This window comes from Oncorhynchus clarkii, chromosome 18, assembly GCF_045791955.1.
Source record: "Oncorhynchus clarkii lewisi isolate Uvic-CL-2024 chromosome 18, UVic_Ocla_1.0, whole genome shotgun sequence".
NCBI lineage: Eukaryota > Metazoa > Chordata > Actinopteri > Salmoniformes > Salmonidae > Oncorhynchus > Oncorhynchus clarkii.
Window position 1 is genome coordinate 23,832,557 of NC_092164.1, and position 72,089 is coordinate 23,904,645.

Genomic DNA, 72,089 nt, shown 5'->3' on the forward strand with positions numbered 1-72,089 from the left:
TGTAGGAGAAATCGCTCCGTTTTGTTCATCACATTTGGCTGAGAAAACCCCCCGAAAATTCAGTCATTACAAGCAAACTTTTTTCCAAATTAACTCCATAATATCGACAGAAACATGGCAAACGTTGTTTAGAATTGTAAGGGCGTTCGTCTGTAGGAGGAAGAGAAGCGGACCAAAGCGCAGCGTGGTGGTTATTCATGTTTTAATAAATCACTACACATGAACAAACTAACAAAAACAAGAAATGTGAAAACGCAAAACAGTCCTATCCTGTGACAACAAACACAGTGACAGGAACAATCACCCACAAACACACAGTGAAACCCAGGCTACCTAAATATGGTTCCCAATCAGAGACAATGACGAACACCTGCCTCTGATTGAGAACCATATCAGGCCGAACATAGAACTAGACCAAAACATAGAAAAACAAACATAGACTGCCCACCCAACTCACGCCCTGACCATACTAAATAATTACAAAACAACAGAAATAGAGGTCAGAACGTGACAGTACCCCCCCCCAAAGGTGCGGACTCCGGCCGCAAAACCTTGACCTATAGGGGAGGGTCTGGGTGGGCGTCTGTCCGCGGTGGCGGCTCTGGCGCGGGACGCGGACCCCACTTCACCATTGTCTTAGTCCGCCTTATTGTCCGCCTCCCTGGCTTACTCACCATGACCACCCCTCTCAATGACCCCACTGGACAGAGGGGCTGCTCGGGACAGAGGGGCAGCTCGGGACAGAGGTGAAGCAGCTGCTCGGGACAGAGGGACAACTGCTCGGGACAGAGGGACAACTGCTCGGGACAGAGGGGCGATAGCAGCTCGGGACAGAGGGGCGGCAGCAGCTCGGGACAGAGGGGCGGCAGCAGCTCGGGACAGAGGGGCGGCAGCTGCTCGGGACAGAGGGGCAGCTGCTCGGGACAGAGGGGCAGCTGCTCGGGACAGAGGGGCAGCTGCTCGGGACAGAGGGGCAGCTGCTCGGGCGGCCCCTGGCTGACTGGCGGCACAGGCGGCCCCTGGCTGACTGGCGGCACTGGCGGCCCCTGGCTGACTGGCGGCACAGGCGGCCCCTGGCTGACTGGCGGCACTGGCGGCCCCTGGCTGACTGGCGGCACTGGCGGCCCCTGGCTGACTGGCGGCACTGGCGGCCCCTGGCTGACTGGCGGCACTGGCGGCCCCTGGCTGACTGGCGGCACTGGCGGCCCCTGGCTGACTGGCGGCACTGGCGGCCCCTGGCTGACTGGCGGCACTGGCGGCCCCTGGCTGACTGGCGGCACTGGCGGCCCCTGGCTGACGGGCGGCACTGGCGGCGCTGGGCAGACGGGCGGCACTGGCGGCGCTGGGCAGACGGGCGGCACTGGCGGCGCTGGGCAGACGGGCGGCACTGGCGGCGCTGGGCAGACGGGCGGCACTGGCGGCGCTGGGCAGACGGGCGGCGCTGGCGGCGTTGGGCAGACGGGCGGCGCTGGCGGCGCTGGGCAGACGGACGGCGCTGGGCAGACGGGCGGCGCTGGCGGCGCTGGGCAGACGGGCGGCGCTGGCGGCGCTGGGCAGACGGGCGGCGCTGGCGTCGCTGGGCAGACGGGAAGCTCAGATGGCGCTGGGCAGACGGGAAGCTCAGATGGCGCTGGGCAGACGGGAAGCTCAGATGGCGCTGGGCAGACGGGAAGCTCCGATGGCGCCGGACAGGCGGGAGGCTCCGGCAGTGCTGGACAGGCGAGGCGCACTGTAGGCCTGATGCGTGGTGCTGGCACTGGTGGTACTGGGCCGAGGACACGCACAGGAAGCCTTGTGCGGGGAGCTGCTACCGGAGGGCTGGGGTGTGGAGGTGGTGACGGATAGACCGGGCCGTGAAGGCGTACTGGAGATCTTGAGAGCAGGGCTGGCACCAACCGCCCTGGCTGGATCTTCACCCTAGCCCGGCAGATGTGGGGAGCTGGGATGTAGCGCACCGGGCTAAGCACGCGTACTGGGGACACCGTGCGCACAACTGCATAACACGGTGCCTGACCAGCACCACGCCCGCCACAGTTAGCACTGCTAGGAGCACTGTAGTGCTGAGATGGCACAGGACGTGCAAGGCTAGGGAGATGCACAGGAGGCCTGGTGCGTGAGGCTGGCACAGTCTTCACCAGACCCCTCGCACGCACCTCAGGATGAGTATGGAGAGCTGACCCCGGTGCCATTAAATCCCTGACACGCTCCGTCGGGCGAATGTCGTGCCTCATGCACCAAACCAGCAAGTCCCTCATATCACTCTCCTCCAATTTCCCCATTAACTCCTTCACAGTCTCTGCTTCGCTCACCTCCAACACCAGCTCTGGTTCTGAGCTCCTCCTTGGCTCCTCACGATAAACGGGGAGAGTTGGCTCAGGTCTGACTCCTGACTCTGCCACACTCCCCCTGTGCCCCCCCCCAAGAAATTTTTGGGGGTGACTCTCGGGCTTCCATCCGCTCTGCCGTGCTAGTTCCTCATAATGCCGCCTCTCTGCTTTTGCTGCCTCCAGCTCGGCCTTGGGGCGGCAATATTCTCCTGGCTCTGCCCAGGGTCCTTTCCCGTCTAGAATCTCCTCCCAAGTCCATCTCTCCAAGTAGTGCAGCCTCTCCCACTGCTGCTTCTGCTGCTGCTGCTGTTGCTCCTCCTGCTGCTGCCTTTGCTGCTGCTGCTGTTGCTCCTGCTGCACCAGTCGCCTCTCCTGCTGCTGCTGTTGCTCCTCCTGCTGCTGCCTTTGCTGCTGCTGCTGTTGCTCCTGCTGCACCAGTCGCTTCTCCTGCTGCTGCTGTTGCTGCAGCCTCTGTTTACCACGCCGCTTGGTCCTTGGTAGGTGGGTGATTCTGTAAGGGCGTTCGTCTGTAGGAGGAAGAGAAGCGGACCAAAGCGCAGCGTGGTGGTTATTCATGTTTTAATAAATCACTACACATGAACAAACTAACAAAAACAAGAAATGTGAAAACGCAAAACAGTCCTATCCTGTGACAACAAACACAGTGACAGGAACAATCACCCACAAACACACAGTGAAACCCAGGCTACCTAAATATGGTTCCCAATCAGAGACAATGACGAACACCTGCCTCTGATTGAGAACCATATCAGGCCGAACATAGAACTAGACCAAAACATAGAAAAACAAACATAGACTGCCCACCCAACTCACGCCCTGACCATACTAAATAATTACAAAACAACAGAAATAGAGGTCAGAACGTGACAAGAATCAATCCTCAAGGTGTTTTTCACATATCTATTCGATGATAAGTCACTCGTGGCAGTTTGGTTTCTCCTCTGTTCAAAATGGAAAAAATGCGCGCACCTGGAGATTACGCAATAGTTTCGACGGAGGACACCGAGCGGACACCTGGTAAATGTAGTCTCTTATGGTCAATTTTCCAATGATATGCCTACAAATACGTCACAATGCTGCAAACACCTTGGGGAAACGACAGAAAGTGTAGGCTCTCTCCTTGCGCATTCACAGCCATATAAGGAGACATTGGAACACAGCGCCTCAAAAATCTGGCTCACTTCCTGTATGAAATTTAATCTTGGTTTCGCCTGTAGCATTAGTTCTGTGGCACTCACAGACAATATCTTTTCGTGACAAAAAATCTTGTTTAAAACGGGAACGTTTTTCATCCAAAAATGAAATACTACATGCTAATAATGGTCCTTTGATTATATCAACAAAAACGTTGGCATACTTCCACTGGTATGCCATCCATCCCTGAACTTTTCTCAGCTTTAAAGGCTTTAATAGCATCAAGAAGTTCCTCCTCTGTAATTTGGCCTTCACATGAGCCTTTCTGTGCAGATGTTAATTTTACATTATTAAAAGGAAAATAATTCATACAATTAGCTTCGGTTAGTGGAGATAGAGGAGACTGAAACGAAAACATATAAGTACTTTACTTCCTCTTTCAAAATATCATTTGATGAATCATGCGTGGCTCCATCATTTGTAACAACTTTCAGTATATTTTTTTTGGTAGCATGTCTATGTTGAAGATTGAAAAATTGAGCATTTTTTCCCCATATTCCATCCAGTTCGCTTTATTTTTTACAATATACTTACACTGGATCTTTCTTGAATAAGTTCTTCCATTTCTTTTAGTTTTTCCTCTAACTTATTCTGTGCCTCTATGGTACAGTTTTTATTGCTATCTAGCTGTACTGTTAGTCCTTCAATATCCTTTTTTAATATGTACTCTTGATTTAAATTGCTTTTATTTTATAGATGAGTACTGAATTGCATGGCCTCTAAAGGCACATTTAAAAGTGTCCCATACAATAAGGGGATCTGCTGTAGCTATGTCTGAAAAAGTCAGTTATAAATGATTCTGTCCTAGTTATAAACAAATGATCATCCAGTAGGCTTTGATGAAATTTCCAATATCCTCGCACACGTGGAAATTCTGTAAGAGTAATATATATGCCAATTATGTGATGACCGCATTCTGTCCCCTTTCAACGCTTTTCTTTACTTTTGGTGCCAGAGAGAATGACATAAGAAAGTAATCAAGACGACTAGCTTGATTAAGCCTCTCACTAGGTCAGGGTATTTAAGCCTCCATATATCCACTAATTCCAATATATCCATGACATTCATGATTTCCTTAAGTGCCTGAGGGTGATAGTTTGTAGTGTGATTTCCTTTACGGTCCATAAAGGTATTTAAGACCATATTAAAATCTCCCACCATAATAATACAGTCTAGTGTTGCTCGTACAGTTGATAGATTCTTATATATATTTTAAAAGAAGCTTGGATCATCATTATATATATATTTTCAAAGAAGCTTGGATCATCATTATTCGGACTATAGAGGTTAATAAGCCATATCTGTTTATTGTCCAATAACATATTTAAAATAACCCATCTACCTTGATGACCTGTTTGGACAATTTGCACATTTGGATCAAAATTACTGTTAATTAATATCATCACCCCTTTTGAATTTATTTGCCCATGAGAGAAATATATTTCACCCCCACAGTCCTTTTCCCACAAAACTTCATCTAAAATTGTTGATTGAATTTCCTGTAAACAATATATATTATATTCCTTCTCTTTTAGCCAGGTAAATACTGATGTTCTTTTCTTATTATCTGCTGAGCCATTACAATTATAACTGGCTATACTTAAAAGTAACATGATGATTGTGTCTATATAGCTGTACCATGATATTTGCATTGCTACTAAGTAAACCGGCAATTGGTCCCCACTATTCCACCTGCTAAAAGCCCTCCTCATCCCGAGTTGAGTTGTCATCCCAATGACCGGCGGACCACACCTGAGCCCCCGGATCCCATAGCCCCGGAGAGACCGGGATCCATCCTTCAAAAAGAACACACAGTGCCACCCACAGAACAGGAGCAGATCAACCACCAAATGCATTTCCATCTCTCTCATCTCGATTTGTAATATATATAGCCATTAAATATAGGTATATATATATACAGTTGAAGTCGGAAGTTTACATACACTTAGGTTGGAGTCATTAAAACTCGTTTTTCAACCAATTTCTTGAAAAAAAATATAGTTTTGGCAAGTCGGTTAGGACATCTACTTTGTGCATGACACAAGTAATTTTTCCAACAATTGTTTCAGACAGATTAGTTCACATTTAATTCAGTGTATCACAATTCCAGTGGATCAAAAGTTCACATACATTAAGTTGACTGTGCCTAGGTCTACCTTCAGACTCAGTGCCTCTTTGCTTGACATCATGGGAAAATCAAAAGAAATCAGCCAAGACCTCAGAAAAACTATTGTAGACATCCACAAGTCTGGTTCATCCATGGAAGAAATTTCCAAACGCCTGAAGGTACCAGGTTCATCTGTACAAACAATAGTACGTAAGGATAAACACCATGGGACCACGCAGCCATAATTACCACTCAGGAAGGAGACACGTTCTGTCTCCTAGAGATCAACAAACTTTGATGCGAGAATTGCAAATCAATTCCAGAACAACAGCAAAGGACCTTGTGAAGATGCTGGAGGAAACAGGTAAAAAAGTATCTCCATGTATCTGTATGTCCACAGTAAAACAAGTCCTATATCGACATAACCTGAAAGGCCGCTCAGCAAGGAAGATGCCACTGCTCCAAAACCGCCATAAAAAAGCCAGACTACGGTTTGCAACTGCACATGGGGACAAAGATCATACTTTTTGGAGAAATGTCCTCTGGCCTGATGAAACAAAAATAGAACTGTTTGGCCATAATGACCATCGTTATGTTTGGAGGAAAAAGGGGGAGGCTTGCAAGCCGAAGAACACCATCCCAACCGTGAAGCACGGGGGTGGTAGCATCATGTTGTGGGGGTGCTTTGCTAGGGAGGGACTGGTGCACTTCACACAATAGATGGCATCATGAGGCAGGAAAATTATGTGGATATATTGAAGCAACATCTCAAAACACCAAGTTAAAGCTTGGTCGCAAATGGGTCTTCCAAATGGACACTGACCCCAACCATACTTTCAATGTTGTGGCAAAAAGCCCTGACCTCAATCTTATAGAAAATTTGTGGGCAGAACTGAAAAAGCATATGCGAGCAAGGAGGCCTACAAACTTGACTCAGTTATACCAGCTCTGTCAGGAGGAATGAGCCAAAATACACCCAACTTATTGTGGGAAGCTTGTGGAAGGCTACCCAAAACGTTTGACCCAAGTTAAACAATTTAAAGGCAATGCTACCAAATACTAATTGAGTGTATGTAAACTTCTGACCCACTGGGAATATGATAAAATAAATAAAAGCTGAAAGAAATCATTCTCTCTACTATTATTCTGACATCTCACATTCTTAAAATAAAGTGGTGATCCTAACTGACCTAAAACAGGGAATTTATACTCGGATTAAATGTCAGGAATTGTGACAAACGGAGTTTAAATGTATTTGGCTAAGGTGTACGTATACTTCCGACTTATACATTTATTTAAAAAATCCTGTTTCTTATTTTCCAAAATTAGCTAGGATTTTTACATCTCACCAGTCTCACCATTACCAAAATGACATTATGGCAAGCAATTAATATATGAGAAAACAATTGTTGTGAATCATCCTATATTTTCCCTGACATATTTTACTCCCTCGCAACATTTGTGGGATACACACATACCCACGCACTCATTACACTCATACACACTCAACCACTTTCCCCCACAAAAACCATAGACTCACATTCTCAACAGTTGCACCATCCCAGAGCCCAACTCAAGAAAGGTATTGATTTACGAATGCATATACTGTTGCAGCTGTATGAGAAGGCCTGCAAAACTGTGCAAAACAAATTGGCAGAAATGGGGAGATGTTATTAACCCTTGTCACATCCTAGATGATGGAGGTCAGGTATACCCCTTTCCCCTGAAACACCCAAATCCTGGTTAATTACAGACACCTGTGATAATCTGAAGTACCCAAAACGGCCATTAACTGTCATCTTACAAAATTCCTCCCAAAAACCAACATTCTGGTAGTTTACTGGTAAACTTTCCAGTAATATACCCTCCCTTTGCAGTGTGTGTGTGTGTGTGTGTGTGTGTGTGTGTGTGTGTGTGTGTGTGTGTGTGTGTGTGTGTGTGTGTGTGTGTGTGTGTGTGTGTGTGTGTGTGTGTGTGTGTGTGTGTGTGTGCATGTGTGTGTGCATGTGTGTGTGCATGTGTGTGTGTGTGTGTGTGTGTGCACTCGTGTGTGTATCCTGTGTACTGAAGTGGCAGACAGACTGTCATTATTGTGAGTGCTAGCCAGGACTCTAGGATGTGGGGGCAGAGGGAGTGTGATCCTGAATTTGAACTGGGCTCAATTTAAATGGATTTGTGAGTATTCACTGAGTGCAAGTGTAGGTTACAGGGAATGGCCTTCAGAAATGTGATGTCAAATGAAATAAAACAAGCCATGCCCCACACGTGAGAGTTAAAGGACCACGTTTGTATCCCAAATGGCCCTCTATTTCCTATATAGTTCACTTCTTATGACCAGAGCCCTATGGGGGATAGGCTGCAATTTGCGATGCATACCCTGAGCGTGTCCAAAAAGGTGCAGTTAGACCAGTGATGTGATTAGTTGGAAGCCTACAGGTTAATAATACCCTTCTTCACTGATCTGTCTTAGGGCATGCCATTAACTCTGTGTAAATATCTTTCACTGGTCTCAAAATCAAATCAAATCAAATTTTATTGGTCACCTACACATGGTTAGCAGATGTTAATGTGAGAGTAGGGAAATGCTTGTGCTTTTAGTTCCAACAGTGCAGTAATATCTAATATCTAGTAATCTACCTAACTACCTAATACACACAAGTCTAAAGGGGTGAATGAGAATATGTACATAGAAATATATGGATGACCGATGGCCGAGCGGCATAGGCAAGATGTAAAATACAAGGTGTAAAATAAAATAGATGGTATAAAATACAGTATATACATATGAGATGAGTAATGTAAGATATGTAAACAATATTAAAGTGGCATTGTTTAAAGTGACCAGTGATCCATTTATTAAAGTGGACAGTGATTGGGTCTCAACGTAGGCAGCAGCCTTTCTGAGTTAGTGATGGCTGTTTAGCAGTCTGATGGCCTTGAGATAGAAGCTGTTTTTCAGTCTCCCGGTCCCAGCTTTGATGCACCTGTACTGACCTCGCCATCTGGATGGTAGCAGTGTGTACAGGCAGTGGCTTGGGTGGTTGTTGTCCTTGATGATCTTTTTGGCCTTCCTGTGACATTGGGTGTTGTAGGTGTCATGGAGGGCAGGTAGTTTGACCCCGGTGATGCTTTGTGCAGACCACACCACCCTCTGGAGAGCCTTGCGGTTGAGGGCGGTACAGTTTCCATACCAAGCTGTGATACAGCCCAACAGGATGCTCTCGATTGTGCATCTGTAAAAGTTTGTCAGGGTTTTAGGTGACAAGCTACATTTCTTCAGCCTCCTGAGGTTGAAGAGGCACTGTTGCGCCTTCTTCAACACACTGTCTGTGTCGGTGGACCATTTCAGTTTGTCTGTGATGCGTACGCAGAGGAACTTAAAACTTTTCACCTTCTCCACTGCTGTCCCTTCGGACTGGATGGGGGTGCTCCCTCTGCTGTTTCCTGAAGTCCAAGATCACCTCCTTTGTTTTGTTGACGTTGAGTGAGAGGTTGTTTTCCTGACACCACATTCTGAGTGCCCTCACCTCCTCCCTGTAGGCTGTCTCGTCGTTGTTGGTAATCAAGCCCACTACTGTTGTGTCGTCTGCAAACTTGATGATTGAGTTGGAGGCATGCATGGCCAAGCAATCATGGGTGAACAGGAAGTACAGGAGTGGGCTGAGCACGCACCCTTGAGGGCCCCAGTGTTGAAGATCAACGAAGTGGAGATGTTGTTTCCTACCTTCACCACCTGGGGGCGGCCCGTCAGAAAGTCCAGGACCCAATTGCACAGGGCGGGGTTGAGACCCAGGGGGTACTATGGTGTTGAATGCTGAGCTGTAGTCTATGAACAGCATTCTTACATATGTATTCCTCTTGTCCAGACGGGATAGGGCAATGTGCAGTGTGATGGCGATTGCATCGTCTGTGGACCTGTTGGGGCGGTATGCAAACTGAAGTGGGTCTAGGGTGGCCGGCAAGGTGGAGGTGATATGATCCTTGACTAGTCTCTCAAAGAACTTCATGATGACAGCAGTGAGTGCTACGGGGCGGTAGTCATTTAGTTCAGTTATCTTTGCCTTCTTGGGTACAGGAACAATAGTGGCCGTCTCACACAACAACAAAAAAAGACGGTGAAGAGAGAAAGTTCGCTGACTGGTTCAATCACAGTAGTTAAGGTGAGGCATTCCACTGACTTATTTGCATAAATGAGCTTTTCTTCGATCATCGTTTGCAGGATTTGTCCGTGCTCAACGAGGGGAAGAAAAAACTTCCTCTGTAGCATTTTTTGTCAAGCCTCGAAATCAAAGACTCAGCAGCGGTTTACACAAATCAATAACACTTTAAATACCAAATTCTTGCCACTGGTTGTGTCCGAAATGGCAACCTATTCCCTATATATAGTGCACTACTTTTGACCAGACCCCTATGCGCTCTAGTCAAAAGTAGTGCACTACAAAGGGAATAGTGTGTCTTTTGATGTACTCTGATTCCTAATTAGGATGACAGTGTTACCCTATCCCATTCAATAATGTGTCTAAGTGTTCATACAAATGTGCGGTGGTGTGTGAGATCATTTGGGTCTAATGAGACTAGAACATATAGTAACTAAAAGGACCAAAGATCTGATGGATAAATATCATGGCCTCAGGTCAGGTAGAAACCACCCAAATCACTAATAATGATACTACACGTTTCGACAGCACTGTCAGATCAGTCTCATAATATACTAGAATGTAACAGACGTTGTGGGGTTAAACAATAATTACTGTAACTACCAGCCAAGTCCATCTTTCTTGCTGTCTTTTTGCTAGCAATGTCATTCTCAGTATAATGGGACATGGCGTGAATCTTGTGTTGTGAGTGGGGGTGGTCGCTAAATGGCTAACTCGTTCCACGACTGGTGCTAGAGATTAGAGAATTCAGACCCATCCCCAGATCAAAGCTGAAGCTTTATCTCTGATCCCAGATCTGGGCTCAGCACTTCTCCCTATCCCTCGTCAATGAGATAGGGATCTTAAATGCTCTCTGAGTGTTCTCCTTTTATCTGGAACAGCCACTAATATTCCTCATTACTCCAGCAGTCTGGCTAGAAGAAAAAGAGAAATGGATTGGAGGGGACTGACCCTTCCGGAATTCCTTTTGAACCATCTTGCCTTTTGTTTTCAATGATTAAACAAGTCAAAGATGGCATCAGGGTCAGAGATATGTGGTGTATCATGACTGCACGATGAGCTTGGTGGTGGGCTAGAGAGCCCCGTAACAGTAGGCCGGTGGTACCTTGCTGCGGTAGCCTAGACATAGACAAAACTGCTTGACTCAGGGAAGTGGTAGGCTAGAGGAGTACAACATGCTGGCGGTGGCAAAGGAGGCGGGGAGAAGAGGTAGAAAGAAAGAACTTAACACATCTGTTCCAAATGTTTTCTCTGTGAGCGAGCTAACTCCCGGGGGACTCTGAGAGACTCTCACCTTGGCGCGTCCCAGGGGGGTGTTGGGGAGCACCACTTCGACAGGTGCAAAAGCTTGTTTCACACCACAGTGCGCACCTAATAGGCATACTGGAGTTGGGTGTGTGCTTTGCTGAGCTGGACCTGAACTGATGGCAGGCAAAATGTAGTACAGCCCCCATCCCCCACTCCACTCCTCTCCACTCCACTCCACGGCTGAACAGCAGATGGTACGGTAGCCTATGGGAACCGAACCTGCAATTCCCTGTTCATCAGAAGATACAGGGCAGAGCAGGCAGGCCAGCCCATCCTTAAAAAAACCTAGATTGAAGCTATTAAGCTATAATAAACTGCAAAATAAAAAACCTAGGCTACCTCATGGACTGGAACTGTTGTTGTTTGGCATTCAAAGAAACAAATTTGTTCTATCATAAGTAAATCATTTATTAACCATAAATAAATAAATAATTTATTATCCTCTACGAGAGCATCTAAATTGCTACAGTCTATTTCCTACCATGCCTTTTTTTTAAACTTGCAACTAGGAGTAAGAAAGTAAAACATTTATACAATATTGAGTGTTAAAATTGAGCATTTGGAGCAGGATTGTTAAAATGGAGCATTTGCTTCCTAAGTTAGGAAAGGAAGAAAAGCCATACCTGATGCCACTAGGCCTGTGTTTGCTGGAGCAAATACAGTATAACTACTGCGAGTCTGAGCCCTGGCACCTAGCTGCTTGCCTTTGAGTGAGAAACCCATGAAAATGTAGCTATCTTCTGGGGGGGGGGGGGATGTTTCAAGGTGCTAATGCATTACTAGACAGGTGTTAGGGTGGCACCCCGAGCTCAAATCTACAATGCTAATGTCTTCAAAAACAACAAGCTGGTCTTGTGGGTTCTTTTGGAGGCTGCGGCCTGTTTATCCCATGTTGGTTCCAAAATAACCCAGCAGAGGTTTGGTCGGTAATAGCTGCAATCAATAATTGAAGGTACATCTCCCTCTGTGTGAGCACCAGGCTCTGGCACACCAGCACAGAGGCAGACAACACGATTACTGACTGCGTCGCAAGACTTGTTTTCTATCTTCTGCAGCAAAAGAAAGTAGGACAGAGAAAACAAGAGAGATTTATGCCATCATGGCTGTGCTGTACTTGGCGTATATAGCTGATGTATCACTTGCAACTTGAGCTCGGTAGTTTTGTTGACGAGGGACCTTTTGTAATTAATCTCAGTTACAGGAGATACGCTCTGATAAGATGTGATGAGTTAACTGTTCGCAAACATCAGGCGTTATGTAGTGAATATGAAACCGAGCTATCACAGGTCACTGGACCGGAGAGAGATATATTAACTGTAATTTAACAACACTATGTCTCTATGATGAGTTGTCAAAATGAAGAACATGTGAATTGTGAACAGATTTTTCAAACGGTACAATTTCAATGGCTGTTTGTACAGCTCTGCTAACAACATAGTTGACTTACAGTGGGGCAAAAAAAGTATTTAGTCAGCCACCGATTGTGCAAGTTCTCCCACTTAAAAAGATAAGAGAGGCCTGTAATTTTTATCATAGGTACACTTCAACTATGACAGACAAAATGATTTTTAAAAATCCAGAAAATCACATTGTAGGATTTTTAATGAATTTATTTGCAAATTATGGTGGAAAATAAGTATTTGGTCAATAACAAAAGTTTTTCTCAATACTTTGTTATATACCCTTTGTTGGCGATGACAGAGGTCAAACGTTTTCTGTAAGTCTTCACAAGGTTTTCACACACTGTTGCTGGTATTTTGGCCCATTCCTCCATGCAGATCTCCTCTAGAGCAGTGATATTTTGGGGCTGTTGCTGGGCAACACGGACTTTCAACTCCAAAGATTTTCTATGGGGTTGAGATCTGGAGACTGGCTAGACCACTCCAGGACCTTGAAATGCTTCTTACGAAGCCACTCCTTCATTGCCCGGGCGGTGTGTTTGGGATCATTGTCATGTTGAAAGACCCAGCCACGTTTCATCTTCAATGCCCTTGCTGATGGAAGGAGGTTTTCACTCAAAATCTCACGATACATGGCCCCATTCATTATTTCCTTTACACGGATCAGCCATCCTGGTCCCTTTGCAGAAAAACAGCCCCAAAGCATGATGTTTCCACCCCCATGCTTCACAGTAGGTATGGTGTTCTTTGGATGCAACTCAGCATTCTTTGTCCTCCAAACACGACGAGTTGAGTTTTTACCAAAAAGTTATATTTTGGTTTAATCTGACCATATGACATTCTCCCAATCTTCTTCTGGATCATCCAAATGCTCTCTAGCAAACTTCAGACGGGCCTGGACATGTTCTGGCTTAAGCATGGGGACACGTCTGGCATTGCAGGATTTGAGTCCCTGGCGGCGTAGTGTGTTACTGATGGTAGGCTTTGTTACTTTGGTCCCAGCTCTCTGCAGGTCATTCACTAGGTCCCCCCGTGTGGTTCTGGGATTTTTGCTCACCGTTCTTGTGATCATTTTGTCCCCACGGGGTGAGCTCTTGCGTGGAGCCCCAGATCGAGGGAGATTATCAGTGGTCTTGTATGTCTTCCATTTCCTAATAATTGCTCCCACAGTTGATTTCCTCAAACCAAGCTGCTTAGCTATTGCAGATTCAGTCTTCCCAGCCTGGTGCAGGTCTACAATTTTGTTTCTGGTGTCCTTTGACAGCTCGTTGGTCTTGGCCATAGTGGAGTTTGGAGTGTGACTGTTTGAGGTTGTGGACAGGTGTCTTTAATACTGATAACAAGTTCAAACAGGTGCCATTAATACAGGTAATGAGTGGAGGACAGAGGAGCCTTTTAAAGAGTAAGTTACAGGTCTGTGAGAGCCAGAAATCTTGCTTGTTTGTAGGTGACCAAATACTTATTTTCCACCATAATTTGCAAATAAATTAATAAAAAATCCTACAATGTGATTTTCTGGATTTTTTTTCTCATTTTGTCTGTCATAGTTGAAGTGTACCTATGATGAAAATTACAGGCCTCTCTCATCTTTTTAAGTGGGGGAACTTGCACAATTGGTGGCTGACTTTTTTGCCCCACTGTACCAAAGGCACCCAGATAACTGACAATGGCTCAACCCAACATACAATAGACCTTGTCCTTGGTAACCTGAAAGAACAATGATAGGTAAATAGAAGAGCATATAAACGCTTAGAACAAAAAGGTTCTAGCTAGAACCAAAAAGGATTAATCGGCTGTCCCCATAGGAGAACCCATTGAAGAACCCCTTTTGAGTTCCATGTAGAATCCTTTCCAGAGGGTTCTACGTTAGGACCCAAAAGAGTTCTACCTGGAACCAAAAAGGGATCTCCTATGGGGACACAGGAAGAAGCCTTTTGGAACCCTTCTTTCTAGAAGTTTAGAACATCTACCATTCCAGTGTTTAATTTGTAATTGTAAATTGCTATATTGTAATTACTTTGCCACCATGGCCAATTTATTGCCTTATCTTACCTCATTTACACTCACTGTATATAGACTTTTTTATTTTCTTTTGATCTGCTGTATTATAGACTATGTTTTGTTTATTCCATGTGTAACTCTGTTGTTGTATGTGTCGAATTGCTATGCTTTATCTTGGCCAGGTCGGAGTTGCAAATGAGAACTTGTTCTCAACTAGCCTACCTGGTTAAATAAATGTGAAATAAAAAGAAAGAAAGAAAGAAAGAAAGAACAACAATATATGTTTTTGAAATGTCTCTCCAAAGATGATGAGGGATTCTGCCTGCACTTCTCATCGGTTTGCCTGTGTTGCCGTGACTACAAGAGTATGTAGTCCAAACGTGGCAGGCTTATGTAAAAGAGGACGGATAGAAGCTGTAAAAACTGGACACACAAACTGTCACACACGCACACACACACACACACACACACACACACACACACACACACACACACACACACACACACACACACACACACACACACACACACACACACACACACACACACACACACACACACACACACACACCCAAAGACTCTTCAGACACACAGACGCGCACACACTTTTCAGCCCCCCCCCCCTCAAGGTCATCCTCAGCAATAGCTTAGCACTCATAAAAACAGAACACGTCAACTCGGATGCACCCATTTCAGCATCAGCAGCAGAGCTCTGATAATCACGGCCCTGGGTATTCTCTTATATTCTGACTGACTGTCCACCATCCATTTACACACCATTTGTAGTCAATACGCATCCGAAAGCTCAATCTACTCGAAAGACCTTTCTGAATGTCTGTGCTTCTTTAGCCAGTCAGTGACAGGTGGGCGTGGTTTTCCATGACACTAATGGGTTGTGATGTTCTAAAAATGATCTACAGCTTGTATGAGTCACTCACAGAGAAGGGGAACGAAGAAGAACAAAAACAAATCTAATTTATATGGAAGGCATAAACAAACTAAAATGAGAGGACTAACATTTTTTTTTACATTTGAGTTGTTTTGCAGATGCTCTTATCCAGAGCGACATGCAGTAGTGAGCGCCTACATTTTCATATTTGTTTGTACTGGTTCCCTGTGGGAATTGATCCCACAACCCTGGTGTTGCATTTGCCATTCTCTACCAACTGAGCTACACAGGACATATTAACAGCCGGACTCCTATCCCCCCTCTCTGCGACAGCTGTAGTGAGAGGACTCTTTTCTATAGCAGTCATTTATCCATGATGGCTGCATGATGGCAGTCAGCCATCATGCAGTATTGAACTGTCATTTGGTAAATACAGGTTGAAATACCCTGTTGGGAGAGTATTGTCTTGTATAGCTTTTTAAAAAGTCAAATTAGTTGATATCCACTAGTAGCTTATATAACCACTGTTGTACACATGAATACAAGTTAATATGTACCTTTTGTGACTGTTTTCAATAAAGATTGCATCCAAAAGTATAATGGAACCCACTCTCTCCCACAGTGATGTGCAACAAGCAAGGTTTTATTCTAACTAGTTGCTCTACAGGAATGCCTAAAAGTGACTTTAGAGAGACAGTCAATTCCCCCAATGGGGTAATTTTGGGAACACCACAGTAATCAATGCATTTACCTTAGGGCATGTAATCAGGTATTAAGATGCAGCTTGTAAAATATATGTTTTATTCTATTTTAAACCCCCTCTTGCCAGCTGTAGTCTCCGGATGATTAGGACCAGAATAACTATGCTAATTGTTCAATCAGCGCTCTTTGCTCCGCTTCAAAGCAGACGATTTTTGCATAACATTTCTCTGCAAGTTCAAAGTGATCGCTATGCCGAACAAATGGCCTCGACTATGGGGGCTGGTTTAAACGACGCCCCGAAGAGAGGGAGAGCGGTTGTAAGTTGGCCATGTAATTGCGTAATTAAAACAAGGTTATCATAGAGTAGAACATTTTGTTATATGTGTTGTAAAAGCCCATACTTTCTAACTGAAAAAGCCCATGCTTTCTAACTGATCTTAATTGGGTATTCGTGACAAGTGCTTAAGCGCTGTCTCGTGTTCTATGTCAAAATATGGTAGGCCTATTAGCACCATTTTGGTGAGCAGGACTTTCATTCAAAAGCACTGCTTTTCCATATAGTCAGATACTTTCAATGTGGGTCACCAGACCAGTCCTTCAAACCTTTCCAGTGCGGCGGATTCCCTCCAGGAGGGAAAGGCCTTTCCTTTCCTAAAAGGTTGTTTGAACAGAGTCCCTAAACTTAGCTGTATGTGGTGGGCCCTGGCTTTTTTCTGAAAAAAAAAAAAAAAAATGCATCCAAGATTGTACCTTTAAGGTTGATTGTACAGGGTCCCTAATCTATCGTTCCAGGACGACATGTCACATCAACTCCTCAAAGTTCTCCTGACCATGTTTCAGTCCTTACAGTCTTCTGTCACAGAGCACTACAACGTGCTTTCTCCGATCCCCAGAGTCTGACCGACAGACAGCTACATGAAGCAGCCCAGGAAGGAAGCAGGATTTGGGACTGACAGACACGGCTGAGGCCCTACCTAAGGAGCAGTAACCCCTCCGAGGGCCGAGTGGAGTGGCAGTCAGTCGGCAAGGTCATGATAGCAAAAGGGGGCTGCGTGCCTCCCAGCACTGCATTAATCCATCCACAATGTCACCGCACTGCCTCACCGAGTCACTGCCACCTCGATCACCGCCACCGCTCCTGACATTTTCACTGTGTGTGAAGCTCAGTTGTATCGCACGTCTGTCATACATTTGATCAATTATTTGTTTGGTTTATTACTGCATTATTTCAATGAGAAGACTTGAATCCATTTTTTTTAATGTATAAATATGTCCACGTTGTCTTGGCTTTACAGACTGTGGGAAGGAAGGCTTGATCTTATTGCTAAACAAATCAGGTTCACTGAAGGTTATTTGGATGTAAAGAGAATCTAACGTTATCCAGGATTGCTTCGATTTGGGGATTTACCTTGCAATGTATCTGGTACAACTTTACAGTGGTTGGTGCCAAAATCGTTTGCATTTCCTGGAACAACTCCGCAATGAATGTGGTATGCGGTATGTGATCCTGGACGTGGTGGATGTGGAATGTTGTGATGAAGAGAGCTGCATACTAGACGGGTCGTTCCACGAAAAGAGTGGGGTTTTTCCACAGATTTTTTTAAAGTAGAAATTGTGCACCAATATTTAATTTAACAGCCTGTTTGTAATGGCTGTTGGAAGGAGAGGACCAAGATGCAGCGTGGTAAGTGTCCATGTTTGATTTATTCGATACACTGAACAAAGTAAATAAAAGAACAACCGAAACAGTCCTGTTTGGTAGAGAGACAGAAAACAACTACCCACAACTCAAGTGGGAAAAACAGGCTGCCTAAGTATGGTTCTCAATCAGAGACAACGATTGCCAGCTGCCTCTGATTGGGAACCATACCAGGCCAAACACATAAAAATGGAAAACATAGAGCACAAAACATAGAATATCCACCCCAACCAAACTAAAACAAACAGAGACATAAAAAAGGAACTAAGGTCAGGACGTGACACTGTTATATTAAAATAAATGCCATTTAATATAGACAACATTGATAATTCAATAAATCAGACTTATAATATGAGAAAACAATTCAGCATTTTGATTTCTAGGAAGGGTTTAACCCATTTAACCCCAACATGTCACCATTATTGTAAAGCCTGAGTTATTTTGTTGCTTTGGCGGTCATTTCTGAAGATCATTTATTTTATGTGATTAGTGATTTTAAAACTTTATTTAACTAGGCAAGTCAGTTAAGAACAATTTCTTATTTACAATGACGGCCTACCAGTGAACAGTGGGTGCCTTGTCCAGGGGCAGAACGGCTGATTTTTAGCTTGTCAGCTCGGGATCCTATCCAACAACCTTTCGGTTACTGGCCCAACGCTTTAACCACTAGGCTACCTGCTGCCCCAATTAATTTACATCTGTCCCAAATGTTAAGGTCAACCCTGTTACGTGAACTGAAATCAGCAGGGGTTCAAACTGTGGAACCCAGTTCCTACATTTCAATATACAAATTGATTATGTCAAACAAAACTATGCTACCTTGTATCTCTGGGACCCTCAGGACGACAAAATGGAGCAAGATTACTGAATGTAAGTACACTATTTACCTTCAGAGGTCAATGTCTCAAACCAGTTGCCGTGATAAATGCATTTTGTTGTTGTGCACTCTCCTCAAACAATAAAATTGTCTTTTTTTCAGTGTAATAGCTACTGTAAATTCAACAGTACAGTTAGATGAACAAGAATTAAAGCTTTCTGCCCATATAAGACATGTCTATGTCCTGGAAAGTTGGCTGTTAGTTACAACGTCATTCCAAACACATTAGCACACGTTAGCAACAACCGTCCCGGTTTAGGGACACCAATCCCGTAGAGGTGAAGAACACCTGCTCTATCCATGAGATAGACTGGCCAAGCTATGATCCCTCATTGATGTCACTTGTTAAATCCACTTCAATCCTTGACACAATTGAGACATGGATTGTGCATGTGTGCCATTCAGGAGGGAGGATGGGCAACACAAAAGATTTAAGTGCATTTGAACGGGGTATGGTAGTAGGTACAGTTGAAGTCGGAAGTTTACATACACTTACGTTGGAGTCATTACAACCACTCCACAAATTTCTTGTAAACAAACTATAGTTTTGGCAAGTCGGTTAGGACATCTACTTTGTGAATGACACAAGTAATTTTTCCAAAAATTGTTTACAGACAGATTATTTCACTTAACAATCACTGTATCACAACTCCAGTGGGTCAGAAGTTTACATACACTAAGTTCACTGTGCCTTAAACAGCTTGGAAAATTCAAAAAAATTATGTCATGATAGGCAAATTGACATAACTTGAGTCAATTGGAGGAGTACTTGTGGATGTATTTCAAGGCCTACATTCAAACTCAGTGCCTCTTTGCTTGACATCATGGGAAAATCAAAATAAATCAGCCAAGACCTCAGAAATAAAATTGTAGACCTCCACAAATCAGATTAATCTTTAAGAGCAATTTCCAAACGCCTGAAGGTACCACGTTCATCTGTACAAACAATAATACGTAAGGATAAACACCATGGGACCATGCAGCCATCATACCGCTCAGGAAGAAGACGTGTTCTGTCTCCTAGAGATGAACGTACCTTGGTGCGAAAAGTGCAAATAAATCCCAGAACAACAGCAAAGGACCTTGTGACGATCCTGGAGGAAACAAGTACAAAAGTATCTATATCCACAGTAAAACGAGTCCTATATCGACATAACCCTGAAAGGCCGGTCAGCAAGGAAGCCACTTCTACAAAACCGCCATAAAAATGTGCAACTGCACATGAGGACAAAGAATGTACCGTTTGGAGAAATGTCCTCTGGTCTGATGAAACAAAAATAGAACTGTTTGGTCATAAAGACCATCGTTATGTTTGGAGGAAAAAGGGGGAGGCTTGCAAGCCGAAGAACACCATCCCAACCATGAAGCACAGGGGTACAGCATCATGTTGTGGGGTACTTTGCTACGGGAGGGACTGGTGCACTTCACAAAAATCATGAGGGAGGAAAATGATGTGGCTATACTGTAGAAACATCTCAAGACATCAGTTATAGCTTGGTCGCAAATGGGTCTTCCCATTACTCCAAGCATACTTCCAAAGTTGTGGCAAAATGGCTAAAGGACAACAAAGTCAAGGTATTGGAGTGGCCATCACAAAGCCCTGACCTCAATCCTATAGAAAATGTGTGGGCAGAACTGAAAAAGCATGTGCGAGCAAGGAGGCCTACAAACCTGACTCAGTTACACCAGCTCTATCAGGAGGAATGGGCCAAAATTCACCCAACTTATTGTGGGAAGCTTGTGGAAGGCTACCTGAAACATTTGATCCAAGTTAAACAATTTAAAGGCAATGCTACCAAATACTAATTGAGTGTTTGTGAACTTCTGACCCACTGGGAACGAGATGAAAAAAATCATAGCTGAAATAAATCATTCTCTCTACTATTATTCTGACATTTCATTCTTAAAATAAAGTGGTGATCCTAACTGACCTAAGACAGGGAATTTATACTCGGATTAAATGTCAGGAATTGTGAAAGACTGAGTTTAAATGTATTTGGCTAAGGTGTATGTATACTTCCGACTTCAACTGTAACTGACGAACAGGTTTGTGTCAAGATGTGCTGCTGGGTTTTTCACACTCAACAGTTCCATGTGTGTGTCAAGAATTGTCCACCACCCAAAGAACATCCAGCTAACTTGACACAACTGTGGGAAGCATTGGAGTCAACCTTGGTCAGCATCCCTGTGGAACGCTTTCGGTACCTTGTCGAGTCAATGCCACGATAAATTGAGGCTGTTCTGAAGGCAAAAATAGTTAGGAATGTGTTCTTTGTACACTTCCTGTAGATCTGGCTATAAAGGTACGTAGCGCATCACTCTTACTTTGGTACCTTTTGCACACTCTCTCTATCTCTCAATTTCTCTCTCTCTAGCGCCCTCTCATTCTCTCTGTCACTCTCTTTAGCTCTCTCTAGCTCCCTCATCGCTCTCTATATATCTCTCTAGCTCCCTCATCTTTCCCATGTCTTGCTCTCTCTCTCTCTATCTATGTCTGGCTATTTCACTCCCCCTCCTCTCTCACTTGCTTCAATGTTTAATGTTTAATTTAAACCATCACTGCAAAGTAAAATCAACAGGGGGCTGCATGCTGTGTGGAGAAGTGACAGTTCCACAGTGCCCCCAACTGGTTATCTGGGGAAGTGTCTCATTGATGGATGCAGCATTACAGAAGTTTCAAAGGCAACAGGCTGTTTATTAAAGCAGACCGAGCTCAGCCATATAGCCAAAGGTGTTTTGCTATGTTTAGCTAAAATACAGAACCTCAGAAGCTATTACGTAAGCTTTCCTTTATAACACACTCCATCCATTTCACAGACAGCTAGAATATAAATGTACTGTCAGTCAGGAACAGTGTTGGGTAGGTTACTTTCTAAATGTAATCATTTACAGTTACTAGTTACCTGTCCAACATTTTTGTCAATAACGTAACTTTTGGATTACCTAAACTCAGTAAGGTAATCTGATTACTTTCATCTACTTTCAAATGACTTTCCTGTTAAGAGACATTAGAAGAAGACAGAAAGGATACATCAAATGAATTTGGTGTGTCATCATAGTGGTCTCTGACTTGTTGTCAGACTCGCTCACGTGAAACAAACCTAAACTTGTGTCTTTTTCAATGCTGAATTGAATGATATTGAGTAAACAGAAAGGTGTCGTGTTTTTTTTAGCAAACACCTTTTCTGAATTGAAAAGTAATCCAAGAAATAATCATCTAGTTTTTAAAAAGTACCTGTAATCTGATTACAATATTTTAGCTGGTAACATAACTGTTTACAGTTACTGTTTTTTGGAATCGTATTTCATGCAACTGATTACATGTAATCAATTACTCCCCAACCCTTGTCACGAAACTACAGAGACAGACAGAGAGAAAGAGAGATCCTTTTCTTTGTCTTGGTCATGGTTAGAGGGAAAGAGAAAGACTGGTTAGCCTACTACTCTGTGGAATGATGTCAGTGCCTTTGTGGTCTAATGAGACAGGTACAGCTTGACAAACAAGTCTTTTTCACAGTTACATTTTCTGGAGATTGTCTCTTATTTTTTTTTTAAAACAACAACTTTTTCAAACCCGGCGTCGTCTGGGTTTGGCCGGTGTAGGCCGTCATTGTACATAAGAATTTGTTCTTAAGCCTAGTTAAATAAAGGTTAAACATTTATGTAGGTGTCATAAGCAGCCATAAAATAACGCAATATATGTCACAGCAGGTCTAAATACATGTGTCATGACGGTGTTATGACCATATTATGACATGGTTATGACCGTGTCATAACGTGTTATGACACTGGGTGTCTAGTGGTACCCAACTGGTAAATGCAAATATGTATAACTAACATTATGTCCTCAAGCGTTGGTGTATAATTGTATTTAGATTCCGTTCACTTGGGAAGTGAGTTGAAACTACAATTCAAAAATACACATTCAATTCTTGAATTGTCATTTCACTTGAACTGAATTGAAATGTAATTAACCCCAAGCCCTGCATGGTGACAACTGAGTACAATGACACTAGGATCTAGCACCAGACACTTATCAAGTTGTTATTGTCTTTTCATTGACAGACGATGAGAGGATAAAATCACTTCAGACCTGCTTCATATCTTACTCATCTTCAGCCGGCTCTGACAGGTTCCTGTATCCTGCCGGATTACCGTCACCCCCCTCCCCAGAACAATTGTATATCTTTATCGTCGCACTCTCATCTGAGCAGCTCAGTTTTCTCACAGCATTTTACTCGTGTGGAGAGTAGACACTGTAGTAAGAGTGAAATGGGGAACAGTGTGAACAAAATAATCACCACGTTACTTGAAACGAGATCCTCCAGGGAGAAGCCTGGAGATTGTGTTGTTTTACACTACAAAACACTAGACTGTAAATGAGATTGAGGTTACAACTTGAGTCTAGGATTCTGTTTCGTTACAGAAAGCAGATGTTAATTACCGAGAGGGCAGTTTAGTTCTCTCTCTCCTTTACGGAGAACCAGAAAAGGAGTTTGTTTGTGCACAGTTTAACTGTCTTTTAGCCTACTAAGGGCTTGTAAAGTAAGCATTTCACGGTTTCACGTTGTATTCAGCGCATGTGACAAATAAAGTTTTATTTTATTTTATTTTTCTACTGTTTCCATTATCAAACAGGATATTACTTGGTATCTCAATGACATGGCAGCTCAATGGCAGCTGATAACCAATGCGGCTGACAAATAGATTTTGCACAAACAGGTCCATTTTATCGACGAGTGTCTCTTCCATGGGAGATTAAGGATAAAAAAAAGAACACCAAGGCCCTACCTAACCCATAACGCTCCCTATCACTTAGAACAAGCATCAGAGGCTGAGTAGAATTCAATACTCTAGAATAAGGAAGTCATACAAAGCAGCAGGACAAACACTCAAGCGGTGCGCCCTCCTGCTCCCGTCTTAGCTTTGCAATCACATTTTGTCTCGGTGGACGCTGGTCAGTGGAAAGTCTTTCAGGGCACTCTGGGATCCACCTCTTATCAGTTAGACTTGCCACAAAATAATGGAGGGAAAAAAGCTCTCTGTTTTGAGATTGATAAAAGGCAGGAAGACCGTTTACCCATCAAATGCTCAGGCTTATCAGTAACGCCGGTCTCGAGGGGTCGTCTGCTCTGCACTTGTGTGCTCTAAAGAGTATGTCTGTCTGTGACTGGGTCCAAATTGGCACCATATTCTATAGACCCTGGTCAAAAGTAGTGCACTAAATAGCGAATAGGAACACAGTCTCCGGAGCCTTCTATCCTAGCTTTATGACTCTGTTTATTGATGCATCTTGGATTTTTTCATTAAAACCAGAAGTATCTTGTTTGAAGATATGCCTATCAATTGTGTTTGCTCATAGTGTTTTATGACCATCTGGCCTCAGAGACATGCTAATATTTTTCACGGACCAACTGTTTTTTGTTTGTTTGTGTGTACGCATGCATGAGTGTGTGTGTGCATCTGTCTGTCTGTGTCTGTCCGTCTGTTTGTGGGTGCCGGTGCATGCATGCAAGCGTGCATACGTGTGTTTGCCATAAGGTCAGATGGGTCTCCATTTTGTCATGTCACAATACTGTGGTGCAAAGTAAAGTCTGACATTTTCTACCATACCTCAGTGTCTTTCCCCATTTCAAACACCAGCCAAACAGGTGTGGTGCTCTCTCTATGCAGCCCTGACAGCCTAGTCATGTTGTGTCTACAGAGTGACAGAAACACAGGTCGTCATTGTGTAACATGCTGCAATTTTGAGTTCCTGGTAGCAGTGAGCCTGTCAGTGTTTCCAACTATGTACTGTAGCCTATGTCACTGTGTTGGTGTTTGTCTGCAGTCTGCTGCAGACAGAGAGCAGAGGTGCCACTGCCACCCACATAGTGGGCACGGCAGGGGGAGAGGAGTGTGGAGGTGTGGTACTGTAGTAGCCAAGCATACGTAAGGGAAGAACTGAGCTGATTTTGCATTGTGTTTTGATTAAATGGACGGGTATGTTCTATTGTCTCCTGCTCTTATAGCATATGAATATCACATCAAAATCAAATCAAATGTATTTATATAGCCCTTCTTACATCAGCTTATATCTCAAAATGCTGTACAGAAACCCAGCCTTAAACCCCAAACAGCAAGCAATGCAGGTGTAGAAGCACGGTGGCTAGGAAAAACTCCCTAGAAAGGCCAAAACCTAGGAAGAAACCTAGAGAGGAACAAGGCTATGAGGGGTGGCCAGTTCTCTTCTGGCTGTGCCGGGTGGAGATTATAACAGAACATGGCCAAGATGTTCAAATGTTCATAAATGACCAGCATGGTCAAATAACAATAATCACAGTAGTTGTCGAGGGTGCAACAGGTCACCACCCCAGGAGTAAATGTCAGTTGGCTTTTCATGAGAGTATCTCTACCGCTCCTGCTGTCTCTAGAGAGTTGAAAACAGCAGGTCTGGGACAGGTAGCAAGTCCGGTGAACAGGTCAGGGTTCCATAGCCGCAGGCAGAACAGTTGAAACTGGAGCAGCAGCACGGCCAGGTGGACTGGGGACAGCAAGGAGTCATCATGCCAGGTAGTCCTGAGGCATGGTCCTAGGGCTCAGGTCCTCTGAGAGAAAGAGAGAAAAAAAAAAGATGGAATTTGAGAGAGCATACTTAAATTCACATAGGACACCGGATAAAACAGGAGAAATACTCCAGATATAACAGACTGACCCTAGCCCCCTGACACATAAAGTACTGCAGCATAAATACTGGAGGCTGAAACAGAAGGGGTCAGGAGACACTGTGGCCCCATCCGAAGATACACCCGGACAGGGCCAAACAGGCAGGATATAACCACACCCACCTTGCCAAAGCACAGCCCCCACACCACTAGAGGGATATCTTCAACCACCAACTTACCATCCTGAGACAAGGCAGAGTATAGCCCACAAAGATCTCCGCCACGGCACAACCCGGGGAAGTTGGAATGCAGTGTGTTTGATCCGTTTTCAGTGAATAGGCTATGTTATGCAAATGTCATCAGCCTACATTGTAATGTGCATTTGGAAGGTCAAAAGCTAGTGTGGCCAGACTTGTGGCCTGGACTTCAACCTTCAATACTAATGCTCATCCTAAACCCTTGGTTATAAGCAAATGTTGAACTCTATGTGAGCCAGTGCAGTAAAGTCAACATCTTTACCTTCTGCAAACACTGAGCACACAGCACCAGTCCATTGGCAAATGTTTATTACCCATTAACCTTGAATGATAGAAGACCTTTTAGCTGTAATGCATATATCAGCCTCACTGCCTACCTAGTCTACTGAGGTTGAACTGTCAATGTTAACTTGGTTGAATGTATTACAAGTTAAAGGAGTTAATGTTGCAAGGTGATGCTATGTATGACACACACACACACACACACACACACACATGAATATGAGGGATCTGACGTTGCATATTACACACAATCACATGAATAAGATGTCTTCCGAAGCTTGAAATACACCATATGGGACTCTTTCCTTCTGACTAGAGCATATACAGTCAGAGAGCGTGCATGAAGCTTTATCCATTCTATCAGTTCCAGCCACTGGTTGCAGCAACCAATCATAACCTCAGGAGGTCTATGGGGAGATAAGAAGACAGACTGGTTTGGTACGCATTGTTTCTACAGACAGACTGGTGTGTTATGGGAGGGCAGGCAAGGTGAACTGGAGGTAGAAGTGTTGCAGGTAACTCTAACACTGTGGCCAATACAGACACATAGTTGGACACATGACAGAGTTTTGACTCAGATCAATGCTTGATTATATTGGATGAAAAGAGCAGCACATGAGTGCAGTTCCTAATATTCCAGCTAGGGGGGTAACCGTATTAACAACAACACAAGTTACATAACTAAACTAACAGATGGCTTCTTCCAGACACAACCAAGTCTGAACTCACTCTCACTCTCTCTCTCTCTCTCTCTCTCTCTCTCTATCTCTCTCTCTCACACACACACATACAAAGACTCACACAGAAAGACTCACACACATAGACTCACAGACTTACAGCAAGCTAGTTTAAGATGACAAATGACACAGTCGACTGGCTATATTATCAGTGACTCCAGCAGATGGGAGAGGGATTTGAGAGAGAAGGGATAATTGCAGTCATTTTAAACACTGGTGGCTGTCCTAAAAATCCCTTTAGGAATATTATAGTTAATCTTAAGGGTATTTATGAGAGCCATCCACCACTTTCAATACAAACGCACAAGTTGTTCTTAGTGCTAGTGTTGGTCAGAGTTGGACTGCTGATCTAGGATCAAGTCCCCATGTTGATGCAATCTCATTAGTTATGAAGATCTGATCCCAAATCAGCACTCTTACTCTAAGATGATTCATATATGCAGCTCCTGTTCTACTGGATCATGGCCTTATGTTTTGGAAAAAATCTCTATTCCCTGCAGGATATTAGGCCCTGAAGAGTAGGGATATCCCAGCTCTCACTAGTTACCTTAGATGCAGCTCACTACTATTGACTGTAACAGACTGTTGTCAACATGTGTTCCATCGGGTGAAGATAACTCAAACAACTACAGTTATCGGGCGAAGTGGTTCTCCTCTGCTTCCTTGTGCTTGCAGGAGTCTTTTTACAAACCTCAATCGTGACACTACAGTAGACTATTTTCCTGCTGGTTAGCACCCCTTCTAGACATGCAAGGTCGTTCCTTTACCCTATTTAAAAAAATATTTTTCCACCAGTTTTTTATCCTATAAAGTTGTATACTGTGTTTTTTTTTAATCTACTGCTACCTACTGTAGCATTCCGCTCTCCATTCCAAAGCCCAGTCAAAGTGTCATCGTTGTTATACAAATAACACAGTGTGCTGTCTTCCTATGCGCTGTATATTTCCAGTCCCTGAAGGGTGAACATTACTCTACAATAGCTATGATGACAGGGTCTCTCTGTTAGCTCCAGCATGACCTCACCACGCCCTTTTACGATGCAAACGTTGTTACATTGTTGCTTTTACTACACCAACGCAAACACACTGGGGAATACAGTAATGTCTATTGTCCTCTTTCATTCTGAGTTTGTATCTACGTAGTAGTATGAGGAAGAAAAGCCTGTAGGCTGTCAGAAAATAGGTCTGTCAGAGAGCCAATAGTTTAATGTGTTGGGCTAATATGACAACTTTTCGTGTCTCGTGTGCCAAGTTACCTGGATGTTACCCTTATGCTGTTGCAGGGTATACTAAATGAATAGAACTTCTTACGCTGATCTGTGGTCAGATTAGCATTTTCCCGATTAATGCTTAAGGTTGGGAAAGCTGATCTGAGCTGTGTTGATTCTTCTTTTTTTGCTTTTTTGCTTTGTTTGTTTTGTGTGTTTTATGTATTTGTACTATTATTGTAGAGGCCACTGATGTTGGCCTATCATTATTACATCATCTAAAATGTTGGCATATTGATATTTGAGAAACGCTTTCAAGAACCTCTGCTAATTCTGTTCTCATGTCCTCCGGATCTGGTGACTCATGTATACAGTTTTGTTCTGTGTTTTGGATTATTCATTTATGTTTTATGTATTTTGCGCCTTGGGTCTGCAAAAATAACTATACAAATGAAATGAATTATTATTATTATTATTATTTGCAATTCCAGAACTGTGATGATGTCACAGATATAAATCTATCCTGACTTACCTCCATGACATGACCTTTTAAATTGGCAAGGGATGGTGTAAACATTCCAATGTTACTGCTAACAAAACTATCTACTACTATTTGCGAACGCCTGCGAAATATTCAAATACAATTTTATTGGTCACTTGCTTCGTAAAACAACGGGTGCAGACAGAGTGAAATGCTTACTTATTATTAAGTCGGTTTTTTCCTTTATTTTTTTCCAGTCATCCTAGTTGTAGACTGTTCTCTCTGCTACCGCACTGCAAGCTGTACCGGAACTAGGTCCAAGAGGCTTCTAAACATCTTCTACCCCCAAGCCATAAGACTCCTGAACATCTAATGAAATGGCTACCCAAACTATTTGCATTGCTCCCCCTCTTTTATGCTGCTGCTACTCCCTGTTATTATCTATGTATAGTAACTTTAATAACTCTACCTACATGTACATATTACCTAAATTACCTCGACTAACCGGTGCCCCCGTACATTGACTCTGTACCGGTACCCCCTGTATATAGTCTTGCTACTGTTATTTTACTGCTGCTCTTTAACTACTTGTTACTTTTATTTCTTATTCATATTTTTAAATTGCATTGATAGTTAGGGGCGTGTAAGTAAGCATTTCACTGTAAGGTTGAATTCGGCGCATTTGACTAATACAATTTTATTTGCAATGTCCTGTTTTTATTTTCTTGCAGCTCTCTATGGGTCATTCTACCCCCTTCCTCTTCACCCTCAGGCCCCCTAGGGGATCCACCTCCAGCAAATGTAAAACCAACAGCCTAGATAGATTTACTGTATATTCTAGTTAGATGTCTACTAAGTTGGTCTAGATTCTAGAACTTGAGATAGCAAGCTAACAAGCTTGTGTTTGCAGAGCGGCACCAGAATTAAAAGCACATATTACCTTTTGTAAATATAAAAACAAAAAATAGTTTTCTATTTCAGGAACCATCCTGGATAAATACTAAAAGAGCACATTTTCCATAAGCTGTAGGTAGGACTCTGGTCTAAATGGATAGTTCAGAGCTTCTGCACTTTTCTATAAACTTTAGGAAACACAATACTGTATATGGTCTATACTTGACACGTACTGTAGGTTTTTCACTTATGGGTGGGACAAATTACGATATGGGGAGGTGAATGGCAGGTATGTGCACATTTATTTGTGTGGTGTTTACTACAGATAAAAAGTGTAGTGTTTTTGTATATAATTATATAGTAAGATCTGCAGTATTCTATAGTAAACTGTAGTAGTATATAGTAAACTGTATTCTATAGTTAACTGTAGTAATATATATTAAACTGTAGTATTCTATGGTAAACTGTATGATCATATATTAAACTGTAATATTCTATAGTAAACTGTAGTATTTATTATGTGGGGGAAAAGTAGGTGCAGACACTTATGGCTCCAATATTACTTGTGGGTAGAGGTGTATCATACTGTGTGTGTGTGTGTGTGTGTGTGTGTGTGTGTGTGTGTGTGTGTGTGTGTGTGTGTGTGTGTGTGTGTGTGTGTGTGTGTGTGTGCGCGCCAACCTGAGCCTGGCCCCTTAGTGTATCATGTGTCAAGTGACAAATCATCTGAGGGCCGGAAACAGCTGTTCTAATTTGGGAATTTTGAGAGTTGGTCATTTCCTTTGAAAATTGAGAAGGCAGTGAGGCACTCCACTAGTCACTCTCCACTCCACACGCAGCATCTCATCCCCACCGCAGTCCATGAGCAAGTAATACACACCCCATTACTCAGAGCATTCAGGTTTCACTGTGTCAAGGGTTTACAGAGAGTGGAGATTAGTTCGCTATCTAAAACCTTGCAATTTGAGATGTAGACTACATTTAGCTAGTGCTGTGTACTTGTACTCTTTACTGTCTGTATCAGTCTAATCTCACAGTGGAAAGCAGACCGTGTTTCATTTGAGTGGCATGTCTTCAAACTACATGTGGAAAGAAAATTTACGGCCGTTTTCGAGCTGTCTGTCAAACGGGTCTCCGCCCATTTAATCATACCATTGGTTTAATTTGCACATGGGGTGTTTAGTCATTGGTCTGTTTTTTGTCAACACAAAGCATCCCCACTTCTCCCTTGCCCTGTCTGTGTGTTGTTGAACTGGGTGAGGTTCTACTTGCGAACGAAGGAGAGAAGTAAATTATTTAAATGTCTCATGTCTTTCTTGCTAGCCAACTAGCTTCCTAAGACGGAAGTTAAGCTAGCGAGACAACACGAGACCCCCTAACTACTCAAGCGGAGGCTCGTACGGAAACGGGCAGTATGAGTTTGTAGTTTGACATTAGCTAGCTAACGTTGGTCATTCATTCAGACGCGAGGTGTGGGATGGTTTTCTTTTGTGTTTAGCTATAGCCTGATAGCTACTCCGTTTGCTATGGCTAGCTAGCTTCTGCATTTGACAGCAGTGACCGCTCGAGCTACATCATGCGATTCCCCGTGGATATGATCGTCACCTGTTTTCCAGCAATCAAGACAAATAAGATGCTCGCTTGTCCAAGGGAAGTAGCCACATTTGATTTAAAACCGTAGTTGGTAATAGGGAATAAGGCGGACACTGATCTTGAGAATTGGCTACTGTAGCCGTCATTGGCTATCTATCCTCGGCGAAACCGGTTTGGTAAAGTGGCTAAAGTGATTGCTAGCATAGCTACATTTGGATGCATACGGAAAATGGCATCAACAAAGGCAAAGGTTGGGATAATTAATGAAAGCAACTCCATTCGCGAGAGTGCCAAGACCTGCGCGAGCAGTCCCATGTTGTTGGCCGGAGCAGCATCGTTAACATTGAACAACAGGACATACTCACTCGATGACCTGGACACCATTTCCACAGTTGGTAAGTGTAGGCAGCAAGACAGTATGTTACAGTACACACACTGGTGAAACTGGCCTGTCTGACTGGCTTCTCACACTATCCAGGCATATCAACTAGGCTATAGGGCATAAGCTACTACTGGTACATGTGTGGCTCGTGCAGAACAGCACAAGCAATGAAAGCCAAGGCGACTATGTGATCAGCCATTTCATGGAATATGACATGGGGATATGCTGACCATGAAACATTCAACTCTTGAGTCAGAAGATAGCTGTCATGACTGTTCGCTCTGCTACTTAATCTGTCAACCGGAAGTGGACAAGGACGTTCTCGGTTTCAGTCAAGCTCACCCATAGGTTTATGGCCCGCTCTGTGGCCAATCATTGAGGAATTCATGATCCCACACAGTTGCTGGGATGGTCAACATTTTCTTGACATGGCATTAGGGAAAATATCTGTGTGCATCTCAGGGATCAAGAAGGATTAATCGTTTCATTGCACACGTGAAATAACCAGCTTGAGAAGTGAAAGCTTAATGGAGGAAACTCTTACTTTCCTTATCAGACTTTTGCTACATTGAAACCCTTTGCAGGAGTTTAGAGAGGATGAGTATATCTTTTTTTTTGTAAAAAGGAACTAGCTATATTAGTAAGGTGAGGTGTCAGATGTTCCTGTTGTTATTGTGAGCAGTGCCCTGTGAATGTCAAAGTTCATGTTTGGTTCTGCTCACTCTTGTCTGGGCATGTAAGTCCTTTCACTGCATGGGTAATGTGTCAGCAGACTCAGCTGTTGAACTGTGTTTTTTTTTCACATGGGTGGAGTCCACTCTGTGGTGAGTCTAATGCCAGAAACCAAGAATGTTAAAACAACATGCACTACTTCAAGACTGAACACAGGCTTCTGATCACGAAAACCACTTAGTCTTTTACAGCGCTCTCATATTTGATTCATGACGAGGAGGACACTTGGCTAATAGAGAATTCCCATCTCATTCAAAGCCCACGTGATCAGGGAAAGCATGAAGCTTAAAATCCCAAGATAAAATCATCCAATATGCAAAACCTTTTGTTAGATGATGATGAGAGGGATTTACTGCTTATGTCAAATCAGTTACATGTCTTGAGGACTGCTTTTGTCTAATGGTCATTGAAATAATGAGGCACCTGGCTCTCACGTGACATTTGAAGCTTACAGGCATTTTGCCCATCTTTCGTGCATATGAAATGTTTTCTGGTGCTGAGGCAAAAAATGGTGAGTCCTAAGCCTACATCAAGATATGTGGCCGCTGGCCAAGTGCATTGAGTAGCATCAACAAGCTATGCTCTTATTATTCCACGTCTGGCCTTGTTCCATCAAATATGTAGTGCCATTCAAATCAAATAAAAACACGGGCCTATCTATTTCTGCTCCCACAAATTTAGAACAAGAAACATTCTGTATTCTATTCAAATACATGTAGGCTAGCATCCAGCAAACCAAGAATTTGACCAAATAACACACCGTAGCTGTGAAAATAAGTGTCACTGTTTCCCACTAATTGATTCGATTCAGGTGTGGAGGGAAAAAAAATCGGTCAGCTATTTTACCCTTCTTTTCCATGTTAGCTAGATCTCTGGTTTGTTTCCATGAAACATATCAACACGTTGGTGTTGAGAGAAGCATCCATTTTGTGCCATTTGATATCACATAGCCTGGCTGTTTTTCTTTCTTTTTTTGGAAACACTTCAGTATTCAGTACACCGTTCAAGTAATCAGTGCAGTATTTGGTGCATATCACCTTGCCTCAGGCGTTGCTCTATTGGAGAGAAAAGGACAAACCAGGCGTGACCTACTTGCAGAGGAAAACCTGTGTCACATGTCCAAAATCATGGGATATTTCTGGTGGTAATCACTCAATTTGATGAAAATAGTATATACATACACACATCTAAAAATGCTACAAAATCAGCGGAAGAAAAATGTCAGATGCTTCCACAGGAAGATTAGGCTACTTGAGGGAGCAACAAACGGTGATCGGAAAAGGACATTGCCATATGTCTTTACTGTGCAGACAGGTAGTAGTCCTAATCTCTCTAGACAGTTGGCTTCTGCGTCAACGGTTCCTTCTGAATAGAAACAAAATATTGATTGAGCTGTTGCCTAAAGACTACGCACATGTCATTATTAGCTCATTTATATTGAGCAAGGTGCTTTAGTAGTGTAGGCCTAAAGCCTGCTTGTTGGGAATCTCTAGATAAGTAGTACTAGGCCCATGAGGAGAGGACAAACATCCATAGAATATCCATCTGATTGTGCTGAGTGTACAAGAACATATCTGCCTTGAGGCGAAATATTACACCAGCAATGTTTTCAGATATAGGAGTGCAGCTGAACTCCGAGTCAAACCTGACCGTTATCTAACCTCTGTCTTATCATATATTGGGACAGCAGGGTAGCCTAGTAGTTAGTGTTGGACTAGTAACCAGAAGGTTGCAAGTTCAAACCCCCGAGCTGACAAGGTACAAATCTGTTGTTCTGCCCCTGAACAGGCAGTTAACCCATTGAAATAAGAATTTGTTCTTAACTGATTTGCCTATTTTAAATAAAGGTAAAACTAAAAAAATATGATGAGTAAAAAGACAAAGAAAGGGTTTGGGCTTTGTTTGTTTGCTTGCTCGCTCCTATTAGATTACCATGGAGACTGAGAACAGGGAAGGACAAAGACCCCTTGTACGAGGTAAGCCCAAACATGCTAGAAGCCAACATTCCATGACTCTATCGGGGGATTGTGAGTCCATCTCTCTGTTTGCTCTGTTTGTCTACTCCCTCTCTCCTTACTCACAGTGAAATATGACTAGACCTAGGGTGTTATTTTGTACTCCTCTTGACCTGGAGATGGGAATAGAGAAACAATCTGAATTGTTGACCTGAAATAATGAGCTCAGACTTGTGAAAGAGTGAGAAGACAACTCTAGGAATCTTGGCCAGTTCTTCCAGATTCGACCTCTTTAATTGATGGACGGGTTGAAGACATGTCAGAGATAATTGAATGTCAAAAACATCGCAAATATAGCATTCTGATGTCATGATCTGACATAACCACAGATCAATTCTTGATTATCAAATCAAATTGTATTTGTCACATGTGCCGAATACAACAGGTGTGTAAACCTTACAGTGAAATGCTTACTTACAAGCCCTTAACCAACAATGCAGTATTAAGAAAAATAAGTGTTACGTAAAAAATAATTGTGGTTGATTTGTTGCAGAAATAATCTGAATTGAATGTTGCTCTATGACATTTGGGTGTGTGTGTGTGACAGAGAACTTAACGCCTTGTCTAATGACTGTTCCTCTCCTTGCTTCAGGCACAGGGACCTTTGGCAGGGTGTTCCTGGTGAAAGACAAGAAGAGCAGGGCGTTCTACGCTCTAAAGGCTATGAAGATCCCTGACGTGATCCGGCTCAAGCAGGAGCAGCACGTCCACAACGAGAAGGAAGTCCTGACCGAAGTCAACCACCCCTTCCTCATCAGACTGTGAGTGTCTGATGACCTCAACACCATCATCAGCCACTGATCTGCTGGAGGTGGATTTAATATACACTACCGTTCAAAAGTTTAGGGTCCCTTAGAAATGTCCTTGTTTTTGAAAGAAAAGCACATTTTTTGTCCATTTAAAATAACATCAAATTGATCAGAAATACAGAGTAGACATTGTTAATGTTGTAAATGACTAGTGTAGCTGGAAACGGCTGATTTTTATGGAATATCTACATAGGCGTACAGAGGCCCATTATCAGCAACCATCACCCCTGTTTTCCAATGGCAAGTTGTGTTAGCTAATCAAAGTTGATCATTTTAACAGGTTTATTGACCATTAGAAAACACTTTTGCAATTATGTTAACACAGCTGAAAACTGTTGTTCTGATTAAAGACGCAATAAAACTGGCCTTCTTTAGACTGAGTATCTGGAGCATCAGCATTTGTTGGTTTGATTACAGGCTCAAAATGGACAGAAACAAAGAACTTTCTTCTGAAACTCATCATTCTATTCTTGTTCTGAGAAATGAGGGCTATACAACGCGAGAAATTGCCAAGAAACTGAAGATCTCGTACAACACTGATTACTACTCCCTTCACAGAACAGCGCAAACAGTCTCTAACCAGAATAGAAAGAGGAGTGGGAGGCTCCGGTGCACAACTGAGCAAGAGGACAAGTACATTAGAGTGTCTAGTTTGAGAAACAGAAGCCTCACAAGTTCTCAACTGGCAGCTTCATTAAAGAGTACCTGCAAAACACCAAGGCCAGCATTCCACTGTTGACGTTGAGACTGGTGTTTTGCGGGTCCTATTTAATGAAGCTGACAGTTGAGGATTTGTGAGGCACCTGTTTCTCAAACTAGACACTCTAACTTGTCTTCTTGCTCAGTTGTGCAAAAAAGTGTTTTCTAATGATCAATTAGCCTTTTAATATTATAAACTTGGATTAGCTAACAACTTTCCATTGGAAACCAGGGGTGATTGCTGTTGATAATGGGCCTCTGTAAGCCTATGTAGATATTCCATAAAAAATCTGCCGTTTCCAGCTACAATAGTCAGTTAAAACATTAACCATGTCTACACTGTATTTCTGATCAATTTGATGTTATTTTAATGGACACATTATTTTTTGCTTTTCTTTCAAAAACAAGGACATTTCTAAGTGACCCCAAACTTTTGAACGGTAGTGTATAAATAATACATATGCCATTAAGCAGAAGTATTTTTCCAAGGTGACCTCCCCTACAGTGAGTGTTTACGTTTCTATTATATGTATGTGATTAGGGGTATTGAAAACCCACAACCTTGGTGTTGATTGCACCACGCTCTTACCGACTAAGCCACACAGGGCCACTTTCCACTTGTCCTCTACAGCTGTTTTGACAAGGTCCATGCCACATACTATAAGCTGAGCAAACACTGCCCAGACTACCGTGTAGTTTAGCTCTCTAAATCCAACCACTGTTACCCGACAAATATTTGTGTTTGAATAGAGTCACCTTGTTCAAATGTACCCGTGTGTTTATTTCCTGTTTATACCTTCCAGGTTCTGGACCCACCATGACGATCGTTTACTCTACATGCTGATGGACTACGTTCCAGGCGGGGAGCTGTTCAGTTACCTCCGTAGCCGCGGGCGCTTCAGCAACACCACGGGCCTCTTCTACTCCACGGAGATCGTGTGTGCCATCGAGTACCTCCACTCCAAAGAGATCGTCTACCGAGACCTGAAGCCGGAGAATATACTGCTGGACAGCGAGGGACACATCCGCCTCACGGACTTCGGCTTCGCTAAGAAGCTCTCGGACAGGTATGATGTCATGCCGTAGGGTGCAATTTTGTTGTCCATCGAAACGGAAATGTCTCTATGGACTGTGTTATTATATTTCCAGCCTCCCTGAGACCGCGCACACACACACACACACACACACACACACATACCCAAGAGACTGGAAGCAGCACAGGGTCAGCCGCAGAGCAGCGTCCCAGTATGAGCTGTTCGTCCCCACAGGTATCATTCCATCTGGGAGCAGGTGTACTGCACAGCCAGGACATCCTTAATTGTTAGACACTATTCCCCCTAACAAGTCATAACCAGGATAATATTAGACTGCCATATTAATTGTGGGAGTGAATGCTGTTTGTTTTTCTGTCTCATTGTAAGACTATATCACGTTTAGGAATTGTAGCCATACAGACACATTTGCCTGATTGGCACAGTAGGGATATAGATATCCTTCTGGGAGTTGTCATATTACACGGCCATACAATATTCACAGAATGTATGGAGGGGAATCCTCGCTCTAAGACGGAATCCCCAAAAATGCAGAGCTCAGATGAAATTGCCGTTATTTTGTTTTTATATTCGCGTTACAAGCAGCTAGTCCTCTTTGGTAACCTCAGTAGGATTGGAAGGCTGCAGCACTCAGGTTAAAATAGTTTTGTATCTGCAGTGCAGTAGCGTAGTGATACTGCAGTAGCGCTAGTGTTTTGCAGGGAGCCTCGCTGAACACAAAAACTGACCCACTGACATGTAAACAGAATGGACTAAGATTACATTTTCTCTGGCCGGGAGAGTAAAACAGAGTTAGAGTAGATGTGTCTCTGATGTGCAACTTGTGACCCACTTAAAGAAATGGAAGGCAAAAGAAATTGCCTCGAATGCGGCGAGAGTGTGAAGAACAAACGAATGAGCGAGCTGGCTGCCTTGCCACTGGTGTGTGTGTGTGTGTGTGTGTGTGTGTGTGTGTGTGTGTGTGTGTGTGTGTGTGTGTGTGTGTGTGTGTGTGTGTGTGTGTGTGTGTGTGTGTGTGTGTGTGTGTGTGTGTGTGTGTGTGTGTGTGTGTGTGATCAGTTTAGAAGGTGAAACATTATCACACCACACTGTTGATGCTTCCACAGTGCCACCTAGTGGCACAATAGAATGAACCCGCTTTAGGTTCTAGGATGTGCTCAGAGGTTACCGGTTTATGAGACTAACGTTCCCAGTCGTAGAGCAGCACTCTGTCCAGAGAGGAGTCTGAGGTAGGTACTGTATGCCTATCTGATAAAGGTTTCAATGCGACAAAAAAATCTATAATTACAATGCAAGCTGCATTTTCCACATTGCAACCAAAGTGTCCCGTTCTCGTTCACTTCAAAATGTATAATAAAGATGGAAATGAAATCAGGGACCTTGAGCCTGCCCCTTAAACAGAGTAACTATTTGCATACAAATGAACCATCACCACGGCAACTGAACAAGAGTTATTTTCCAGAGGGCCATTTTTTAAAATGTTTTATTCAGAACATTAGAACATCTGATAAAAATTATAATTTGTTGTGTCATATTCTGCTCCCCAGTTTAGATTCTCTCCCTGGCCTGATAATAGTGATCCAGGGTTGTATATGTCCTCCATACAGTGTTAATCAGCTGTACTATTGAACCAAAGACATTGATCTACCTATAACAGAACCAGAACCAATACTTCCAGCAAACTAAAGCTCCGTCACTCTGTTGGATCCAAATACCCTCTGATAGTACTGTGAGATCAGGCTACATAGGCTACACTACTACTGACTGAAGGACCAGTCGACTGACAGCTGATACAGGACACTACTATAAAACGGCAGGGTGATTACTTTACAAGACTGGGGTTGTCTTTCCCTGTATGTAACAGAAGTCTCCTCTTCTAGGGTGAACTCATTGGAATGTGCAGTGTGTGTGCTGCGTACAGGGTGACCCTTGGGGAAACCTAGGCTTAGAAGGATCATCAGTCAGACATGATTGGACACACAGCCAAAATAAGCGTTGTATGTGTGCGCATGTTCCTGTGTTCTGTTGGTGTAACGTAACATCTAGAATTGAAGTAGTTCAAACTGATATTGTTTCTCTATTGTCTCTTTCGGTGTCTCTCCATCCAGGACGTGGACTCTGTGTGGAACCCCGGAGTACCTGGCCCCAGAGGTCATCCAGAGCAAAGGTCATGGCCGGGCGGTGGACTGGTGGGCCCTGGGGATCCTCATCTTTGAGATGCTGGCTGGGTGAGTAGTAGTGTCCTGTCCTCTGACATGTCATGAGTCCTGACTGGGCAGGGGTTTAACTGAATACTGTAATGTCCCCTGACAGGGCAGGGTTCAACACCAGGGGGCCCCAGTCCACCAGAGGACAAGATGAATGTGTGTTAGTAGCAGGGGTTTAACTGAATACTGTAATGTCCCCTGACATGGCAGGGTTCAACACCAGGGGGCCCCAGTCCACCAGAGGACAAGATGACTGGGTGTTAGTAGCAGGGTTTGGGGTCAATTTCATTTATATTCAGAAAGTAAACTAACATTCCATTTCTCCTCATTGATTTTTAATAAAAAATATTGGAATCTGAATTTCAGTTTACTTCCTGAATTGAAATAGACTTGACCCCCTCCTAGTGTAGTAGTATGTATGAAGAGTAGCTATCCTCTATGGACAATTGGCTCTGTCTATGAACATTGGGTAGTATCCAGCAGAATGTCTGTGGCGAGTCAATGGTAAGACAAGTGTGCTGTTATTCGGAGAGTTGACCTCATGAGGTTACGTCACTCTGTAGTGGGCTTAATTCCAAGACCAGCCTGCCTTTTGTTTCTGTGATGACAGAGGTGGACGGTCTTAAGGATGAAAGGAAGGTTACAGATTGAAGAAAGGTCAAAGGTAACTTATTCTGACACATTTCCACATGCGTGATCTGTGGAGACCAAGGTTTCATAATAACAAACTCTGGTGCCTTAAAGCTATGCTCTCTCGTCTGAGAACCCCACTCAGTCACTCATTAATTCAAGGCCTACAGAAGTACTGCTGAAATAGGATTTCTATAGACAGGCCGTAGTTGTACCATAGCTTAACGACGCCGGGTGTGTGTTCCAAATGGCACCCTATTCCCTAAGTAGTGCACTACTTTTGAACAGAATCCTGGTCAAACGTTGTGCACTACATAGGGAATAGGGTGCCATTTGGAACAGAGGCAGTGGTGCTGGGCCATTTAGCTATGGTACATCTGCGGCCTGGTGTCTATAGAAATCCTAATTCAGCAGTACTTCTGTAGAGTACACTGGCCTTGAATGAATGAATAAATGGCTCACTGACTGAGTGGATGTCTGCTAGCAGCATATAGCATCACTCATGTGGCCGGCTGCTCTTCCGCTCCTCTTTAAGACGAGTGCACCAAGTTAAATGATTTGTTCTATATAGCCCAGCCAACACATGAGTTAAGCGCTTGCTTTTTGCTTATAATCCACATGCATTTCTGCAGGCGTCACATAGCCTAGGCCCTACATATTTAGCCTAGTATATGTAGCCTATGTATGCACTCACTGAACTGTGAGTCGATAAGTGTCTGCCAAGTGCCATATTATTAAGCAATAAGGCACGAGGGGGTGTGGTATATGGCCTATATGGCCAGTATACCACGGCTAAGGGCTGTTCTTACACACGACGCAACGCGGAGTGCCTGGATACAGCCCGTAGCCATGGTATATTGGCCATATATCACAAACCTCTGAGGTGCCTTATTGCTATTTATAAACTGGTTACGAACGTAATTAAAGCAGTAAAAATGTAATGTTTTGTCATACCTGTGGTATACGGTCTGATATACCATGGCTGTCAGCCAATCAGCATTCAGGGCTCGAACCACCCGGTTTATAATATTACATAGATAATGCGTTGGCTCATACAATCCATGGAAGCAAGCGAGGAGGGCTCTGATAGCATACTGAACATAACACTATCACAGAGGTTCCCAACCAGGGGTACTAGGACCCCTGAGGGTACTTTGCCTATCCACAGGGGGTACTTGAGAAGACTCAGGAGACCATAGGCCTACTGGTAAAATGGACATGAGGGGGTAAATCAGGGGTACTCCAGCCAAGCAAAATTCAGTTGATGGTACAGTAACCGAAAAAAGGTTGGGAACCACTCCCTATCATGTGAATTAGGCGCCCCTAGAGGGCACTAGTTATTATGACATCGGTACAGTACACAGGATGGGTTTGGGTGTGTGTTTGTTTTGCTATGGAAATGTAGCATAGCCCTTGTCCCCAGAGTGGGTCAAAATGTTAAATCTAAGATTTGACTTCATATCTACGCCTTTTGAATAAAATCAAAGTGGATGGGCCTAGAATGTTAATTTTATTAAATATTTTTTTTGTATTTTACATATTGATTAAATCTATATGAATATAGAAACCTGCGACTCGACAAGAGTGGTAGGGAAGTTGTCAGTGAATCAGAGGTCGTTCTGTACGTGCCTCTTCACCTCACCCTAGTCTCTTCATGTACCCGTGGAGAATTCAGTGGCCTTGGCTTCTAGTGAGGAAAAATGTGACCTTCTCCATAGCATTTGTCACACTGGCCTTTTGAAGTGTGCGCACACACTCGGCGCTCCAGGAGACAAAAGCTCCCTTCAGAACAACGCGCCCTAAAGGTTGACTGCCGCGTAACCGTTTTGTCAAAGGTCCTGTAGCTTCCGTAGTGGAAGAATGTAGAGGGGGCTTCTGAAAGTTACGTGGTGTGGTAGGTTTACGCACTCAGACATCCATCTGCCCCAGGGTCCTGACTTCTGGGAATAGTCATGACGAGGTCACCTGTGCACTTAACTCCACACACACCCTCAGTCCAGCCCGCTTGTATCTTACACACACACCCACACACACACCGACACACATAGACAGGCCAGTAGGCTTGTATCATTCTGTATCTAATCCTGCCTGGAGGGGGAGCCTGCCCTCCTCAATGGAAACCTCCCTGTCTTTGTGTGTGGTCCTCCCTCACACTCACATCACAACATCTTATCTGGTCTATCTAGCCTATTCCAGTTCCATGTGAACCGGAAAACGTTTTAATTTCTCGATTTATAATCCTAACTGTTTTTCTACAATATATGGAAGATGGATATTCTTGAGAGTCTTCTTGTCGATTTCTTGCTGTAGCTGTGCTAGTTTTAAATCTACTCCTGAACACCTAGGCCTACTCCTACATACGGACTATCCTAACTCCTACTAAATAACACAGAGGCCTACTCCTACATACAGACGATCTCCTACTGCTAAACATGTTAGTAGTTCCCTGTTTTGATTTATCCTGTTTTCACCGTATCCTCCATCCGCTCCTCTCCCCATCCTCCTCCCTGTGGAATCTTGGCGACACCTCAGGTGTTACGTAAACCGTAGGTTACTGTTGCATAAGAGGAGCCGAGTCTCTAGGCTTTCACTGTCCATCACCGGGGACCTAGACTAATCTACCAGCAGGCTGGCGGGGGTACCTGGGGGAGCGGGGTGGTAGCCTGGGGGGGGGGGGGGGAGTAGTCTGCACTTGGCCTCCCTCCCTCTCTCTCTACCATCCAGTAAGAGGAGGAGCCATTAGAACAGCAGCTCTCTGTTGATTCATCCTTTGGCTCCCTTCGTATTCTACCAACGCCCAGACTCTTCCTCCCTCCCCTCCCTTCTGCTCTGACATTCACTGTAGAGACCTGTCCCTGCTTAAGACATCACATTCCCCTTGGCAACGAGCTTCTCCGAAGGACTTTATTCGGATCTCAGGTCATGACCAAAAAATCGTTACCGGGCATTATTTATCCCTTCCTTATCCTGTTCGTATTAGTCATTTCCGTTTATTGACAGGTTTTGACTGATGCGTGCCGTGGTCACATGATGCAGTTCAACCTTTGATCGTTGGCAATGTGTCTTATCTGGCTTTCGTCTGACCATCTTACTTCAATGAATCTATGACACAGTTCTCTCAGGCTTTTTATGTAACAATTGCTTAACACTATGGGCTACCGAATGTTTAAGCTTAAACTCTATTGGACCAGGTTCGCTACTGGAGAAGTACGGAGAAATTAAAACCACACAACTTGAATAATTTAGGAAAAGAATGCCGGCTTGTATAAATAAAAATAGTTTCAAAAGAATGAATCACCTTGAGTAAATATTGATATGTGAAATTTGTACGATGAGCTCAATATGAATGAAATGTATCAATAGCACAATAGACTTAGATATCGGCCGTACATCCTGCCTATAGTTTCCTAGGGCCCACCCAACTCTTATCTTAATCTGAGGGTCACTCAGATTTCATTGTTCAATAGAAAAACAGTAAACATGAATCCACAGAAAAACACAACCCAATTGACAAATACGGACTTATAAACCACTATGACATGGGATCAAATGTGCGTGACTGTGCCTATCAATAAACACCGTAAGGCGTTTTTAAGTGTAGCATGTGCTTAAAACAATCCCACTGCAATGTATGATGCAATGATGTCTTGCAAGAAAAATCCTACCACACCATAGTTGGCAGTGCAAATTCGGTGTTCTCCAAGGAAAATAAATCTTCGCATGCAAATCTTCTTATTGATGTCCTGGGTTCGGGCGGCTCGCCATCCTTGGTGAAAAATGAATCCATAGTTGCAAAAAAAAACCTGACCAAATCCTGGCGTCAATCTTTCCCTCAATCCCTTCACAGCTCATTTGTATAAATAAGTTGAGTGTTAATATCCAGTTCTCTCTTTTTAGTTCAGTTTCATACAACTTCTCAACCATTTGAAACGTAGTTTATCTTCCATGGAATGGCGGTAGCTCTTCACATTCCGTTCTAGCTCTTTTTTTAAATATTTTTTTAATGCATGTTGGCGCCAACTGGTGTAGAGCGTGAGGTTAGGAGAGGGACTAAGAGAATATTGAGTTCTGATTGGCTCAAAATAAACTGCTCGTCATGCAGCTTCTGGCAGCTGATTTGTAATAGCTGTCAACTTAAACATATAGCAATATTGTATAATGTGATTGGTTACTGGAATCTCACTGGTAACGATAGGTAATCAACATTAGTTGACCTGCGTTACGTTTGTTTTGTGTTACACATCTAACAGCCTCCAGGCCTCCATTCCACTGGAGGAGGTTTCCGATTCCATTTTGACAGGCTCAGCTCGGCAGCCCCTGTGACAAACTGGTGTGATTATCCGTCTGTCTGCTGCATGTGTAATGCATTTAGCTCGGCTGGCCTGGCCCATTATGTAACGCGGCCTGCACGGTTAATGGCTTGTCCAGGCTGGAGCAGTGCTGGGGAAGCATTCACCATTAAACCATCAAGAGTCACCAGAATGCAGCTGATTGGTCTGAGGAGCTACGGCTCTGTACTGCACAGAGACACGTAGGCGAGTGTGTTCATACATGTGCGCAGACACACACACACACACACACACACACACACACAGGGTCAAACGGCACACACCGGTCACCAGATGAGTTATTTAAACTGTAGGGTCACGTGTTTCACTGCTTTGTGTTGTCGTGTACTTTAGTGCAGCCCTTTCAATTTTCTGTTTATAGCTAGGCTTCCATCCATCGACAATCTACATAAAAATATGTGCATTTTCCCACCACAGATGTGTTTTCATCAAATTGATTTGTTGCGGATAAAAAGCTGTGCGTGGTGACGTCGGACATATCAAAATAACTTTTGTGGTTAAATTCCCATGTACCGACAAATAAATACAGGTAAATGGGTTTCCATCTCATTTTTAACTCTACTGATGGTTTTTGTCACAAACAAATGTTACGCTTTGTATAGCAAATGTGCCCACTCTGGTCTTGACAGCTGGGCTCTAGTCAACTACACAGAGTGCGGGTAGGCAACATCATTATGAGATTGTAATGGACAAAAAAAAGAGATTATTTGTCGAACAGCAGCATCACATCTGTAATCTAAACTGCATGCTTTCCCATGCCGTAGTGGGAGGACATTTCAACATTTTACATAATTTAGCAGACGCTCTTTAGCCGACGATCCAGAGCGACTTACAGTAGTGAGTGCATACATTTTCATACTGGACCTCTGTGGGAATCGAACCCACAACCCTGCTCTACCAACTGAGCCACACGGGACCACACCAAATATCACCGTGTGACACTTAAGTTTACTTCAGTATAATGGTTGTCAATATTTGCGCCATAAAAGCATTTCCACTGCCATTTCTCGCTCAATCAATTTTACAGACACATCTTGTATAGCGTATTCTGCTTGGCGGACATTTAGAAAGTTTACCGACAAGTTTGCTGTTTCCATCAAGCCTGTCGTGACATTTTAATCTGACGTACTTGACTCGCAAAAATCTGTTGGATGGAAACCTTATTTTTACACGGTGATTTCATTCTTTTTTCTTTTTTTTGTGTGTGTGTTTGCCAATAGGAGCAAACATTTTGACGGTTGAGGAGCGATGACTGTTTTCTGACATGTTCTTTAATTTCCCCCTCCAGGTACCCACCGTTTTTTGACGACAATCCCTTTGGTATTTATCAGAAGATCCTCGCCGGGAAGCTGGAATTCCCGCGGCATCTGGATTTCTATGTAAAGTAAGTCGTACACACCCAAGCACAGGGGATTGTGGGTGAAATCATGGAGGGAAAGTACCCAAAGTCTACCGCTACCTTGGCACAAATGTATTCCATTATGATACATAATGTACGATAAGCCGTCTTATATCATTTCAACTTGAGAGGAGAATTTATGGAAGTTGTTTTTCACATCACATTTCAATCAGATTTTTAGATTTCGGTCTTGGCAAGCAGGAAACAAAATGTTCCTGAGAAGCCTTTCTCCAGACTGTAATTGGAAACAACCGCATGCACCACCACACACTCTCTACCCATAACAAACCGTGTGTTTTGGAAATGCATTATTGCCAATACTTATGATTAGGACCTGACAATTGGAATTTGTCAGAGGTGCATTGTGAATACCTTTAGTTGTGTATGTGCATCTGGGAATGTACTACCTATATTTAACCTATCCAGTGTGTGTGTGAGACCGTGTGTGTGAGACCGTGTGTGTGAGACCGTGTGTGTGTGAGACCGTGTGTGTGTGAGACCGTGTGTGTGTGAGACCGTGTGTGTGTGTGAGAGACCGTGTGTGTGTGAGAGACCGTGTGTGTGTGTGTGAGACCGTGTGTGTGAGACCGTGTGTGTGAGACCGTGTGTGTGAGACCGTGTGTGTGTGTGTGAGACCGTGTGTGTGTGTGTGAGACCGTGTGTGTGTGTGTGAGACCGTGTGTGTGTGTGTGAGACCGTGTGTGTGTGTGAGACCATGTGTGTGTGTGTGAGACCGTGTGTGTGTGAGACCGTGTGTGTGTGAGACCGTGTGTGTGTGAGACCGTGTGTGTGCCTGCCCGCGCACGCAGACAACGGATCTACGTGTGTGTGTGCGCGCTAACAGCTGCGTCACACAGCGCAACCATCCTCCCAAACGACCGGGTCAATCTGCCTCCCATGCAGAAGATGAAGAGCTAGCTACGCCTAATGTGGGGTGCGGGCCCTCACTAATTACACACCCTGCTGAGTTGGAACTCGTCCTTTTAAACCCATCAGAACCGTCACACTGCTCCTCAGAACAGCTGGGGGTTGGAGTAATGTGAGGAGATTACCGGCTTTAGGAGGAGAGGGCCTGGGACGCACTCAATCAGCCCTGACACACTGGCCCAACCGGATACCTGGGAGAGGCCACACACACACACACACAGTGTTACCTAACACACACACACACACACAGTCCCACTGCTACATAACACACTAACAATAGAGCCCCCAAACACTTAAGCCGTCTATCTTTTGGCCACCAGACTTTTTAAAATATTCCCTCCAGCTATATCACTGTCACTTTGACCCACTCCCATCCATCCATCAGAGTTGCCTGTCTCTGGCTCTGGCTGTGTTTGTCTGTCCATTGCAGTAACTCTTTTCTTTCGCAGAGAAGATGAGACGTGTTACAGTATTACTGAACAGGTGTAAGACCAGCTTATTATTTTCAGGCCGCCTTAATCCAAACAGAAAGAAAGAAAGATGCAAAGTGTTTTCAGTGTAAACTTAAACGACTAAAACCAGATATAAACTATGAAGAAAAGATAATGGGCCTATGTATTTTTAAATAAGAGAACTGTCGACTAACAATAAAAACGAGCGAGTCAGGGGAAAATCAAAAATTCAAAAAACAATGCATTCAGGAGTATTTGTTTCATGGCAGGGGGCCCCCATTTTTGATTTTGTTATAATTTTAGAGTCACTCAGATAGCATAAGTCATGGCAAAATGTGTAGATTTGCAGGAAATGTGCTTTAAAACTGCAACAAAACAAATGATCTCCGTCACAAGGCAAAAATATGTAGAATTCAACAAAAATGTTGGTTGGTGACTTCACCATTGGCCACGCCCACTGCCACGCTCCTGCCACTCCCACCGCCTAAGCCCCATTTTGATCCAGAAAAAAAAGCCATGCTGTGTGGTATATTTCCATTTCCATTGTTTGTCGATTGCATAAGATAGAATTGTCTCAGAATGGGCAATCAATTGGGGTTCTATTTAACCAGGAAAAAAACTGTTGATGTTAGAAATGTCTTTTGTGAGGGAGACCTAGCGAGAGGTCAGCAGGAAGTAGCCACTGGGTACATACAATTACAATGGTCAGTGACATTTTCTTTTAATCAGAGCTTTAAACTCTGAGTCTTTTTAAAGTCTCTTGTAGTTTGTTCCAGGACCAAGGAGTATTATAGGAGTTGGGATTTGTTTCCCCAATTCAGTCCTTTCCCTAGGAACTGTAAAAGAGGGCACTGAATGAGAGCGGAGGCTGTCGGATTGTGAAGTTGTTGTTTGGGTTTAAGACACTAAAATGCCGACTGTCAATATTCGGCTAGTATATTTACGTCTGTGCTGGCGTCTCGTTGGTTGTAATATATACGTCAGCTTTATTGAAAGCTCACTCTGTCGGCGCCGGCCGCATATCATTGGAAAACCTACACTGACATTTTAAAGACAAATTCATCCCTAAAGTATGCCTACTCCAGCATCTTCATAGTTGTGAAAAGTTTCACTTTAAAACCTGTCACTTTCCCTCAATTAAAAGAGAGGGAGGGAAAGAGCAAGAGCGAGAGAGATGTTTCTGTTTGGATGCGACTCGCATATATACACACACACACAGGATGTACCGCTCTGTTACCCCATGGCACCTTTATGAGTCCGTCAGGTTATCTGTTGTTCCAATGGCCAAGCTCATCCATCTTGTTGTCAGCTTTTGGATGGAAATGGACTTCTTGGCTTCTGACTGAAACTGCAGACATGCAGTAGATCTGCTGTCTGAACACACACACACACACACACTGCTGTCTGGAGATAGATTGTTAGTGTGAAGTCATTGTAACTCTCTACCTGACTGTCTTTCTATTGTTTTCCAGAGATCTCATCAAGAAGTTCCTCGTCATTGACCGAGCCAGGAGGTTAGGCAATATGAAGGTGAGTTTCAAGATCAAATCACTATTGGGATTTGATTTCAGAAAGGTGTATTATCCCAAGCTATACTAAAACGTTACGTGAGAACAGATACACAGTACTACTTAAACAGAATTTCAAGTGTTTTGTTCACTCGGCAGGTTGTGGAGTGAGAATTCTGCAGTTTGACGTCACCCTCTCAACACTGAGACGGAAAAGGCCTAGGAAGTGACTGAATGTCTGCATTTGGTTCCAATTAGCTGGATACATAGAGGAAGTTGTTGTAGAGGTAGTTTGCACCGTTATAGGGGTGGCAGGGGTTTAGGGTGGATCACAGAAAAACGCATTTCCCCTTCCTATGCACTGTCAGTAAGTCAGTTTAGTAGTTAATCACATGGGGTGTCGGTTCATTACTTAGTCCTGCCATTTCAGCATGACTGTGCATTCTATGCAAATATTAATTACATCTTGCTGGTAGCCAGGATGTCCACTGTAGTAGTAGGAGTGAAGCCAGTATGCACAAGCCATCTGCACAGGAAATGTATAGGAGGCAACAGAGAAGCTGTGTTTGCACAGTGAGAAATGGAGACTCCCTCCGCAATGAACACGGTCTCTTGGTAACGCCATATTTCCTTTTATAGTGCACTGCCTTTGAACAGGGCCCATAGGGCTCTGGTTGAAAGTAGTGCACTATGTCGGGAATAGGGTTCCATTTGGGACGCTGTGTCACTCAGTGGAGTGATCTGTAATTCCTCTTGTGTGAAATAATGTATTTTTACACCACTGTGATGAATTGGCTCTCCCGTCATAACAGGAGGGATTTTATTTCTTGAACTGCACAATGCTGCCCATTCTACGAGACACTGAGCGGTCCAAAGTAGACGCCATGCACATCTTTAACTCTCATGGCGAACTGATTGTTCCTTGATTGCTTGCCACCGTTGTGTGTAGTATGTGTGTGTGTGCCTCAGGAACACTGCAGGCCTGGTTTGTACTCATCCACCTAAGATGGAAAGATGGCGTGAAAGAAAAAAACAACTTGTATTTATCTGTTTCAGACTTCTAGTCCCTGTAGTCCACCGCCATTTTATGATTCATTCATTGGAATCGTGCATGTGTCTGGCACTGACGTTCAATCGAAGGATGATGTCTGAGTGTTTTGAATTACACCGTTCAAAGGCATGAGAGTCAATGGGGGAGTATATGAAGGCTCTTTTCAATAAAACAACTGTTGGTAAGCACAATGATTAAATAAACATAATTCAGCACACAGTCTGTTATTGACTTGTGCCTCAAAGGGTTTTCTGGGGAAAATGTGCTAGTTAGCTGACTAGCTAGCTGACTCATGGAGTGGTCTAGCCACACACTCCCTGTATACCGGGTGAATCACCACAGACACCACAAAGTGTTTAGAAGGAACAAAGTGTTTTGCTCTAATTATTCTTATTTCAAACTGTTTATTCCGGACGAGAGAAATACTTTATTTATCCTGATTCCAGATTGTGTGGAATAGACCGCCCACAGACGGCTCTGATGCACAGTGTCTTCTCTTGCAGAACGGAGCAGACGATGTGAAAAAGCACAGATGGTTCAAGTCTATAGACTGGGATGGTGTACCTCTGAGAAAACTGAAGGTCTGTCACGTTGGCGATATTACACCCACAATCATCCAGACACATCAATGGGAACACTCGTAAAACACATACACTTTATTTTCAGCATATACTGTTTTCATTAAACTCACCATTTTAGAGTTGATATACTTTTTTTTAAACACCTGCTTTTTTAGCTATTTTTGATGTATTCAGCGTCACATAATTTTTGTTCCCTCAGCCACCCATAGTTCCCAAGGTGTCCCACGAAGGTGACACGTCTAACTTTGATGCCTACCCCGAGGAAGAGTGGAAGAAAGATGCACCTGTGCCAGCAAAGGATTTAGAAATCTTCAAGAACTTCTAAAAAAAACAATTTTAAAAAGGGGGAAGTAACGACAGAAATACTTCGAGAACATATAGGTCTTGTAGAGAAAGACTCGAGAACGTTTAGATCTTGGAAAAGGTGAGTCAAACTTCTAGATGTTGAAAAAAAAATATATAGAAAGACTTCTGGATCTTGCTGAATAACAGAAGGACTGGTAAATCATCTGAGATATCACCATTGTATGGTCAGCAAGAGAACTTCTAAGCTTCCAAGTCCCAGAACTTTATCTTGCTTAAAGACATTGAAGTGTTCCACATAGGGTGGAAGAGCAGGAGAGAATTTACCTAAAAATAACTAAAAGCGTCATCATATCACCACACTATTTATCTATCATTCATTTATTTTTGTTTGAAAGTTATTTTCAACTTAACTAAAACCTCAATCCTCAGTTTCTTTGTTTCTCTGAGCCTTCTCCTGTTATGCAAAAATACAATTATGGTCCTCTTTGAACCAAAGGACATTGTTACTGAAATGAATATGTTTAAAATGCAATAATCAGGAATTTTTCTATTTTGTTGGGCCAAAAAGGTTCCAGTTTTCTTTGTTGGAACTTGTGGGACTCAACCAACCGAGCAAAGCTTATGATCCAAAAATGATCACGCATACAGTAGACTCAGTATTGAGCTGTACAGTAAATGGAATTTACATGTGTGGTTACTACATCCTTACTTAGTAGATTGTACTGGATATTTGTCAATGAGAAAGTAGCAAACTTGTACAGGAACATACTACAATATCATGCCAAGCAAGCTTTGTGATATCATTTTATTGACTGGCCGCTAGTCAAATAGGCTGTTAAACTTGTCATTTTGAGCTGTAAGTACTTGGCTATCTATCGGCCAGACTTCCGTGCATGTGTGCATCAAGGCCAGACCAGAAAGCTCTTGTAAAAGGTGCCTTTGGATGTGACATACTGTATGTCTTCTTCTTTTCTCCTGACAAGCGAGTGGTACTTTTTCCAACTTTATTTATATCACACACACTGTTTATACTTGTGCCGTTGAAAACGTTGACTGTTAATAATGATATACGTGGAATAATTGTTGTGTGGAAGAAGTGTAGCTAGCTGCTATATGTGGAATTGGGTTTTCTCCCATCTTTTTCTTCCATCCACTTTGTCCTATTTTGCTGTTCACTCAATAACAAGAAATGTCCCTGTATATTGACTGGTATGTCTATCTTTCTCTAGGTCTCTGGCACGTACTATAAAGAACTGTAGAATACAGATCTCCAGCTGGTTTCATGTATAGCCAAGCAGGAAGTTGGCTTCAGGCAGCCAATAAACTTTTGTCTTCTCTCCACCAATCATATCACTGGCCAGTAGAAAGCACGTCATGACTAGACGCATCATAGTACAATCACAAACTGTCTCTCACACTTACTTAGTAACACTTAAGTCATTTGTGTCCCTTTTAGTAAACTTAAATTATTTGAATTGAACAATTTGATTGCTTGTATATAATGTTTTATGTAGTTTTCTTAACCAATTATGAAACAATACTCAGTGTGAGTTTACACCAAACGGACCGAATAATTAGGACTTTTGGTCAATGCGTGTATTGTTTCTTTGCATCTTTTTGTTGTGTATCTTAGGGAATTTGCTTTACAATCCTCAGCCTTTTGCCTTTTTTTAAGATGTTTATGTATTAGCAAAAAGAAAACGAATATGAAAGAAGAAATACTGTACTTTTAGGTCAATACAAGCAAATTATATTTTATACCCAATACCATTTTACCAATGCCTTTTGTCAGTGTATAGATTTGTTTAAATTATTATTTAACAGCCTACCTTACAAACTTTGTATGGCCTTTTCATATTGTTAATGTTGCAGTACTGTATTTAACTTCTTGAGATACTGTTTAAAAGATCCACACAACCAGGATTAAAAACACCTATCCACTGACTCAACAACCGATTCTCTTTCCTCTCCGAAGTGTGGTTGTAATATATTGTAATGTATTAATAGCAATTGCGATAGTTCGCTTTCTGATAGGCTAGGTAGAATTGTCTCCATATTGCTTACATTGATGTAATCGTTTCAGATGTAATCGTTTCAGATGTATCAGAGTACTTGTGGTGGTAGGAGCCAGGGTGAGATTTGTAATTCAGAGTAGGATGTGATTATCTATTTCCACAATGGTTTTGTATATACTGTAGGTGATGTGACTGACGGTTGTCTGGTTGGCCAAACGCTATTAAGAGTATCATAACCTTTAATCTTCTCTATGATTCAGTAGCTCTTAGCTGGCCTTAGAAGTATTAGCTACCACTATTTCAAGTCATCAGACAAATTTGCTTTCGGAGTGTTTCAGTCGGTTGGTAATTTGTCTACAAGTTCACCGGCCTAGTCTGTATCTACACAACATTGTATTTGAGTTGTGTGTGTGCATGAACACTTTAAACCGCACAGCAGTCATCGATTTAGGAGCTTCATTATCCCCTCTCTTAAAGGCTCTCATTCATCCAAATGAATCTAAAAGGTATAATTTCAAGAAAGTAATTAGTGTTAACAGTGGAAAGTGACTCGTGTTGTCTGGACCTTGTGTTGCATGACATCCAAGGCTGCTCCAGAGACGCATAGCAGAGTGCAGCAGCCTCGGTAATAACCGACCTAATGTATCCCTTATGATCAGAGAGACTCCACTGAGACTCCGCGGCTGTTTTTCAAATGGCGCTCTATTCCCTATATAGCGCACTACTTTTCATCGGGGCCCATAGGGCTTGGGTCAGGAGTAGTGAACTATATAGAGAATAGGGTGCCAGTTGAGAGACTGACATACTTTCCCTGACATCCCAGGAAAATGTGTGTTCCTCAGTGAATATCACATCTTCTACCCGCTGCACAGTGCAGCTCATGTCCTGTTATTTTCTTTAATGGACGTGTGAAGGTGTTTGTACATCTGTGTTTACCATTTATGTTTCTGTGTTCAGCAGATGCTAACGGTGACTCATGTTTGACTGGGGAGAGGGGATCCAGTCGACCACAGCGACTCAACCATATCACAGTCTTACCATAGACACCCATAAGGCATTGAAGGAAATTAACTCTGAATCATTCCTCATTACGAATGATTGAGAACAAGTTAATTGAATTAAACCCTTATAAAAACGATGACATTCCGAAAATTCGAATTCAAGCCTTAGGACAATAAGTGCTGGGAGGTACCTCTGCTCTGTCATTGATACAATGCTAGAGCCCTAACAACACACTTTAGCGTTAACCTCTCACCTCCGGGCGGTTGTAAACAGGAGCCCCGCCTGGACGCCTGACCACCAAGTAAAAGACTAGAGTCTCCTCAAGAGCATCCCCCACCCACCCCTTAATGACAAGCAGAGGTCCTTCCTGACGACACTTTAAACATTGTTGTTATGTCAGATTGTCAACGGCACCTGTCATCAGTTTAGCATTGCAAGTACATGTACCCTCCTCAACGCTATACTTTAGTTAACCACTGAATGAACGCATCAAGAAGACTAGGTCTTGTGTCTCTGGTGATAGCAACCTATAGGCGGTGCACTCACTATGACTTAGCCTGGCAGTGTAGGGTGGCTGCTAGGTCTCCTATTGGTGGATGAATGCTGAGTCCAGTCAGTTGTGAAAGAATACCTGAGACGGAGGATTGAGCTAGCAAATGACCTTAATTACAGGGGTCTTTTAATGGGAGCACTTAGCAGGAACCACTTTAATTTGAGAGGTAGCGTATGTCTGGGCCAATAGCCGAGCGGTTAATGGTCTGAATTTGAATTACATGACATATGTTCCCTACAAGGATTCACCACTCAGGTAGTATCACTATTCAGAGGTTGGTGGATAAAAAAACTGAACAAATATATAAATTCAACATGCAACAATTTCTAAGATTTTCATGAGTTACAGTTCATATCAGTCAATTTAAATAAATTAATTAGGCCCTAATCTATGGGTTTCACATGACTGGGCATACAAATATGCTGCTGTTGGTCACAGATACCTTAAAAACAAAAGTAGGGGCGTGGATCAGAAAACCATTCAGTATCTGGTGTGACTACCATTTGCCTCATGCAGCGCGACGCATCTCCTTCGCATAGAGTTGATCAGGCTGTGCAAAGTTGCTGGATATGGGCAGGAACTGGAACACGCTGTCGTACGCGTTGATCCAGAGCAACCCAAACGTACTCAGTGGGTGACACGTATGGTGAGTATGCAGGCTGGGACATTTTCAGCTTCCAGGAATTGTGTACAGATCCTTGCGACATGGGGCCGTGCATTATAATGCTGAAACATGAGGTGATGATGGTGGATGAATGGCACGACAATGGGCCTCAGGATCTCGTCACGTTATCTCTGTGGTTTTAAATTGCCATCGATAAAATACAATTGTGTTCATTGTCTTATGCCTGCCCTGTCTTATGCCTGCCCACACCATAACCCCACCGCCACCATGGGGCACTCTGTTGACAATGTTGACATCTGCAAAGCTCTCCCACATGACACCATACACGTGGTCTGCGGTTTTGAGGCCGGTTGGACGTACTGACAAATTCTCTAAAACGATGTTGGAATCGGCTTATGGTAGAGAAATGAGCATTAAATTCTCTGGCAACCGCTCTGGTGGACATTCCTGCAGTCAGCATGCCAATTGCACGCTCCCTCAAAACTTCAGACACCTGTGGCATTGTGTTGTGTGACAAAACTACACATTTTAGAGTGACCTTTTATTGTACACAGCACAAGGTGCACCTGTGTAATGATCGTGCTGTTTAATCTGCTTCTTGATATGCCACACCTGTCAGGTGGATGGATTATCTTTGCAAAGGAGAAATGCTCACTAACAGGCATGTAAACAAATTTGTGCACAATATTTGAGAGAAATACGCTTTTTGTGGGAATGGAACATTTCTGGGATTATTTACTTCAGCTCATGAAACATGAGACCAACACTTTACATGTTGCGTTTATATTTTTGTTAAGTAGATACACATTGTGTTTTTTGCTTGCTGCATAGTTTGAAATCTTATCATATTTAGTAGCATTTATTTACTCTCACTCTCTCTTCAAGTTTGCTCCTATCCTAATAAAGTTAGAGACAGGTAGAGGAGATAGAGAGCATATGTGTAAGTTTGAACTATTTTGCCCTAACTCTTTCACTAGTAAATAGATATATATGCTTCACAAAAAAATGTATCCATCAACATAACAGCTGAACAGCTGGATGTGATTGTGTCTCACAAAGTCTTGTCCCTAAGATACGTCCTCTGGTGCTGAAGGCCCGTATTGGAGCGCTTCACAATGGCGCTAAATTATTCACAACTCCAAATACCTCGAATCTCAATGTGTTTTGAAATGTTGGCATATAATTCCAGCACAGTTATCCTTATTAGTTGAGGTCTACTTTCATAGTTGTGATTGTTTATTCTTATCAGTTCTTACGTTTAGACGGTGCTCAGACAGCGGCTGTAGGAATGTTTGGTTGTTCATACATGCTTGTTGCTGAGTGAAAGCTGTGTAGCTTTTTAACCCATTGACACAGTTTTGGCTACCGCCCTGGCATCGGTGCAATGTATAAATGTCAAGTATGATTTGGAATCATCTCCAAGATACATCTTTCTGGCACGGAGGAAGGAAACATTAAACAGAGCCTGATGGCTGGGAGACAGCAGTGAAATGTATCATCCCTCAGGCAAGGAACAAGTCCAAACACAGCCTGCCTGGCCTCTCTTCTGCCCACTGTCTTCTCCCTCTCCCCTCTCCTCCACCGCTGTCTCTCTCAAGCTAAGCTCACATATGAAATAGTTTTAATATGATCACACCATGGATCATTTAGCTGTTTGATTTTGAATTTTAGGATCCCTTTAGGTATCCCCAAAATATATAAAAACATGATTTGAGAAAATATTGAATTTAGCCTTTATTTTATTTTTTTTATTTTTTTTATTTCACTTTTATTTAACCAGGTAGGCTAGTTGAGAACAAGTTCTCATTTACAACTGTGACCTGGCCAAGATAAAGCAAAGCAGTGCGACACAAACAACACAGAGTTACACATGGAATGAACAAACATACAGTCAATAATACAATAGAAAAGGTTTATATACAATGTGTGCAAATGAGGTAGGATAAGGGAGGTGATAAATATACAATATAGCAATTAAACACTGAAGTCAGAAAGTTACATACATCTAGGTTGGAGTCATTAAAACTCATTTTTCAACCACTCCACAAATGTCTTGTTAACAAACTGTACTTTTTGCAAGTTGGTTAGGACATCTACATTGTGCATGACACAAGTCATTTTTCAACAATTGTTTACAGACAGATTATTTCACTTATAATTCACTGTATCACAATTCCAGTGGGTCAGAAGTTTACATACACTAAGTTGACTGTCCCTTTAAACAGCTTGGAAAATTCCAGAAAATTATGTCATGGCTTTAAAAGCTTTTGATGGGCTAATTGACATCATTTGAGTAAATTGGAGGTGTACCTGTGGATGTATTTCAAGGCCTACCTTCAAACTCAGTGCCTCTTTGCTTGACATCATGGGAAAATCTATAGAAATCAGCCAATACCTCAGAAAAAGAATTGTAGACCTCCACAAGTCTGTTTCCAAACGCCTGAAGGTACCACGTTCATCTGTACAAACAATAATACACAAGTATAAACACCATGGGACCATGCAGCCGTCATACCGCTCAGGAAGGAGACGCATTCTGTCTCCTGGAGATGAACGTACTTTGGTGTGAAAAGTGCTAATCAATCCCAGAACAACAGCAAAGGACCTTGTGAAGATGCTGGAGGAAACCGGTACAAAAGTATCTATATGAAAGAATTAAAAGCTGAAATAAATCATTCTCTCTACTATTATTCTGACATTTCACATTCTTAAAACAAAGTGGTGATCCTAACTGACCTAAAACAGGGAATTTCTACTAAAATTAAATGTCAGGAATTGTGAAAAACTGAGTTTAAACCAACCATTATGGATCCCTTCACACGCCAATCCCTTTAGCGGGATCGATTTGACAAAATCCGGTGAAATTGTAGCGCGCCAAATTCAAACTACAGGAATTACAATATTCAACATTCAAGAAAATATAAGTGTAATACATCAGAATTAAGCTTAACTTCTTGTTCATCCAGCCACTGTGTCAGTTTTCAAAAAGGCTTTACGGCGAAAGCATACCATGCGATTATCTGTGGACAGCGCCCAGCACACAAAACCATACAAACATTTTCCTGCCAAGTAGAGGAATAACAAAAGTCAGAAATAGTGATCAAATTAATCACTTACCTTTGATGATCTTCATATGGTTGCACTCACAAGACTCCATGTTACATAATAAATGTTTGTTTTGTACGATAATGTCCCTCTTTATGTCCAAAACCCTCAGTTTTGTTCAGTAATCCATTGGCTCAAAGGCAGTCACTACAGGCAGACGAAAAATCCAAAATAGTACCAGTAACGTTCGTAGAAACATGTCAAACGATGTTTATAATCAATCCTCAGGTTGTTTTTTGTCTAAATAATCAATAATATTTCAACAGGACAATAGTGTCGTCAATATAAAAGAAAAACAACAAACGGCGCGCTCTCGGTAGCACGCACCAAACAGGTTGGGGACTTTCCACTATCCACTCATTGAAACGGGTCATTCAATGAAACAATGTCTAAAGACTGTTCACATCTAGTGGAAGCCATAGAGAATGCAATCTGGGTCATATCCCTTTATATGGGGGATAGGCTTTCAATGGAAAAACACAATTTCAAAATAATGGCACTTCCTGGATGGATTTACCTCAGGTTTTTGCCTGCCATATCAGTTCTGTTATACTCACAGACATTATTTTAACAGTTTTGGAAACTTTAGAGTGTTTTCGATCCTAATCTGCCGACTATATGCATATCCTAGCTTCTGGGCCTGAGTAACAGGCAGTTTACTTTGGGCACATGTTTCATCCAGACTTTAAAATACTGCAGGTACCATTAATACAGGTAATGAGTGGAGGACAGAGGAGTCTCTTAAAGAAGAAGTTACAGGTCTGTGAGAGCCAGAAATCTTGCTTGTTTGTAGGTGACCAAATACTTATTTTCCACCATAATTTGCAAATACAGTGCCTTGCGAAAGTATTCGGCCCCCTTGAACTTTGCGACCTTTTGCCACATTTCAGGCTTCAAACATAAAGATATAAAACTGTATTTTTTTGTGAAGAATCAACAACAAGTGGGACACAATCATGAAGTGGAACGACATTTATTGGATATTTCAAACTTTTTTAACAAATCAAAAACTGAAAAATTGGGCGTGCAAAATTATTCTGTAAATTCATAAAAAATCCTACAATGTGATTTTCTGGATTTTTTTCTCATTTTGTCTGTCATAGTCGAAGTGTACCTATGATGAAAATTACCAGCCTCTCTCATCATTTTAAGTGGGAGAACTTGCACAATTGGTGGCTGACTAAATACTTTTTTGCCCCACTGTATATGGGGCTTTGGTGACAAAACGGATGGCACTGTGTTAGACTGCATCCAATTTGCTGAGTAGAGTGTTGGAGGCTATTTTGTAAATGGCATCGCTGAAGTCAAGAATTGGTATGATAGTCAGTTTTACGAGGGCATGTTTGGCTGCATGAGTGAAGGATGCTTTGTTGCGAAATAAGAAGCCGATACTAGATTTAATTTTGGATTGGAAATGCTTAATGTGGGTCTGGAAGGAGAGGTTACAGTCTAACCAGACACCTAGGTAGGTATTTGTAGTTGTCCACATATCAAGTCAAGAACCGTCCTGAGTAGTGATGCCGGACGGGCGGGCAGGTATGGACAGCGATCGGGTTAAAGAGCATGTATTTAGTTTTACTTGCATTTAAGAGCAGTTGAAGGCCACGGAAGGAGAGTTGTATGGCATTGAAGCTCGTCTGGGGGTTAGTCAACACAGTGTCCAAATAAGGGCCAGAAGTATACAAAATGGTGTCGTCTGTGTAGAGGTGGATCAGAGAATCACCAGCAGCAAGAGTGACACCATTGATGTATACAGAGAAAAGAGTCGGGCCGAGAATTGAACCCTGTGGCACCCCCATAGAGACTGCCAGAGACTGCCAGATGTCCGTACACACTGAACTCTGTCTGAGAAGTAGTTGGTGAACCAGGCGAGGCAGTCATTTGAGAAATCAAGGTGGTGAGTCTGCCAATAAGAATGTGGTGATTGACAGTCGAAAGCCTTGGCCAGGTCGATGAATACAGCTGCACAGTATTGTCTCTTATCGATGGCGGTTATGATGTCGTTTAGGACCTTGAGCGTGACTGAGGTGCACCGATGACCAGCTCGGAAACGAGATTGCATAACGGAGAAGGTATGGTGGGATTCAAAATGGTCGGTGATCTGTTTGTTAACTTGGCTTTTGAAGACCTTAGAAAGGCAGGGTAGTGTAGATATAGGTCTGTAGCAGTTTGGGTCTAGAGTGTCTCCCCCTTTGAAGATGGGGATGACCGCGGCAGCTTTCCAATCTTTGGGGATCCCAGACGATACGTATGAGAGGTTGAACAGGGTAGTAATAGGGGTTGCAACAATTTCGGCTGATCATTTTAGAAAGAAAGGGTCCAGATTGTCTAGCCCGGCTGATTCGTAGGGGTCCAGATTTTGCAGCTCTTTCAGAACATCCGCTATTTGGATTTGGGTGAAGGAGAAATGGGGGAGGCTTTGGTAAGTTGCTATAGGGGGTGCAGGGCTTTTGACCGGGGTATGGGGTAGCCAGGTGGAAAGCTTGGCCAGCCATAGAAAAATGCTACTTGAAATTCTGAATTATCGTGGATTTATCAGTGGTGATAGTGTTTCCTAGCCTCGGTGCAGTGGGCAGCTGGGAGGAGGTGCTCTTATTCTCCATAGACTTTACAGAGTCCCAGAACTTTTTGGAGTTTGTGCTACAGGATGCAAATTTCTGTTTGAAAAAGCTAGCCTTTGCTTTCCTAACTGCCTGTGTATATTGGTTCCTAACTTCCCTGAAAAGTTGCATATTGCGGGGGCTATTCGATGCTAATGCAGTACGCCACAGGATATTTTTGTGCTGATCTAGGGCAGTCAGGTCTGGAGTGAACCAAGGGCTATATCTGTTCCTGGTTCTACATTTTTGGAATGGGGCATGCTTTTTTAAGATGGTGAGGAAAGCACTTTTAAAGAATAACCAGGCATCCTCTACTGATGGAATGAGGTCAATATCCTTCCCGGATACCCGGGCCAGGTCGATTACAAAGGCCTGCTAGCTGAAGTGTTTTAGGGAGCGTTTGACAGTGATGAGGGGTGGTCGTTTGACCACAGACCCATTACGGACGCAGGCAATGAGGCAGTGATCACTGAGATCCTGGTTGAAGACAGCAGAGGTGTATTTGGACGGCAGGTTGGTTAGGATGATATCTATGAGTGTGCCCGGGTTTATGGATTTGGGGTTGTACCTGGTAGGTTCATTGATAATTTGAGTGAGATTGAGGGCATCAAGTTTAGTTTGTAGGAAGGCCGGGGTGTTAAGCATATCCCAGTTTAGGTCACCTAACAGCACGAGCTCTGAAGATAGATGGGGGGCAATCATTTCACATATGGTGTCCAGGGCACAGATGCGGGCAGAAGATGGTCTGTAGCAAGCGGCAACAGTGAGAGACTTGTTTCTGGAAAGGTGGATTTTTAAAAGTAGAAGCTCAAATTGTTTGGGCACAGACCTGGATATTAAGACAGAACTCTGCAGGCTATCTCTGCAGTAGATTGCAACTCCGCCCCCTTTGGCAGTTCTATCTTGTCGGAAAATGTTTAGTTAGGGATGGAAATTTCAGGGGTTTTGGTTGTCTTCCTAAGCCAGGATTCAGACTCGGCTAGGACATCCGGGTTGGCAGAGTGTGCTAAGGCAGTGAATAAAACAAACTTAGGGAGGAGGCTTCTAATGTTAACACGCATGAAACCAAGGAATTTACAGTTACAGAAGTCAACAAATGAGAGCGCCTGGGGAATGGGAGTGGAGCTAGGTATAATGGCCAAAGAATTTGTCCGATGGGCCTCTTCAGCTAACAGTCTGATATGCTGTAGCTAGCAGGACGCGGCTAGCAGATGGACATTCAGGGGACGTCGCGACGGAGGAGCCAGTTGGAAAAAAACCTCGGGCAGATTACGTCGGTAGTCCAGTCTTGATGGATCGGCGGGGCTCCATGTCGTTAGAAAAAGGGGTCCAGGCCAATTGGTAAAATAGGTCTGTAGCCCAAGGAGTGGCTGATGGACCTCTTAGGCTAGCTGGGAGATGGGTCTAGCAAAGGCTAGCTCCAGGTTAATTGGTTCTTGCTTCGGGACAGAGACGTTAGCCAGGAGTGGCCACTCGGATAGCAGTTAGCTAGCTGTGATGATCCAGGTGAAAAGGTTCAGAGCTTGCGGAAGGAATCGGGAGACATGGAGAAAAATAAGTCTGATTTGCTCTGGTTTGAATCGCACTGTGCAGACTGGCAAGAGATGTCCGGGCTAAAGATTAGCTGATGACCGCAAGCAGTGGCTAGCTGACTACTAGCTAGTAGCTAGTTAGCTGGCTAGCTGCTGTTGGGGGTTCCGGTTCAAAAGTAAAGAAAATAGCAGATCCATACCACATTGGGTGAGGCGGATTGCAGGAGAGTATATTGAAGTTGAGGTTAGAAAAAATATTTTTTAAATATATGCGAAGAAAAAAAATCTAAAAAGATATATACACGACACGACAAAGACGTCTGACTGCTACGCCATCTTGGAAATGTAGTACTATAGCCCATAGAAACACACTGAATAACACATTCATAAATGGGAAAAAGATATTGTAAAAAATAAATCATAAGGAATAAGGTTTTGAAGTGTCTGTCCTATGTCTAGGAGATATAAAAAAAGCCCAGGGAATACTTTTTGGACACATATTTAACCCCTTATTTTTGATGGCACAAAACTACCACCATATTTCCATTAGTTTGTATGGGTTACCTTCAGACGACTCCAAAACGGAGAGATTCGTGAGAGTCTCCCCTTTCCATAATGGGGTCATATTAGTTTGTAGTCCAAACCGTTCAGACGCTACAGATGATTTCGTGAGAAGACCGATTTTCGGGATGTCTCATGATCTGACAAACACCACTGTAGCTCGACCACCTTCCACCACAGATGTGGAAGGCCGACATCAGCGGATGCGGTGGATTGAGACGCAGCCCGTGCAAAAATATCCCTAGATTAAACTTCGGGATTTTGATGGGGATTGTTTTTTTGAATGTTACTTAGATTTAGGCAGGGGTTGACTCTTATTTAATCGACTCTTAATTAATAACCAGAGATGGTAGTAAATGTACAGTCGTGGCCAAAGGTTTTCACAAAGTCTGCCGCCACAGTTTGTATGATGGCAATTTGCATATACTCCAGAATGTTATGAAGAGTGATCAGATGAATTGCAATTAATTGCAAAGTCCCTCTTTGCCATGCAAATTAACTGAATCCCCCAAAAACATTTCCACTGCATTTCAGCCCTGCCACAAAAGGACCAGCTGACATCATGTCAGTGATTCTCTCGTTAACACAGGTGTGAGTGTTGACGATGACAAGGCTGGAGGTCACTCTGTCATGCTGATTGAGTTTGAATAACAGACTGGAAGCTTCAAAAGGAGGGTGGTGCTTGGAATCATTGTTCTTCCTCTGTCAACCATGGTTACCTGCAAGGAAACACATGCCGTCATCATTGCTTTGCACAAAAAGGGCTTCACAGGCAAGGATATTGCTGCCAGTAAGATTGCACCTAAATCAACCATTTATCAGATCATCAAGAACCTTAAGGAGAGCGGTTCAATTGTTGTGAAGAAGGCTTCAGGGCTCCCAAGAAAGTCCAGCAAGCGCCAGGACCGTCTCCTAAAGTTGATTCAGCTGTGTACAGAGCTTGCTCAGGAATGGCAGCAGGCAGGTGTGAGTGCATCTGCACGCACAGTGAGGCGAAGACTTTTGGAGGATGGCTTGGTGTCAAGAAGGGCAGCAAAGAAGCCACTGCTCTCCAGGAAAAACATCAGGAACAGACTGATATTCTGCAAAAGGTACAGGGATTGGACTGCTGAGGACTGGGGTAAAGTCATTTTCTCTGATGAATCCCCTTTCCGATTGTTTGGGGCATCCAAAAAAAAGCTTGTCCGGAGAAGACAAGGTGAGCACTACTATCAGTCCTGTGTCATGCCAACAGTAAAGCATCCTGAGACCATGCATGTGTGGGGTTGCTTCTCAGCCAACGGAGTGGGCCCACTCACAATTTTGCCTAAGAACACAGCCATGAATAAAGAATGGTACCAACACATCCTCTGAGAGCAACTTCTCCCAACCATCCAGGAACAGTTTGGTGACGATCAATACCTTTTCCAGCATGATGGAGCACCTTTCCATAAGGCAGAAGTGATAACTAAGTGGCTCGGGGAAAAAAACATCAATATTTTGGGTCCATGGCCAGGAAACTCCCCAGACCTTAATCCCATTGAGAACCTGTGGTCTGTCCTCAAGAGGCTGGTGGACAAACAAAAACCCACAAATTCTGACAAACTCCAAGCATTGATTATGCAAGAATGGGCTGCCATCAGTCAGGATGTGGCCCAGAAGTTAATTGACAGCAGAGGTCTATATATCGACTCTTTGGATCAACTTCATGTAATTGTCAATAAAAGCCTTTTACACTTATGAAATGCTTGTAATTATAGTTCATTATTCCATAGTAACATCTGACAAAATATCTAAAGACACTGAAGCAGCAAACTTGGTGGAAATTAATATTTGTGCCATTCTCAAAACTTTTGGCCACGACTGTACTATCCGGGCTGTACCTAGGACAGACATCCGCCGGTGGGGGATTGAGTCCTGGCTGGTTTGAGAATGCTCTTGTATAGTTGTGGCAGGTTTAGAACTTCCCGCTTGTATAGACTAGTAGTACACAGCAGAATGTGAACTCCCTCCCTGCATAATAGTATCATATTGGGCAGGTTGATCTTGTCTCCCCAAAGCAGTCAGACATTTCTTCTCCCTGTCAACACCCTGTTATTATTGGCTGGGTGATTTACTCTCGCTCTGTCTCTGTCTATTATATTCATATTCCAAATGCTTTATTGGCATGAAGGACAAGGTCAATGTTGCCAAAGCGAAGTGATACACAAAATTCTGAAAACAACAGTGACAACCATGAGAATAGTAGATATAATACTAATGAAAAAATGCATACAGTTGAAGTCGGAAGTTTACATACACCTTAGCCAAATACATTTAAACTCAGTGTTTCACAATTCCTGACATTCAATCCTAGTAAGAATTCCCTGACTTAGGTCAGTTAGGATCACCACTTTATTTTAAGAATGTGAAATGTCAGAATAATAGTAGAGAGAATGATTTATTTCAGCGTTTATTTCTTTCATCACATTCCCAGTGGGTCAGAAGTTTACATACACTCAATTAGTATTTGGTAGCATTGCCTTTAAATTGTTTATCTTGGGTCAAATGCTTCGGGTAGCCTTCCACAAGCATCCCACAATAAGTTGGGGGAATTTTGGCCCATTCCTCCTGACAGAGCTGGTGTAACTGAGTCAGGTTTGTAGGCCTCCTTGCTCGCACACGCTTTTTCAGTTCTGCCCACAAATATTCTATGGGATTGAGATCAGGGCTTTGTGATGGCCACTCCAATACCTTGACTTTGTTGTCCTTAAGCCATTTTTCCACAACATTGGAAGTATACTTGGTATCATTGTCCATTTAGATACCAATTTGCGACCAAGCTTTAACTTCCCGACTGATGTCTTGAGATGTCGCTTCAATATATCCACATAATTTCCCTGCCTCACGATGCTATCTATTTTGTGAAGTGCACCAGTCCCTCCTGCAGCAAAGCACCCTCACAACATGATGCTGCCACCCCCGTGCTTCACGTTGGGATGGTGTTCTTCGGCTTGCAAGCCTCCCCCTTTTTCCTCCAAGCATAACCATGGTCATTATAGCCAAACAGTTATATTTTAGTTTCATCAGACCAGAGGACATTTCTCCAAAAGGTACATCTTTGTCCCCATGTTCAGTTGCAAACCGTAGTCTGTCTTTTTTTTACGGCGGTTTTGGAGCAGTGGCTTCCTTCCTGACCGGCCTTTCAGGTTATGTCGATATAGGACTCGTTTACTGTGGATATGGATACTTTTGTACCTCGTTCCTCCAGCATCTTCACAAGGTCCTTTGCTGTTCTGGAATTGATTTGCACTTTTCGCACCAAAGTACGTTAATCTCTAGGAGACAGAACGTGTCTCCTTCCTGAGCGGTATGATGGCTGTGTGGTCCCATGGTGTTTATACTTGCGTACCGTTGTTTGTACAGATGAACGTGGTACCTTCAGGCATTTGGAAATTGCTCCCAAAGATGAACCAGACTTGTGGAGGTCTACAATTTTTTTCTGATGTCTTGGCTGATTTCTTTTGATTTTCCCATGATGTCAAGCAAAGAGGTACTGAGTTTGAAGCTAGGCCTTGAAATACATCTACAGGGACACCTCCAATTGACTCAAATTATGTCAATTAGCCCATCAGAAGCTTCTAAAGCCATTACATCATTTTCTGGAATTTTCCAAGCTGTTTATAGACACAGTCAACTTAGTGTATGTAAACTTCTGACCCCCTGGAATTGTGATACAGGGAAATAATCTGTCTGTAAACAATTGTTGGAAAAATTACTTGTGTCATGCACAAAGTAGATGTCCTAACCAACTTGACAAAACTATTATTTGTTAACAAGAAATGTGTGGAGTGGTTGATAAACGAGTTTTCATGACTCCAAACTAAGTGTATGTAAACTTCAGACTTCAACTGTATATATAACAAATAAATATACAATACAGAAATGTAATGATGGTCAACGTTCAGACAAAAACAGAACAACTTTAATTCGTCGGGGCATGGACACTACAAGGTGTCGAAAGTGTTCAACAGGGATGCTGGCCCATATTGACTCCAATGCTTCCCACAGGTGTGTCAAGTTGGCTGAATGTCCTTTCAGTGGTGGACCATTCTTGATACACAAGGGATACTGTTGAGCATGAAAAACCCAGCGGCGTTGCAGTTCTTGACACACTCAAGCTAGTGCGGTCGGCACCTACTACCATACCCCGTTCAAAGGCACTTAAATATTTTGTCTTGCCCCATTCATCCTCTGAATGGCACACATACAAATGCTGTGTCTCAATTATCTAAATGCTTCATCCTTCTTTAACCTCTCTCCTCCCCTTCATCTACACTGATTTGAAGTGGATTTAACAAGTGACATCAATAATGGATCATAGCTCTCACCTGGATTCACCTGGTTAGTCATGGAAAACTCAGTGTATATTGTCTATTACTTATAATACATGGAGAAAATAGTACATTTTATGTTTCCTCCCTTAGCTTGTGGCAAGCTGTGACATACCATGCTGCCAACTCTGTAACATCAGACCTTTCCCCAAAAATATACAAAGTGTGTAACGGTTGTCTTCGGTGGAAGGAGAGGAGGACCAAAGCACAGCGTGGTATGTGTTCAGGATATATATTTATTTAAACTCAGAACACTAAACAAAAATAACAAAGAGAATGAAACTAAACCGAAACAGTTCTGTAAGGTGACGAAAAACACTGAACAGAAAATAATCACCCACAAAACACAGGTGGGAAAAGGCTACCTAAGTATAATTCTCATTCAGAGACAACGAACGACACCTGCCTCTGATTGAGAACCATACCAGGCCAAACACACAAACACAACATAGGAAAAAGAACATAGACTACCCACCCCAACTCACGCCCTGACCAAACTAAAACAAAGACATAACAAAGGAACTAAGGTCAGAACGTGACAAAGTGTCTCTTTGTTTGATTGTTCTGTGAATGTTGAACTTTTCGTTTTGAATTTGGGGAAGAATGAGTCTTTAATTAATAGATATTTGGGGCAGGTGATTAGAAAATGTTCTTCACTTTTTAATCTCTCCTGACACAGAGTGATGACAGAGTCTGTCCTCTATGGCTAACCATGTTTTTTGATTGCATCCGGTTTCAATTGCCAGGCTATGATCTCTAATTCTGTATTTGGTTAACGTTTTCCTTTGGAGTCTTGTACACGGGTTAAGTATTCAGTTAAAGTGAAGTCTCTTTCCAATGTTCCGTAGCATTCCAACTTTCTCTGACCTTTGACCTCACTCCACCAATAGTTGATGTATGCATTCTTATTATTCACCTCAGCTTCTCTTAAGTGTTGCCCTTGGGGCCAGATCACTTGTGCTAATTTCAATCGTGTGTTTTTGGGCCAGTTTTGATAAACAGTTACTCTCTGGGCAGAGACTGTTGTCCATAAATGCTCTGTCTTTCTCTGTCTCTTGCTCTGTCTGTCTCACTCTCTCTGTTTTGCTCTCCCACTCGCTCTCCCAGGGCCTTTGAAGTATTACTGTTCACTTCAAGATGTCTTATCAATCCTGATTACACTTCAAGATGTCTTATCAATCCTGATTACACTTCAAGATGTCTTATCAATCCTGATTACACTTCAAGATGTCTTATCAATCCTGATTACACTTCAAGATGTCTTATCAATCCTGATTACACTTCAAGGAAGGAGCGTTATTAGGTGGTTGAGGTCGAGGTGATGTAATGGTTTACGGGAATTGATGGTGCATCTTTCAGAAATTGGAAGACTTTGTATGAGTTGCTCACTAGGTAACATTCCACTGGGCAAAACTGGTTGAATCAACGTTGTTTCCACATTATTTCAACAGCAAAAAATATTATGTGATGACATTGAATCAACACGGAAAACTGATTTTATTTGCAAAAAAGTAATCAGCGTAAAGGAATTGTATCTTTTAACCTAAATCAAATGTCATGGTGAATTATTTTGTTGCTTTCACGTTGACTTCACGTTAATCATAAAGAGGGCACGACAAAGCCTATTACCCCTCAGGAGATTGAAAAGATTTGGCATGGGTCCTCAGATCCTCTAAAAGTTCTACAGCTGCATCATCGAGAGCACTGGTCGCATCACTGCCTGGTATGGCAACTGCTCAGCCTCCGACCGCAAGGCAATACAGAGGGTAGTGCGTTCGGCCCAGTAGATCACTGGGGCCAAGCTTCCTGCCATCCATGACCTTTATACCAGGCGGTGTCAGAGGAAGGCCCTAAAAATTGCCAAAGACTCCAGCCACCCTAGTCATAGACTGTTCTCTCTGCTACCACACGGCAAGCGGCACCGGAGTGCCAAGTCTAGGTCCAAAAGGCTACTTAATAGCTTCTACCCCCAAGCCATAAGACTCCTGAACAGCTAATCCAATGGCTTCCCAGACTATTTGCATTGTCGCCCCACCAACCCCCTCTTTTATGCTGATGCTACTCTCTGTTAATTATCTGTGCATAGTCATTTTAACTCTACCTACATGTACATATTACCTCAATTACCTTGACTAACCGGTACCCCCCGTATATAGCCTCGCTACTGTTATTTTACTGCTGCTCCTTAATTATTTGTAATTTTTTTACTTAACACTTATTTTTCTTAAAACTGCATTCTTGGTTAAGGGCTTGTAAGTAAACATTTCACTGTAAGCATTTCACCTGTTGTCTTCGGCGCATGTGACAAATAAAATGTTATTTGATTTGATTAGTTGACAACTCAACCAAATGTAAGTAGACGTTGTAAATAGACATTGAACTGATATCTGTGCCCAGTGGGACGTCAAATTGGAGAAAATGTAGCGCGATATGTAACATATTATAAGCCTTTACAAGATGTTATAAAGGTTCATACAGGCTTATAACAAGTAATAAAGCATTAACCTGTCAGCTGTAAATGAAGTGTTATTCTCCAGCTGAGGGCCATCCTCTCGCTCCCTCTCTCTCTCTCTCTCTCTCTCTCGGTGGTCCCACAATCCTCTTTCCATATGCTCACCCATTAGTGTTCCTCGAGAGGTATCCTCCCATGTGGCTATGTTTAAAAGGTGCATCCGCTGAGGTCCCCATGCACTGGGCTACTATTCCATCAGTCTTTTTGGAATCACATATTTTGTCATGAAGCGCTGTATCAATGTGTTACTGTTGTGGTTATGCAAGTGGTGCTGTGTCCACACAACCGTTCTGGCTTAGTCTAGATCTTTCTTTTCCAGGAGTGGGGCTTTAAGCCAGACCCTCCCTCTATATATTTGCAGAACTAGCTTCTAATGAAGTTTCGATACTGTGAAGAACCCAGCTTAGAGGAAGAAGGACCATACTTTAGATTTACTTAGAGTAAGTTTCCATTGATGTTCAGTTGCCATCCATAGGTCTATCCCTCCACCACTCTACTCACATGACACATACTGCCATACAGTCGTATATTCATGTAAACACCACATTAACACTCCACAAATCTTCAATTACTGTCTCATTATAACACACTGCATACAATGGCCTGTACAGTAACATTTATTTAACAGGCCAATTCAGTAGTTTAGCAGAGTCCGTGGTAACTTTATGATCAGGCTGTGCTCCACATGGTAACAGCCGGAGGGTTAGTTAGCCCTGCACGGTTGTCTGTCTCTGTCATTTTTCTAATGTACCCATTACCCATTAGGTAGTGTTCCATTGACTAACACATGGACCCTGGCTCTGTTTCTAGTTAAATTAGTATGCATACAGTATGTTCTGTACTGTCTTCTATGTGCGAGGGCCTTTGTTGCCTTTTATGATTCCAATTAGCCAGTAGCCTACATTGTTTGGGGAACTACAGTACCTGTCGAAAGTTTGAACACACCTACTCATTCAAGGGTTTTCTTTATTTTTACTATTTTCTGCATTGTACAAAAATAATGAAGACATCAAAACAATGAAATGACACATATGGAATCATGTAGTAAGAAAAAAAAGTGTTAAACAAATCAAAATATATTTTATGTTTGAAATTCTTCAAATAGCCACCCTTGCCTTGATGACAGCTTTGCACACTCTTGGCATTCTCTCAACCAGCTTCACATGGAATGCTTTTCCAACAGTCTTGAGGAAGTTCCTGCATATGCTGAGCACGTGTTGGCTGCTTTTCCTTCACTCTGTGGTTCAACTCATCCCAAACCATCTCAATTGGGTTGAGGTTGGGTGATTGTGGAGGCCAGGTCATCTGACGCAGCACTCCATCACTCTCCTTCGTGGTCAAATAGCCCTTACACAGCCTGGAGGTGTGTTGGGTCATTGTCCTGTTGATAAACAAATGATAGTCCCACTAAGTGCAAACCAGATGGGATGGCGTATCGCTGCAGAATGCTGTGGTAGCCATGCTGGTTAAGAGTGCCTTGAATTCAAAATAAATCACAGACAGTGTCACCAGCAAAGCACCATCACACCTCCTCCTCAATGCTTCACGGTGGGAACCACAAACGCGGAGATCATCCGTTCACCTATTCTGCATCTCACAAAGACACAGCGGTTGGAACCAAAAATCTCAAATTTGGACTCATCAGACCAAAGACAGATACCTACCACCTGTCTAATGTCCATTGAAAGTCTCATCTTTTAATGGTCCTTTAGTAGTGGTTTCTTTGCAGCAATTTGACCATGAAGGCCTGATTCACGCAGTCTCTTCTGAACAGTTGATGTTGAGATGTGTCTGCTACTTGAACTCTGTGAAGCATTTATTTGGGCTGCAATTTCTGAGGCTGGTAACTATAATGAACTTATCCTCTGCAGCAGAGGAAACTCTGGGTCTTCCTTTCCTGTCCTCATGAGAGCCAGTTTCATCATAGCGCTTGATGGTTTTTGCAACTGCACTTGAAGAAACTTTCCATGTCTGAAAGTAATGATGGACTGTCATTTCTCTTTGTTTATTTGAGCTGTTCTTGCCATAATATAGACTTGGTCTTTTACCAAATAGGGTAAATCTTATGTTTACCACCCCTACCTTGTATACCACCCCTATCTTGTCACAACACAACTGATTGGCTCAAACACATATAGAACACAAATGATCTTTTAACAAAGGACACTTGTTAATTGAAATGCATTCCAGGTGACTACCTCATGAAGCTGGTTGTGAGAATGCCGAGAGTGTGCAAATCTGTCATCAAGGCAAAGGGTGGCTACTTTGAAGATTCTCAAATATAAAATATATTTTGATTTGGTTAACACTTTTTTGGTCACTACATGATTCCATATGTGTTATTTCATAGTTGTGATGTCTTCACTATTATTCTACAATGTAGAAAATATTTAAAAAGACAGGTTACCTAACAGGTAAACAGGATGCTTTATACTGTATAGTGTATACAGCTTATTGCAGCATGTATTATCAACTAGTTTCATTTTTATCTTTCTCCCCCTCCCTCTAGTCCTCTCTCCCTGACCTCAGGTCAGCTACCCCAGAGCCCAAAAGGTTTTCACAGCTATTACTCTGAACAGTATCAGTTCTGCAGCTTCAGTTCCTCCAAGGTTCCTTCAATATTAAACATTTTCCCTGGCCAACCAACCTGACTCAAAACTGTTCGCTTTAAGAAAGCTGATATTTTTGTTTTCTTTCTTTTTAAAAGCTTTCATTAATGAGGCTCTTGCTGCTAACCTCCTTGACTAGGAAGAGATGGAATGGGAATGATGCATCAAACTGCCATTCCACAGATGGCTCTCATCATGTTGTGTTTTTCATTATCTCAGGTGTGGCTCCCACCTCCCCAGGCCAGTTCATTAGCAGTAAAAAACAATCGCAGGCAGACCCACATGGTCGGTCACACACACTGAGACACACTCATGCACGTACGCTCAGACACACACAGACGTAAGCATGCATGCTCACGCACGCACGCACGCACACACACACACACACACACACACACACACACACACACACACACACACACACAAAGGGGCTGGAGGATAAGGCTTGATTTTCCCTTGCCTCTTTGAACCAACAACGGTCATTCAACAACCCTCTCCATGTTCTCAAAAACAACAGATCCGATTCCCTCAGGCTATAGCAGGTTAAAGCTTGCGGGGTACAACGTAATCACACGATGGGAAAACAAGACCGCCGTGCTACATACTGTGTTCTATATTGCACGCCATGTAGAATGATTACATCCTTCTGCGAGCCTGAAAACCAACAGTTAAATCATAAGCTTCAACAACAGGCACCCACTACTGTAGACCTAGAGCGGTACAAGGTGAAGTGAAACTGTCGTCCCT

The 72,089-nt window shown here is 42.9% G+C and overlaps 1 protein-coding gene across 3 annotated transcripts; it reads left to right on the forward strand.

The window, feature by feature from the left end:
- The first annotated feature begins 29,963 nt into the window (after positions 1–29,963).
- Positions 29,964–51,825, forward strand: LOC139373235 (cAMP-dependent protein kinase catalytic subunit PRKX-like). 3 transcript variants are annotated; one of them, XM_071113513.1, is made up of 9 exons: positions 30,016–30,049; positions 33,819–33,867; positions 34,499–34,667; positions 36,218–36,481; positions 38,575–38,694; positions 44,941–45,036; positions 47,903–47,960; positions 49,493–49,570; positions 49,770–51,825. In XM_071113513.1, exons 2-9 carry the CDS (start codon positions 33,825–33,827, stop codon positions 49,893–49,895), a joined length of 954 nt encoding a protein of 317 aa, XP_070969614.1. In that variant the 5' UTR covers positions 30,016–30,049; positions 33,819–33,824; the 3' UTR covers positions 49,896–51,825. The 3 variants fall into 3 exon arrangements, with proteins under 3 accessions (XP_070969612.1, XP_070969614.1, XP_070969613.1); XM_071113511.1 differs by lacking the exon at positions 33,819–33,867 and having other exon boundaries at positions 29,964–31,172; XM_071113512.1 differs by lacking the exons at positions 30,016–30,049; positions 33,819–33,867; positions 49,493–49,570; positions 49,770–51,825 and adding exons at positions 30,415–31,172; positions 48,995–49,210.
- Positions 51,826–72,089: the final 20,264 nt, after the last annotated feature.

What these genes read in the sequence shown, in the direction of transcription:
- LOC139373235 (XM_071113511.1), top strand. Translation starts at nt 31,007, where the DNA reads ATGGCATCAACAAAGGCAAAGGTTGGGATAATTAATGAAAGCAACTCC. An exon ending in CATCTGGATTTCTATGTAAA is followed by an intron (nt 45,037 to 47,902) that starts GTAAGTCGTACA and finishes ATTGTTTTCCAG; the next exon opens with AGATCTCATCAAGAAGTTCC. An exon ending in GGAGGTTAGGCAATATGAAG is followed by an intron (nt 47,961 to 49,492) that starts GTGAGTTTCAAG and finishes CTTCTCTTGCAG; the next exon opens with AACGGAGCAGACGATGTGAA.